The 52,722-nt window shown below is 33.1% G+C and overlaps 4 protein-coding genes across 5 annotated transcripts; all 4 read right to left on the minus strand.

Annotated features, from left to right (window-relative positions):
* Positions 1 to 5,912: 5,912 nt before the first annotated feature.
* On the minus strand, positions 5,913 to 15,530 carry LOC131937725 (uncharacterized). The gene is made up of 13 exons (XM_059295331.1): positions 15,457 to 15,530; positions 12,273 to 13,320; positions 11,988 to 12,057; positions 10,976 to 11,157; positions 9,475 to 9,588; positions 9,010 to 9,139; positions 8,631 to 8,706; positions 8,432 to 8,474; positions 7,891 to 7,947; positions 7,638 to 7,739; positions 7,305 to 7,511; positions 6,993 to 7,090; positions 5,913 to 6,867 (listed from the first exon to the last, which is right to left on the minus strand). The coding sequence occupies exons 2-13, from the start codon at positions 13,309 to 13,311 to the stop codon at positions 6,760 to 6,762; spliced, it is 2,226 nt and encodes a 741-aa protein (XP_059151314.1). The 5' UTR covers positions 13,312 to 13,320; positions 15,457 to 15,530; the 3' UTR covers positions 5,913 to 6,759.
* Positions 15,531 to 18,051: 2,521 nt separating this feature from the next.
* On the minus strand, positions 18,052 to 24,155 carry LOC131937728 (transmembrane 6 superfamily member 1). Its single transcript, XM_059295337.1, has 8 exons — positions 23,790 to 24,155; positions 22,393 to 22,594; positions 22,079 to 22,161; positions 21,605 to 21,720; positions 21,320 to 21,406; positions 21,118 to 21,210; positions 20,739 to 20,858; positions 18,052 to 20,426 (listed from the first exon to the last, which is right to left on the minus strand). Exons 1-8 carry the CDS (start codon positions 23,986 to 23,988, stop codon positions 20,181 to 20,183), a joined length of 1,146 nt encoding a protein of 381 aa, XP_059151320.1. The 5' UTR covers positions 23,989 to 24,155; the 3' UTR covers positions 18,052 to 20,180.
* A 1,325-nt stretch (positions 24,156 to 25,480) lies between these two features.
* On the minus strand, positions 25,481 to 30,652 carry LOC131937723 (transmembrane 6 superfamily member 1). The gene is made up of 8 exons (XM_059295330.1): positions 30,432 to 30,652; positions 29,216 to 29,417; positions 28,649 to 28,731; positions 28,310 to 28,431; positions 27,889 to 27,975; positions 27,539 to 27,631; positions 27,307 to 27,426; positions 25,481 to 26,087 (listed from the first exon to the last, which is right to left on the minus strand). The coding sequence occupies exons 1-8, from the start codon at positions 30,628 to 30,630 to the stop codon at positions 25,857 to 25,859; spliced, it is 1,137 nt and encodes a 378-aa protein (XP_059151313.1). The 5' UTR covers positions 30,631 to 30,652; the 3' UTR covers positions 25,481 to 25,856.
* A 2,328-nt stretch (positions 30,653 to 32,980) lies between these two features.
* On the minus strand, positions 32,981 to 48,075 carry LOC131937745 (uncharacterized). 2 transcript variants are annotated; one of them, XM_059295363.1, is made up of 34 exons: positions 47,616 to 48,075; positions 46,901 to 47,079; positions 46,409 to 46,484; positions 46,156 to 46,225; positions 45,802 to 45,866; positions 45,537 to 45,591; positions 45,340 to 45,383; positions 44,997 to 45,067; positions 44,688 to 44,727; positions 44,517 to 44,576; positions 44,110 to 44,191; positions 43,656 to 43,717; positions 43,396 to 43,519; positions 42,044 to 42,931; positions 41,517 to 41,688; positions 40,875 to 41,154; positions 40,589 to 40,656; positions 40,078 to 40,230; positions 39,732 to 39,897; positions 39,371 to 39,463; positions 38,569 to 39,201; positions 38,373 to 38,403; positions 38,073 to 38,155; positions 37,866 to 37,944; positions 37,372 to 37,578; positions 36,822 to 36,946; positions 36,390 to 36,584; positions 36,116 to 36,196; positions 34,969 to 35,127; positions 34,751 to 34,842; positions 34,483 to 34,602; positions 34,177 to 34,250; positions 33,648 to 33,784; positions 32,981 to 33,460 (listed from the first exon to the last, which is right to left on the minus strand). In XM_059295363.1, exons 2-34 carry the CDS (start codon positions 47,060 to 47,062, stop codon positions 33,285 to 33,287), a joined length of 4,923 nt encoding a protein of 1,640 aa, XP_059151346.1. In that variant the 5' UTR covers positions 47,063 to 47,079; positions 47,616 to 48,075; the 3' UTR covers positions 32,981 to 33,284. The 2 variants fall into 2 exon arrangements, with proteins under 2 accessions (XP_059151346.1, XP_059151345.1); XM_059295362.1 differs by having other exon boundaries at positions 45,796 to 45,866.
* Between the last annotated feature and the right edge of the window lie 4,647 nt (positions 48,076 to 52,722).

Here is a 52,722-nt window from a genome sequence, read left to right on the forward strand (position 1 = left end):
TCCAATGATCATAAATAGATATATCTAATTTTTAATCTAATTAGACATTAGATTTGTCATTAAAATGCAGCCTATTTAAAAATAAATCATTACATTTTTAAAACAAAAAAGGGGTCGTCCATAAATGACGTCACACTCGTAGGGGGGAAGGGGAGTTTCTTCCAGGCCGTGCGGCGTCAAACCGGCCCGTGACAAAACGGCCCCGTCAAAACAACCCCGACAAAACGGCCCCGTCAAAATAGCCCCGTCAAATCGGCCCCGTCAAAAGGTTCATAGACAAATGGATCCCGTCATTTAGGCTCCAGTCAAAAGGGCTACCGTCAATAAGGCTCGCGACAAAAGGGCTCCCGTCAATAAGGATTCTAACAATTAGGCTCCCGTCATTACGACAACCGACAATTTGGCTCATATAATTTAGGCTCCCGTCATTTAGGCTCCAGTCAATTAGGCTCACGACAAAAATGGCTCCAGACAAAAGGGCTCCCAGCAAAAGGGCTCCCGTCAATATAGTTCCTGATAAAAGGGCTTCCGTCATTTAGGCTCGCGTCAAATTGGCTCCCGTTAAATTGGCTCATGACAAAAAGGCTCCGGTCATTAAGACTCTCGATAAATTGACTCCCGTCTATGTGGCTCCCGTCATATAGGCTCCCGTTATTTTGGCTCTCGTCAATACGGCTCCCGACATAATGATAATGGCTCATGTCAACACCCACCATTCCTCAATGGACTAGAGCAGGGGTCTCCAAACTTTTCAGTCCGAGGGCCACATTTACCATTAAATTTCAATTCGGGGGCCAGTTTCTTCTAGGTATGTCTTTGATTTTTCTGGGCAAAGTTCCTCATCCATAACCAACAAACGTTTTTTCCGTGGACAAAAAAGATCTCCGCGGGCCGGATGAGAGGACATCGCGGGCCGCATCCGGCCCGCGGGCCGTAGTTTGGAGACCCCTGGACTAGAGAAATAAGCCTAAGATAATAAAGCGTCCTTAGCTTTAGGTTGCCATGTCTTAATTTTTAAAAAAAAAGTATTTCTTGTACTGTATTAATTTTTAGTTTAGTGGTCATCTGTTACCTTTCTACTTAGGGGTGTAGGATGCTGCAGCCCATTATACACATGCCGGGTTAGGGTCCCTACGATACAATTACAGTCAATATGCTTCCAGGTTATTAAACAAATATGACTTCTTTGACTCGTTGCCCCCTTTTGATAGCCAAATAGAGGACACGTAACTGTTTGACCGATCCTTCAAAGTGTACTGTGGCGGATGGGGCAAGGGATGGGCACCAACAAGGCCGAGTTCTATTTCCCTACAACCAAACACACGCTGTCGCCGGCAAAATTCTTTTTAAAAAAAAAACAAAGTCCATGGCACGAGAAGCCGCTACATATGAAGTGGGCTTTTGTGATGCGCGGTTCTTCTTTGCGACATTGGTAAGGGACCCGTAATCCATTAAATATTTTTCAATGTTAAATAGGTGTTTGTGATAGTGGTTGAATTTGTATCCTGTATTATGTTGTATCCTACAAATAATAAAAAATAATATAATACTAGAAACTTCAGTTTTATATACGTTTACTTTTTTTTTTATTTTACAAGTAATATAATAGTAAACTTTTAGGGCCTATACTTGGAATTATCTCCCCTGAGTAAGTTTTACAAAGGGCGATGCTGACGTACATAAACGCTTTGTTGTCTCTTTCAATTTTTTTCCCGAGCCGACCTCCATCCCACCCCTCTTTTTAGCCTTGCAAGTATCGAGTAGATAAATGTATCGTTTATGAACTACTTCCTGGCAACATTCAACACTTCCGTACAGACCACCCCCTCCCCCCACGCATTGTAATACTAGCTAGTGTGATTGTTAACATCTTCGTGTGTTGTTTTTGTAGTCCAGGGATCAATTTTTCAAAAGCATGTTTGCTAGCCGTCATCCTTTTATGACGTCAACATGGTGGGTGGAGTGTCGATTAACATCGACTGTCGTGGACTGGGAAGGAGGGAGGGGGTCCATGTGGACATCCATACATTGAAATTAACATGTGAAAAACCTAGACAACAAACGCAAAATGTGTAACATGCATGCTAAATTTAAACAGAAATAGCTGAGCTTGGGTCGTGTGGCGTAAACAACAGCTCAGCATGCACTTAAATCAGGTTAATATAAAATTACAATACTCGAAACTTTGTAGAAAGCGAACTGTTTAAAGATAAAAATGTGATAACTCCTCAGAAAACGGTTTCTTTGTCGGGAAGTGTTTTAAGTCGGGAGTTATTTAGCCGGAGCCATTTTATAGTGAGCCAATAAGTCGGGAGTCATTTAGTCGGGAGCCAATATGTCTGGATTTCTTTTGTCTAGAGTCCAATTGTCGGGAGCCATTTTGTCTGGAGCCAATATTGCGGGAGTCCTTTTGTCTGGAGCCCAACTGTCGGGAGCCCATTTGTCGGGAGTCAATATGTCGGGAGCCAATATGTCGGAAGTCTATTTGTCGGGAGCCTAAATGTCGGGAGCCCATTTGTCGGGAGCCTATATGTCGCAAGTCAATATGACGGGAGCCCATTTGACGGGAGCCAATGAGTCGGGGCCCTTTTGACGGGGCTATTTTGACGGGGTCGGTTTGTCGGGAGTCGATTTGACGGGGTCATATTAACGGGGCCGTTTTGACGGGGCCGATTTGTCCCAGGGCGTTTTGACAGGGCACCCTTCCAGGCATCTCTTTGGGGGGGGGGGGGTTAGTCCCCCCCCCCCCCCCAAAGAAAGTCTACCGCCCCCCCCCCCCCCCGAACGAGTTGGATTTTATATAATAAACATTCACTTTTACTAGTGTCCGCCCCCCCCCCCCCCCGAAAAAGGTTGACCGCCCCCCCCCCCCCGGAGAAAAAAGTCTGGAAGAAACACTGTCCGTAATTTTGTGGCGATGTGTGATGAGGGGGTTGGGGGGGGGGTTTCAGATGGTGCGACGTCACACTTTTGCATTATAAAAAAGCAATGTTAGAAAACGAATTTTAGACGTTATTTCGTGTTCTAGAAAACTGTTCTAATAATAAATTGTAATAGGAATTGATTAAAATACTCTACTTTGACAGATTTCAGACAAGATTTTGGAAAAATATCGATGTTTTAAAAAAAAAATTCAACTGCAATTTTCAGGGGGGGGGGGGGGGTTGTAGGCCGAGGTGTGACGTCATTTTAGGGGGTCTGGCTTTTTGTGACGATGTGTGACGGAGGGGAGGGAGGAGGTAAAACTCGTTAAAAAAGCGTGACGTCATTTATGGATGACCCCTATGATGTAAAATAAACTGAAAGTAGTACTCTGAAGAATTAAGAAAAAACACAATGTAGGCCGACAAAGTAAGACAGTTTATCACTCACAAAAACAATATATATATATATATATATATACACAATACATCAAAATCAATGCTACTATCAGAAACATAATGATAATGTATGAGTTAGGGGTCATCCAATTATGAAGTCCACAAAATTTTAGAATGTTAGATGACTGTTCTAAACATACATATACAATTTTACATATATACTGATTCAGAAATATATTTAAATAAGTAACAGTGGTATTATGACAGTAAAAATTTTTTTACAGAGGGGTCCATGGGGGGGGGGGGGTTCTAACTCTCCCCCCTGCCAACGCCACTGGTAATAAGATAAAAAAGAAAGTACCAATGATCACCAAGCTGACGACAGATAGATCTAGATGTTGGCTGGTCCTTGATTGCTTATTCTTAAGTAAAATAGTTTAACTTGGTTGCTCATTAAAGTAAAGGGACTTATAAGGTGACTGGGTTCTAGTTACAAAAAAACCCCAAGGGGTTAATCTAAGATATTGGGGGTGATCAGGCCAGGGAAATCTAAAATTTAATTAAATGTTATCGGCTCAAGCTGGTCGTTAAGGGCTACGAGCTCTATGCAGGCGCATGAGCGACACCTAGTGATGGGAAGACACCCGCTGTGATTTATGTCTAAAGTTGAGTCTGGGATTGCCGTTTGACGTCATGGTGCCTAGTCTAGGGGGAAGGGGTGAATGAAAAACTGCATGACATTTATGGGCGGCCCCTAAAACTAAAGCATAGTTTCACAGAATTTCTCATATTTGATGTTTAGTAACTGGGTCTTATGGTTATGACCAGAGCTATTACTAGAATAAATCTTTTATAACAATTTACCTGCATGGCTTTTTTAAAGGCGGTGTATCCTGCTTATTTTAGAGAACAAGGACTATTTAGGGAAAAAAAATGTTATCATAGTGCTTGTGCCTAAGATAAAAGATGAAGCAAATAGGACAATTGACTTGCCAAAACAATGGTATTAGAGTGTCATAGTTTCAACTTCTAGTCACTCCCTACCTCCTGTATTTACTTTCCCAGTTAAGGGCCCTTTTTTTTTCATTTGTAGTAGCTCCTGAAGATATGTTCAGAGTTACCAGTTCTTCAGAATGGATGTCCTGAGATCATTTTATTTTTGATAGAACATAACAGCCAGCATATCTCATGATGCATATATACACAGCCCACTGAGGCATTTCCATTGGTAAAACTAAAACAAAACATTCTTGTTGTGAAATTGCCCCAAAAACATCTATAAAATGCAGACACTGGACAGTGTTTGGTCCACTAAAGGCTGAATTTAATACATCAGACTCTATGTTGGCAAACTGTTACACATCTAAAATAAAAAAGAGCTTTGTAATTATAGTGAGGCATTTTTAGTAACTTCTTCTTTGTTAATTTTTAGTGTTGGAATGGATCCCCCTCCAACACACGTGTCAACTGGTTATGCGCCATTGACTTTGATTTCACCCTGCTTTTCTTTTTGGATTTGCTTCCATAGCCTTTGTCCAACCAAGAACAAACTACAAGGCAGCAGCTGTTTGATTTTGGAGTTGTCTCTCCTAGAAGAGTGGCTGTCCCCAGCTAATGAGCCTCATCTGCCCAAGGGTTTGAACTCGAGACTTTTTGGTTTAGCAACCATGAGCTTTACCGTCTCAACCACGCCGACCCTTTAGCAACAACTCAATCCAATATTTTGAAAGGGTTTCCTGCAAGTGTAATCTGGCCCCTGAACAAAAATATCTGCAGTGATTAATTAATTTCAAGCTCTGCTCCATGACTGACAGATCTCCCTCAAAAGCAGTGGTGTTTCCTACTCCTTCAGTAATGTAGTTCCTGAGGATCCAACTATATCACATTTGGATATTCAAGCCCATACTGAAATACTTTCAATAGTTAAGTCTTCTGGCAATCCATTATTATTGCTACTTCATCAACAGATTTTTTAAAGCAGCAATGAAAAAAAGTTACCACATTAACTTTGTTAAGTCATGGGCTAAAAAATTGTTGACTAGTGACTTGAGATGGTGTGAAAACATACTGTGTTTGCCAGGATGGAAGTGGATGTTGAGGATGTTTGATTTTTTAAAGAAATAGCAAGAAGAAAGTTGTATACTGTTATTCTAATTTCTATTGTCATCTGCAGTCAAATAATAGAAAACTTTGTAAATATAAATGCAGAAAGGATTAATATACCAGAATATTTTAAATGCACCTGCACAATTGTAACACAGCACATAAACATGAACTTTACTGGTTGATTCATTTGTATTTATAAATTTCAGCTTTGCATCAGTTTTTGCTCTTCACAAAAATGTAGTAGGCATAATTGCCATTAATGACTTAGCACATCAAAATCAATGCTACTATCAGAAAACATTTTTTTTTTTTTAAATTGACAAGAGTACATTTTGAAATGAAAATTGATTTAATGATAAGAAAAAAAATGACAATAACTTGAAGTTGATTAAGCTTACTTCAACATAACATTTTTATTTAGATTTTTTTTTAACATATGATAATGAGACAAATCAGGAAAAACTAATTAAAAATATTTAATGTGGCTACTTAAAAATTTGAAATTAAAAATATGAAATTGAATTGATATTGCATTTCAATTTAGATTTTACATATGGCAATGACTGAAAAATCAGTAAAAAGTTATTTTTAAAAAAATGGTAACAACTTAAAAATTTAAAATATGAAATTGTATTGATATTTGAGAAAACTTGTCCAGAATGACCAGTTTAAGTACAGTGCATAAAACAAAAAACCTTTACAAGAATGACAAACTTTAAAAATTTGTAATTGTTTAAAATTAATAAAGAAGTGGGGAAAAAGTACTTTTACAAAGCAGATGAAAATAATTGTGCATTTTGTACTCCGCAAAGCTTCATTTACTACCCCAACTTGTGCCAGGTACCCACGAGAGCTGGAAGGACTCAAGGACACCATATTGTTCAAATTGTGAACCACACCGGAGACATTCAAATTAATGATTGTGTGTTCTATTCACTGCCCAATAAACAAATCTTATATATTTATATATTTTTGTATCTTCCATTTATTAGTTTTTATAGTTTGATCTAAAATAAGTTTAGACAAATCCTGCAACATGAGCTAAAATAAAGACAAGTGTAAAAATTGAATTTGAAAAATAACTCTAACCAAGATTAACATTAAAAGAAGAGATCAGATCCATATTACTATTACCATTATTTGGTAATAGCTAAATAGTAGAATACAGCTACCTTCTATAGAACTAATACTATGTTTTTCTTATAATTTTTGGTAGTTAACTATGAAATATTACTAAAAAGTAGCATAAACATGGATGTGCTGCAAGAGACTGCAAAATCAAGAACTCAAAAGATGGAGTTAATAAAGCAAACAAGTGGTGGACAATGCTGATCTAAAAGAAGGAATTTCTCTTCTTAAGTTGAGCTAACTCTTTCTTTAATTCTTTGATCTCATCCAAGTGCTTTGATTCTTCCTCAAGAACACATTTCTCTCTGATGTCCTGAAACAATTTTTTTTAAAATGTAGAGTATTAAGAAGAGTAGGTAGAGTAAAATTAAGAATACATGAACACACATAGAAACAATACTACTAGGTACATATTGAAAATTAAAACTTTCTGCTTACATGGTGGGAAAAAACAAGAGTGTTTGCTTCAGATCTGTAATAGCTGTTATCATCAATGATTAAATAAACAGTATTTGGAAATGGTTTGCAGCTCATAACTGAAAAAGTAGGTTCATAATTTCATCAATGAAGAAACAAAATTATAAATTTAAATGGATCTTAATTCCCTGAGTGTGTGTAGAATAAGCAATTTACAAAAAAAAAAAAAAAAACAACATTGTATGTTGAAATCAAAATATTATACAGAAATTAAATTGTATATATTAAAATAAAAAATAGTGTAAATGTATATATTGTATTGTAGTAATTTACCAATGACACAAAGATCAGTATCTTGCCCATCTGATGTGATCACAGGGATGAAATCGATCTCATAGTGTGAATGCATGACAGCTGGACTGATCTGTGTCATGAACTCATCCATACCAAGCCTTAGCTCATCTCTGAGGATGTGGCTAAGTTTTTCACCATTCACAACACCATCTTCACCAATACCAAAATAAATTTTTCCACCTAATCCTGAAGAGTGCATAAAATATCACTTATCATGAGCTTTATTTAAATGGTACTAAATCAAAACTAGCAATTACTTATTATTAGTTGAAGTTGTTTTTCATTTTTTTTTAAATGTAGTGTTTGTCTTACCAGTATTTAACATGCCACAAAATGTCTTCACACAATATTCAGCACTCATATTGCAGGATAAGCCAATATCATTTTCTACAGGATCTAATAATACCTTTTCACCTGACAGTAAAGGAAAGTAACATTTTACTCAAAAGTTTAAACAAATAAAACTTAATTTAATATAAAACAATATCTTTATATTGCTTTTAAAAAACAGCATTAAATATTTTAAATTGTATATAATTTAACAAGAAACAGTTAATTTATATACCTAAAATATAGTGAGTTTTCTCTTCATGTGCAGTAAAATCAGGCCTATTCTTCAAATCTGAAGATTGAGAGAATAAATTGAACTGAATAATCTAGCTCTGCAAATTCAGTTCATTGCAACAAAATCCATTTAAACAAACCAAATCACAGTGGCTTAACAGATTATCAAACTGGACACAGAAGTGCTACAATGGATGAATCAACAGTGTTAAGGACTGTTTAATTTGTTAGTAAAATAAAGTTTTGAGCCAAAGCAAGTAATTCTTGAACCATATTGAATATTACTGTGGCTGGTTCAACTAGCCTACCACATTGATAAGCCTTATCAATACATCCAGTCAACAACCATACATACAAGTAGTCTTTATTTGTAACATCTACAGAATGCCTATAACATCTGGCTTGTAAAATGCTATTTCTCTTTTATAATAAGTAAAGTCAACCAAGATATATGGTTGGCAGGTTAAACCACCAGCAATTCCATATAAACTGTACATCTGTGAGGAATTACTAAGCCAGTAAAAGTGGTTATTCTTAAATACCTTCATTTTCAGACTCGTCAGATGATGATTCATCACTAGAATCCTGTCAGATAGCAGCATAAGTTATAATTAGAACCAGTATTTAAAATGTTATCAAAATATTCAGACCACTCAAGGTTTGTCTTTTAGATCTATAATCTTAAAACTAGTATAAATAAATCAGCAAAAAAAAAATAGTTCCAACATAGTTGAAACATACCTCATAACCAAAGCCCTTAACTGCAGCATTTGGTCTTCTTGTTGTTTGCAACTGCTTAGCTTTGTATTCCTGTAAACTGTTAAAACCTGACATAAACTATTTGTTCTATATTTCATCTATTTTTTTTACTGTTTTTATCTGTGAACTAAAAATATTTCTCTTTTCATTGTGCATTGAAATTTTTATTATCTATTCTTAATTTTCCAAAAAAATATGGTAAAATACAAACACATTAGATTAAATTTCTAGCTTAACTTAGAGACTTAGTTGAATATGATTTTACTTTTGAATAGAGCTTAAATTGTTGAACTGTTACAGGTAAATAAAAAGGTTAATCTAAACTTTAAAATTTCGTTTAATCTGACAAGATTAGGCCTACCTAATAGAATGTGTAATTATAGGATGTTGACGATTGTTATGAACAAAGTTGGCTAAAACTTGGACTACAGTTTCATGAATCAACCTATTTTCTCTGAAAATGATCCCAGTATGCATGACTATATCAAGACCTGAAAATTTAAGTTTAAAAATTATTAAATTAAAAAAAAAAACTTAGTTGAAGAGGATGAAGACTATTTAAATTTTGATTATTGAAGTACAAATAATTGTGCAGCTGCGTTCAGCTATTAACATTAATTTTTTCCGCTGAGGACAGCGTGAAGTGGTGGGGCTGTCTCATTATAAACAAACATTTATTTTTCTACTAATGTAGTAAGGTGGAAAATTTTGATGGATCTGTAACCCATACTAAATTTTTAGCCTAAGCTAAATGAAATCAGAATACAATTGGATGGCACCCATAGTGATTTTAAAATAAAAAAGGTTAGGCCTTGGATAAAATTACCTTTTACATCGTAAAAGTGATTCTTGGCCACTGGACACATAAAGAGCCGGTTTGCAAGAAGCAGTAAGCAGTAATGTGTTAAACTTTCATTGGTCACACATTTCTGAAGGGTATCTTGAGTCAAACACACATAAAAATGATACAGGTTAATCAGTTACATATAATTAACAATTAAGATTTGGTATTTTTAAGTACTCCCTCTTTTAAAACAATGGGCCATAGATGATATATCAATGTTTGTGTAAGGGGGACAGAGGTGGTATTATTTACTCTTATATTCGTGTATCCTTGTTGGGACTAGAAGGTTTGCTAAACCTGAGTCATCCAATTCAAACTAAACCTACAATAATACTAAACAAAAAAAAAGAAATGTGTTGACACACACAGTACCATGACTTTATTTACATCCACTTGAAGTTGCATACAAACACATCACATTAGGCACACTCAAGATACTTTCAGAAAAACTGAATAACATCACACCATACACTAACTAAGTAACTGTTAACAACAATTCTTTAAAAATCCACCCAACTACACATCTATACTTCACTACTAATAGAAATCAATAGATACAGAAAACGGCTACAGGAAGATCTTTCCAATAACATCAGGAGCATAGGCCAACAGTGACAGAAACATCAGGCCAATACAACATAAGGCCAATCAGCAACAGGAACATCGAGCCAACAGCAACAGGAAGATCAGGATAACAGCAACATTAGGCCATCACTGACAGAAACATCAGGCCAACAACAACAGGTACAGCATAAGGCAACCACTGCAATCTTCCCTGACAACAGCTTTTTTTTTACCAAGGGATATATTTTAAAATTCTTAAGCTTAAACTCAATAGCATCCCAGTAAAATGTCAACTTCTTCAAACTTCTCTGACATTTTTTTATAGTTACTAACATTTACAAAGTGGACGGTGTGGCCCAGTGGTAGAGCGCTAGACTGCTAATCCGACAGTCTTGAGTACAAATCTGGGTTTAAATGTGTAAAAACATCCCTGAGTCCGCCCAGCTCTGATGGGCATCTGACTTATGTTAGGAGAACAAAGACAGTTGTGTACAATGCTGTCCACACTTTTCCTTTCTTTGCCAAGGTCATTGAAATAAATGAGCTCTATTTCATCTGCCCAATGCGTCTTGGGCATGAACAGGAAAAGATGATGAATATTTACAAACATAATTTTATTTATTTTGTTGTACTAATTTTCAAAAAGGTATGACTGTCTTAAAGATGGCTGCTTCCCCCACCCCCTTCCGCCACTAAGCCTATGTAACTTGGGTATCTTTTTTAAAAGAATAGGGTTAGGCTTTTCTATCTCAACTTTCAACTGTTTTAAATTCTTTAAGCTTTTTTCATGATAAATTAAAGGCTAAATAAGACATGCTTTGCTTAGTTATTATTATGCTTTTGGCAGAGGGCAAAAAAAGATAATACAACAGTTAAAAAATAAACTACGCCTAAGTGAAAGATTAAATAACACTATTACCTAATGCAATACTGATAATTTGTATCCACTTCTGACAGCACTGACTATCTTCTTTGATTAAAAGATGGGCACCAAGGCAAAATGATTCAGTTACCAGCTCTAAGTCAGAGCAAACCATCAAGTTTGGTAGAAAGTCCAGAATACCAGCCTTCAAAACTTGATCAATAATTGATGAATCATATCTAATACAAATAAAAGCAGAAAGAATCAAACATAATTGATTAATCATTTCTATTAGTGGTCATCCATAAATGACGTCACTCTTTTTTAACTCCCCCCCTCCCCTCCATCACATGTCATCACAAAAAGCCAGACCCCCCCCCCCCCTCTAAAATGACGTCACACCTCAACCTACAACCCCCCTCAAAATTGCAGTTGAATTTTTTTAAAACCGATATTTTTCTAAAATCTTGTCTAAACTATTACAATTTATTAAAACAGTTATCTAAAACGCGGAATAACGTTTAAAATTCGTTTTCTAACATTGCTTTTTTATAATGCAAAAGTGACGTCGCAACATCTGAACCCCCCCCCCCCCTCATCACACATCGTCACAAGATTACGGACCCCCCTCCCCCCTACGAGTGTGACGTCATTTATGGATGACCCCTTACCAACTTTTAAAGTCAGAGAGGATCAAAGTTTTTTTTAAACAACATTTTCTTTAGTTACAGCATACTAAAAAAAAAATCATATATATATATCAATTCAGGCTTACCAATCTATCAAATATAAAAGCTACAATACCCAATCTACTAAGCTACCAAAAAGCAATATGGAATGATTGCATAACAAAATGTTAAAACAGTAGCTTCCCCTTACAACAGCTGTAGTAAAATAAACATTGGGGTTAAGGTCGGTATGTATGTGCCACTTGAATTCAACATTCCATAATGATGTTTTAAGACCCAAAGAGCATTCTACATTAATGGCTTTGCTATAGTAATCAGAAACTGAACATAGGCAACTTATTAGCTCATTAAATTGTATATATTCATAAGTAAGTGTTTACCTTATTATTGAAGAAAGAGTTGCAATTGCAAGTTCCACTGTTGTTGAATCCAGGGGAACGGGCAAGACACCTAATAAAAAGTTTGAAAAATACCATAGCAACATTTGCATCTTTTAACCTGAATTAAGTTACATAATTATAGTAGGTCTAGGTATGCTGTATAGAGGCTTTTGTACGATTAAACGAGGGTTGAATTAAGTAAAAATTTAATTATAGTAGTATTCAAAATCATTATTTGCAATATTATAAGCTGGCACAAAGATAAGAGTGAAATAAAGCTTGTACCTTCTATATAACCCAAAACTGCAAGAGCTGGAATATTGGTATCAGACCATTCAGGTGGAAGAAAATAAACATCAGTTACTTGGTATATGTTTCCAGAGTCAAGAGCAAACACAGTGTAAGACCCACTCTCTTCAGATATAATACATGCTCTAAAAAGTTTGCTCTCTGTGTCTATCTCAATCTTGGCAGCCACTATATCAAAAACTTTGGGTTCCACTTTCATTAATTCATGGCTTTGAGTATTCAGGAAATCTTGAATTTTTTCAGCAGTCTTAATGCTGTCTTCTCCGTACAGCATCCAGAAGAAGTTACCATTTAGTACACGGGTAACAAAAGACTTTTGCCAGATTTCATGGGGCTGTTTTTCTTCTAGCATTAGCAAGCTTTTAAAATTTGGCATTTTCTTCCAAGCAAGAGCCTGATCTAACAGATTATCAGAAACAACTACTCCTGATGGAACTTTCACAGAAGAAAGGTAAATAGCATCTACTAAAGCATTCTTTACCAGATCAGGTTCATATAAAAATAATTCTTTTGTATGAACATCTATTCTGGCATTACAATGCATTATCACCTCCACATTTCCACCACAATTGTTGATGAGCTCTTTAAACCTGGAGTTATATTTAGTACTAAACTGATAAAAATGTTGCCTTGCATATGGTGAGATATAGCTAAACAGAGTTGTCATTAAAGCGGAATCTTGAAATATCATGCTTAAGTTGACTGAATAAATAGACTTCAGACATTTCATTGCTAACCGACATATGAGAGGCTGATTGTTATCCAGGCTGCTGGCATCATCATTATCAGTGTCAGTCTGATTCAGGTCCTGTGCTGATTGACCTTTGAGTTGGTTAGGTTGTTTTAAAAGCATTATTAGACTTGCACAGAGACCAGAACTTATTAAACTTTCTCTAAATTTGACTTCATTATTGGAGTCTAGCAATTCAGACAGAACCGCCAATGCTGCTATTATATCAGAGACATTCTGATTTTCAGAAATTAAACTGTTTATGTATGAAAATGCTTCATCCATTCCAAGACTCTGAAGTAAAAAAAAGTTAATTATAGTTAAGTAGGCTAAAAAATCTTAATTAAAACAAATCCTCTTCAGTATCTTAGTTTTGAGTTCTCATTAATCCTGAAGCTGAAAACACATATTTGTAAACGTATCATAACAACACTTAAGGTCATAGAGATCAATGCCTGTCCAGCATTGGTTTAGGGCATATGCTATCTAATGTCCTCTACAAATGACATACTGTTTTAGCAGATTATGCCCCCCCCCCTTCCATCACCTTATGCACTACCTCCCTCCATGGGATGGCGTGGTTAAACTGGTATAGCATTCGGCTACTAGGAACTAGGTCCGGACTTGGACTCATGGGGAAAGTAAATGCAACTGGGCATAGAGCTAACCACATCATCCATTCATGTCGAGTTCAAGAAACAAACTCTACTTCATCTTCCCTATAGAATTTTAGGTCTGAAAAAGTAATGTCCTCAGCGTTTTAGTGTGGTAGTGAATGCTTGAAAGTAACCCCCGCCCCCAACAGATCACTGGACTCTTTCCAGACTAGGTGCTTACGAAGGATTTAAGTTTTCAAAATAATTGACAGAAGAAAATGGTGATAGGGTATGTCCTAAGAATGAATCCAGAAGACATCGCAGGAATTTCCTCAAGGAAAATAAAAGGAAGGAAGGCCAAGGGATACATGGAGGAGCACAGTGTGGATGCAGAGGCAGGACTATCATATGGGGGACTGCCAGGAAAATTGCTGGTGACCAACAAAACAAAAGTTGAGGGAGCTTTCTCTGGTGGCCCCATCTGTCTTGGGTACAAAAAGGCTTGAAAAAGGGAAAGATGATGATGATGAATGTTAATCATAATCTCACTTAGTTTAGTTATTTTTATATTTATTAGTTTTTATTACTATACTATTAACTTTAAGTATTAGCCATTAGGAATTAGAGTATTAAATCTAACGAGCCGACCCGCTGCATAACATACGCCGCTATTTAGTGTTTTTTTTCTACTTTTCAGTAATTTATAATTTGTGAATTCGACAGTACCAATGCTGCCACTGAAAATATTTGCTTACTTAAAAACACTAACCCCCCTCCCCCCCCACGTGAAAGCAGCCACCTCTTAGTTACCTCCTCTAAGTTTAAAATCATTTCAAACTAAATTATCTGCCCCTAATAGCCGTCACCAAACCGTCTCTATGATTGTAAAATCTAAACAGCGTGAACCACAGCTCAACAGACCATGTGAGGGGGTGGGGGTGGGTGGTGGTAGTGATAGAGAGGAAGAGAGGGGACTGTAAGGCGCGCTTGCAGCTTGTTTTCTAACGGCTCCCAGAAGAGAATTATATAGATCTATATAGATTCTAGATCTAGTATTAGTATTAAAATTTTAAAATATAATATTAGTTGAAAGTTTCGAAAGCTTGATCAACTTGATGTTATTGTTAGCTAAAGTCTCTAAAGTCTACACCTGACTTAGAGTACTTAAATTCGATTTTAGTTAAATTAATCACAGTTGACTTGATTTTGAATTCCTTTTTGAAGTTTTTTAGATTTAATTTAATCAGGCTATGATCTAGATCTAGATTCTACTTCTAGACTCTACTACTTTAGGCCTACTACTAGAATCTACTATCTAGATAGTAGATAGTCTAGATCTAGATCTAAATTCTGGTTCTAGATTATAGATCTACCTTTTTGAAGAAGGCTTAAACACTACTACGCAAAAAAACTTTAAGACTATTTTTTTTTAACTTTAAATTTAAATGAGTCAGTTTGCGAATCATACTACCGCGTTTACACATGCGACATGTATACTATACATGTCTAGAAAAAAAAACTTCGCTATAGGCTATAGGGCCTAAGATAATAGGGGAGCCTACTCACTTATTGCGAAGTTTTTTTTCTAGACATGTATAGTATACATGTCGCAAGTATAATGAATATAGATCTAGATTCGGGGTTCCCGTTTCTTAACTGACGCGTAGTGTAGTAGATCTATATCTAGTAGTAGACAACTAGTAGACCTAATCAACTTGATCGGGTGAAACATTTTAAAATATTAGCAGCAAACCCGTTTTTTATTTGTCATGTAGCCTAGGCATATCCAGATTTCTGATGTAGCATAAAAAAAAAGTAAAGTTCCCTTTCAAACCTTACGGTCTACGGGGCAAGTGAAGTAGAGTTCACTTGTTTCTGTTATCTCGGCACTATGCCCAGCCGCCTTTGAGTTAGGTACCCATCAGAGCTGGGTGGACTCAGGGACGGTCTAAAAAATTGGACACGGATTCGAACTCGAAACAAACGGATTAGCAGTCCAGCTCTCTACCAGAACATGTAAAAAAGTAAATCTCCATTTCAAGCTTAGTTGTAATGTTGGAAGGGATTTCCTCCAACACAATTAGATCTAAGTATTACGTGTAAACTTGTAATAAGCTATTTAGGCCGTTTGATTGCGGTTTTAACCTGCTTTTATTTGATATAGATTTGCTAGCCTAACCTTTGTCCAATCCAGATCAAACTACAAAGGGGTTGTCCATAAATGACGTCACATCCGTAGGGGGTAGGGGGGCATAGTGTGACGTCGAACCATCTGAATCCCCCCCCCCCCACACCGTCACAAAATTACGGCCCCCCTCCCCCTACGAGTGTGACATCATTTATGGACGACCCCGAGGGGGGAGGGAATTCATAATTTTGTGACGGTGTATGATGACGGGGAGAGAGAGGGGGGGGGGAGGGTTCAGATGGTGTGTCGTCACACTGAATTATAAAAAGCAATGTTAGAAAACGAATCTTTATCGTTATTTCGCGTTTTAGAAAACTCTTTTAATAAATTGTAATATATATGATTAAAATACTCTATTTTAACATGGTTCAGACAAGAGTTTGGGAAAATATCGATGTTTTAACAACGGAAATTACTCAAAATTTGATAGAAAGCAGATAATTATATCTTTTACTTATATGTGAAATTTCATTTATCTATCTGAAATAGTACTCAAGTAGAAAAAGTTACACTTCCGGTTATCGGAAATCGCTGAAAAGTTGATATGGATCTACAAATATATATATATATATATATATATATATATATATATATATATATATATATATATATATATATATATAATTCTCTTCTTGGAGACGATAGAAAACACCAAGCTGTAAGCGCGCTCCCTACCACCCCGACCCCTACATGATCTGGTGAGCTGTGGTTCACGCTAAACGTTTACAACCGGGTTTAGTGACGGCTATTAGGGGCAGATAATTTAGTTTGAAACGATTTTAAACTTAGGGGAGGTAACTAAGAGGAGTTTACTTTCACGGGGGGTGGGGGGTGTGGGTTGGGGAAAGGAGGGGGGGGGGTTATCGTCCTTAACGAGCTACTGATAGTGTTTTAAAGCAAATATTTTCAGTGGCAGCGTTGGTACTGTCGAATTCACAAATTATGAATTACTGAAAAGTAGAAAATAAAACAACTAAATAGAGGCGTATGATACGCCGCGGGTCGGCTCGTTTGATATAATACTTATATATGAAATTTCACCAACCTAGCTGTAACGGTACTCACATACATACACACACACACCACATAGACATATAGACAAGATTGCAAAATTATGTTTTTCCGACTCGGTGAGGTTCTTCTTCTTCGTTCTTAATTTTTGCTATCTAGCATGCTCCGGTTAATTTTTTTTACACCATAGACGCATCTTCGGGGTAGTATCTCGAAGATACTAAAATAGGCCTACTACGCCGACTACGGGATATTCAGAGGGTCATTCATTTATGACGTAAATATGGAGAAGGGAGGGTCCGAAAAATCGAATTTTTTATGGATGACTACATTAAGTATTAGGCCTACGTGAAAACTTGTTATGCGCTATTTAGGCCGTTGACTGTGATTTTAACATGCTTTTCTTTATGGATTTGCTGGCCTAACCTTTGTCCAACCCAGATCAAACTACAAGGCAGCGGTTTGATTTTTTGAGTTTTCTCAGCTATAAAGCCTCAACTGCCCGGAGGTTCGAACTCGGGATTTTCGGTTTATAGCAGCTATGAGATTACCAACTCGACCACACTGACTCCCAACCAAAAATGACGTCTCTTTTCATGAAGATTTAAACCTCCCCTACAACCCTTTCACGATTGCAGTTTCTGTTTTTTTCAAAACGTCTAGTTCTTTCTAAAAGTTTTTAATTAGCTCGGTTATCATTGAGTTGGCCTAGTAATCAATTTTTTGAACGATTTACAAAAAAAAATCTATTTTTAAAACAGCTTTAATTCAGTTTTCTAACACTACTATTTAAATTGCAAAGAGTGTCACTAAAATTTCTGACCCCCCCCCCCACCCATCGGAAAATTCTGACTTGCCTCCCACTAAGAGAAGACCCCTTGGCATATGAAGAGATGGTGTGGTACTCACTATGCCCAACCGCCTTTACTTTCCCTAACATGAGTCAAAGCTGGGTGGACTCAGGGATGTCATGCAGATCAAGATCTGAACAAAGTTGGCATACGTGGAGCGCTCTACCACCCAACTATGACTTAATTTTCCAAAACTATTGTTTGCACAAAATATTGACAATCTTCTGGCCATAATAACATCTCAAATGAGGAGTAATAAAGCAGATTTAAAAACTTCATAACAATAAGCACTTAATGCGCTAAAAATTAAAAAAATAAATAAAACAAACTTGTTTTCTTTAATAAAAGCATGCATCTCTAAAATCTGTAAGTGGTTTCATTAGCGATGTTGAAAATTATATCAATAAACAATAATTCACAATGTTCTAATTTTTTAAAATATTTAAGGAGCAACAACAAAATTAAAGATTATACCATTATATGTAATGTTTTCTTGAATAATGATTTATAGTAAATGTCTAGTTCAAAATAAAGCATACAAGTAATAATATAAAACATGTTTATAAAGCTTGGTACATGTGCTTTAAAGATCTACATTCACTACTAGTACTATATAGGTAAATGTTATACATTCAAACTAGTTTTGCTAGGGAGTAAAGGCAGAAATGTTAGTACATTTTGTTTTACAATATAAAGTATAGTAAAAGTTAATAGTAATAGCATTGAAACAACTTATTATGGAATACAAAAACAAAAAAGTCGTTCATCACTGTCCATCCTACATGAAGCTAATCTAGCAAGTTATTATTAAAAGTATAAAATTACAATAACATTACTCTTAATAATTTGGTCAGCTTTAATATTAAATTAAACATTTTTAAAATAAACTACACAATTTTTTTCTAATCTGTACTAAAGAAGGATGGACACAACCTACATTTTTAACAATATCTTTTTTTTATAACTTTGTTCACAAACCAATATAATAAAAACATTTTTGGAAAATATCTTACTGATATTTGATCTATAATTAACTATAAAGCAATAAATACATTTTTATTGAGCATTAGGTATGTCTTTTTGGAAAGAGAATAGTGTTGCTTTTCATTATCACTGTAGGTAACAACTGGGACATGAGCATAGAATTTCAGCTGGTACCTTTCCTCCCTAGAACACCACAGATGATCCCCAAAACAGATAGACCACACCAGTGGCTTAAGCAGGGGAATTTTCTGGGAAGATTGGTTTATAAGCCTCCTTTACTTGCTGTCTAACATTAAGTTACAACTATTTGCAACAGTGAGCGTGTGTCATTTTATGTTTACAATTTCATATAACCTAAATAGTACGTATTTAAAATCATAATTTATATGTATATACTTATAAAATAAAAAGCTGATACCCCCTTCCCCCCACAACCTTGCTTACACAATTAAACCGAATAAGGATGAAGAGAACAAGGCACACAGAAGAGAAGGACGAAAGAAACTGGTTTATGTATAGAATAAAGCAACAGTTGGCTGGGTCTGGATTTACAGCTAACTGAAACCAATGGAGAACTTATGGATTTTTCCAAACTCCACAGGCCACAGAGAAATAGATTAGAGAAATACAAATAAAACTAATGTCCTAAAATGGAGATTTTTTTTTTAAATATAGTTTTAATAACCAAACAAATCTGTGATAATTTAATGAAATTAAATAATTATTTTAAAAAATCTAGTGAAATAATAAAAATTTATGATTGTATTTTTTGGAATGATGTACTTTTGACTTTGCAGTTAATGAATAATGTATATGGATAAGTTTGTGAGATGGAAGTTTTAAAAAATCAGTAGTTATTGAGCATACACTGAAAACAATGTTCCTTACCAAATAACATTTTTTGGTTTATTTAATGATTTAAAATTGAATAGTAAGTATATCAGTACTTTCATTAGTTTGATTAAATTATGATAATACTGCTGAGCATTCCCCAAGAATGTAATAATACACAATTCACAACCTGTTTCTGATACTATATAAATATCACATGGTAAATACTAAAAAAAAACTCAACATTAATGTTCATTTGAATAAGTTGATGGAAAGTTCTTAAAAACTAAGTCTTTCAAATAAATTAGTTATATGTGAGATAATTTCAAACAATATTTCACTACTTCATATGGTTAACTAATAAATAAAGATATATATATTTATATACATATATTGTACATGATATGAGAAAAGTATAAATGATCATGACAAATTGTTAACAGTTTTTAAAAGTTGTACTGAAAATAATATTTTACTATTTGTACTGTAAAAATTGCTTATGTTAAAGAAGTCCTACAATGTCATGATTTTACACCACTGTTTTATTTAAGCTTTGTAGTTAAAAACAACATAGCAGTTTTTTATACCATTACTAATAAATTTATGTAGTTTAAAAATAATTGCTTCAACTTTCAAAAAATTCACATCTGTTACATTACATTGCTGATAATTTAAAACTACCTATGATACATTTTACTTCAACTTTTTACTTTTCTCTGATGCATTTCTTTCCAGTGTTTCATACTTTGAGGGATAAACAGTGAACGTACGACCAAAACTTTCTACATCCTGCAAACATCTCACTGCGAAAAGAAGCGGAATAATAAGTAAGCTGAGGTTTATGCTCCAAAATACAACTGCTGATGTACCTTCTAGAGGTGGGTGTAGAGGCCCTGGAGTTCGGTGATGTAGAGAGCCCCAAATATATGTGACTTGAGCCTGAAATAGTACATAGGTAAAAAGTTAAAAAAGCAGTGGTAGATAAATGGAATAATATTAGAAAATGTATATATCAATAAAATAATAATGGGATTTATATCAGATTTGTACCTAGGATTGTAGGGCAGATAATACAACACTGACTACACCTTTAGATAAACCCTACTTCACCTGTCTTAAAAGCTGTCTATTTTCAACTTAATCTTTCTTGTTGACGTACAAAAAAGTAAACAGTAGGAGGTATTGTGAAACACAAGTTTGACACTGAAATACTGGCATATCTTTCTTTTAGTTGACGCTAACTGAACTCACCTGTGCAGCAGCACCAGCATGAATAAGAGACCAATCTGCCATCCAGTGCTTGCCAGGAAACAACAATCCAAAAGCTGCAGCAAAATAGTAGACCAGATAGAAATATCCATATGCCAGGATCTGAAAAAAAGTTTTGAAAAGACATTAAAAAGATTATTAGTGAAATCAAAACTTAAAAACTCTGCAATGAATCTGATCATTAAGAAATTTAAAAATATTAAAGTAACAAATAGCAAAAAGGAAATGATCTAACATGCAAACAGGCCTGACACATACTAAATATATTTACAATCTTTTTGACTAAAACAAGGAAATCTATAGCAGAGGACTATAATACGCTTAAAAATTGAATTAACTTTGTTAAGTAGAAATAAAATACCTGAAACTTTGGAAAACTGGATAGATCTTTCATGTAAGGTTCAACATGTTTCAAGTAATCAGTCATCAACACTGCATTGCCATTCAGCAAAGTCTGTAAATTTTATATTGTTAATTTAATTAATATATATTAAAATGTATCTAAATAGATTAAATTTAGATTTGTATTTAACCACACAATTTGGAAGGTTAAAAAAATTTACCAGTCCACGGAAGATTGAAATACATATAGCAGCAATAAAAAACAAGAAGAAAAATAAATCTAGGGGACGCTGCCACAAGGGTTTGAACTGTGAACATAACACAAAACATACATTTTTACTTTCAAATATTTATTTTACAAAATCAAAACTTACATTAACAGCTATAAAAAATATCCAACTCTAAGGCAATAGAAAAAAAATGTGCAATATCAATTTTAATGAGAATTCACAACATTATAATGGATGTCAAAAGTACAAATAGCATTCCAAATATATTCTAGATACCTTGATAAATGATCTGGCTTGTACAGGATGCTCATGAATAAGTTTAAATCCAGCAAACAAAGGTACTAGTATGTAAGGTGTATTCAGTAATATAGAAAGTTTGAAAGGATGGTTTCCTGCAAAACAAATAAAAAACATTCTATATACATATATTTAAGTTTTGTTTAATAAATAATAAATTAGGCTAAAACATAATGAAAAAGACATTTTTTTCTACTATATAACAAAAGCAATTAAATTTATTGCATGCACAACATAGTTTACAAACATTGTTTAGGAAATATATAATCTGAATGCTAATTACAAATTTTTTGAAAATATTTATGAATTACTAGCTGAGTTTCTTCCAGGCATCTCTTGGAGGCGCCCCCCCCCCCCCCCACCATTAAAATAGAATTTATGTTGAAAATAAATACTTTTAACACTGCCGGAGGAAAAAGTCTGGAAGAAACATTGATTACAAGAAAAACTTACCAGCAATGCCACCAGGCAATAAAACAACCATGCTGTTCAGTATAGAGCCTACCCAGAATAATGCACATTCTCTGTAACTTTTTCTAAAAAAACAAAGTAATTGAATCTAAATTGAAACAATAAATAAATCCATTTCATTAGGTGGTTTATATTATACTGTGTTTAGTTACTTAGCGTAAATATTGGAGGTCAACTTTAAAATAATACAGATTTATATTTACAGATTTAAATGATTTAAAAAACTTTCGTCAGATTAAGAAAAGTGATAGGTAGAAATGAGCAATGTAATTAAAATAAATCAAATTTTTCTATACCTTTGGGAATAAAGTGTTAAGATAATCAAATAAAGACCAAAGTGTGTTGTCCCATCCCAATAGTTTATCACAGTGCCATGTGCAGTTCGAAGATAAGGCTCTCCTTCAGCTAGATAAAACCCAATGAAATTTGAAATGTAGTGATCCAGTTCTAGCCCTATGCCAAGATCAATCATACATGTCCAACAAAATACACCAAGAACTGTAAAATAAAGAAAATTATATTCAAGTAATTATACAATTGCAAGTTACATTATATACAAATAAATGAATGTATGTGTTTCAATGATTGGTAGGTTCTTGAATACTCTCCAGGGAAGGTTTCTACCAAAAAAAAATTTAAAATATTTGGAGGGACAGTGTTCTGAAAGTAGTATGAGGTTGGCACACTGAGTTCCTCAGCAGCTATCTTAGAAACAAGGGTCATTGAGCATCCTGTACTGGGGTTCAGGGGTTCTACTTGGGGCCTACATTTATTTTAGGTATATGGTGGGCTACTATAATTGATAAATAAATCGTTCTAACCATCATGTGACTTGGAGCACCCTGTTCTCCCCCTGGTGCACAATGATGAACCCTGTGCCCCTTGCAGAAATGTAACCAGAGGCTCTCAACAAGTGTATAGTTTTTAGACAGGGTTTCATTAAGAATCAATGTTTGAGTGTGGAAGGGTGGGGTGGTTATGATGACACTTGAACCTTTAGAGGAGGGGAGGGTTGGTTAAATTGGATATTAATTATAATATTTTACATTTAAAATTTTATGTCCACTTGGGAGAGAGGGGCTCCTCATTTTTCTTTCCCTGCCCTAGTTACTAGGTGATAGATCTAGATCTAGTAGCCTACTACTCTCAAATAAAGTTTAGTAAATCAGGCTGTGTGACTCAAAGTAGTGAACAGAGTTTCTTCCATGCATCTCTTGGGGGGGCAAAGCCCAAACATTTTTTACCGCCCCCCCCCCCGAACGAAATGAAATTTATATAGAAAATATATACTATACTTTTAACAGTGTCCGCCCCCCCCCCCCCCCCCCCCCCGAAGAAAGTTTACAGACCCCCCAATCAAGTGCCCCCCCCCCCCCCCCTGGAGAAAAAAGTCTGGAAGAAACACTGGTAGTGAAGACAGTTGAGGTGTTGTAGTTGTAGCACTGCAGTCCAAGAAAGGGGTATTATATTTTTAATTTTAATAACTAGGCCCAGGCCTAAACTAAGTAATTAATTAGTAATACTAATAGTAATAATAACTAATAACTATTGATTAGTAGGCTAATTAATTACTAATTACTATTAGAGTTAGATCTAGTAAGTTCAAGTAGTGTAGAATATTCTAACATCTTGTTTAGTATTAGGCCTAAGTATTAGAGTTTATTTAAAAGTTTAGAGTCTAGTATGGCCATACCATACATAAGAGGCTCAACATTTTTAATTTGTCGTCGAAGCAGTATTGCGGGTCCTAGCATTGATAACAGCAAACAGATAACCCCAGCAAGAAATACGTAAGCTTGATTTCCCATCAGATTTTGCTTGCTCAGCATGTAGGAAACGGGCCATGATGTTTGTGATAGCAAAAAAACGCCTGCTGGTATGACAAGTGACATTCTGTCTATTTTGTAAAGTATTTCAATGAATAAGTCTAGTCTAGATCTAAGCGTAGAATTATTTTCTAGATTCTAAGATCTTGAATCTAGATCTAATTGCTTGGCGCACTAACTGCAGTGTTACAGTTAGTGAAATCTGTAAACAAAAATTGAGATTTGTAGTTTGTAGCGTCCCTAGTTTGTGATCTAAATACCAAAAAAACCACTAAATGTTAAAAAAAAAACCCGTCTTAAGTGTATTAGAATTTTTTGGGCTTATATCAAAAGTTGAAATTAAATTACCCTTAAAAATAGCATACTCTTCAGATATAAATTTTTGTGTTTGTCAATTTAACATGTAGATATTTAGTCTTTAGCACCTAATTTAATTTCTTTTACTTAAGTCAGATAAACCTACCAGTGGCATAGCTAGGATTTTTGGGCCCCTATGCAAAAAGTGTTAGTGGGCCCCTCAGAGGCGTAGCGACCCTTCCCGGCGACAAACTTTCGATTTGCACCCCCCCCCCTCAGACTTTCGATTTGCAACCCCCCTCCCCTCAAACTTTTGAAAAAGGGCCCCTATTTGCCTTGGGCCCCTATGCCTTGCTTACGCTAGCTTTATGGTAGCTACGCCACTGAAACCTACACACCTGTGCTGTGTAGCAAAATATTGTAATGCCTATAAACCTTAAGATAGATGGCCAAACAAAATGTTCAATGATGACAAGTCACAAAACAACTGCCAACAGACAAGGATATTAAAGCCTGCAAATGGGGATGGATCAGGTACGCCATGAAAAGTGAAGATGTCAACATTGTGAAGCAAGTATTTGACTGCAATCCCCAGAGAAGGGCTGGAAAGAAAAGCGAGGGCTGTGGGGCTTACATGGGGTCAACTGAAGTTAGCTTCCCAAAACAGAATCCAGTGGAGAAAAGTAACTGCCGCCTTTTGCTCCTCAGGATCTCCAAAGGATTAAGCCAAGTCAAGTATAATCCTCTTCTTAATTATAATTATTCTTAAAAAACATGTTATAATTCTAGTGTATAATAGAATTATTATGTCTTCTTTTTTTATGAAATCAATATACATTTATACTTATGACATTACCAATAAACAAAGCTGCCAGACTATACATGTAAAATGTCAAAAAACTAGAATGCAAGTATTTTTGGAACGTTCTAACATAATATTTTGCAATATTTTCATATGGAATCTGATTAAAAAACTAATTTTTCTCAAGATTAGTTTGTTTGAACATACTATAATTTAGTATATATCCTTGTCCACTGAATAGTCAATATATACAGTAAATTTTAATGATTGGTAAAAAAATGCTGTAATACATAATGAGATCTTTTTAAAGTGATGCTCTTCACTAAGCCAGTCTAAATCTCTGTCAACTAGTTTAAGAATTGGATTGCACAAAAAAAAGGTTCAGGCAAACAAAAACAAACAGCTTTTAATTTAATTAATGAGAACATTTATTAATCAAAGTCAATTTAAAAAAAACAACAACTATTTATTGTTATAGGACTAAAACAAAAAATGTCCAGATTCTACAAGGTGGAAGTATTTTTTAAAAACATGATTGCAAAATGCCAGGGAAATTCTGTTAAAAATCCATAGAATAATAAAAATAATTCTCACATTAACACAGTTGCCCAACTTTTATATTATATTGAATGACATTCATAACACTTTTATCCTTAAATAATATAGCCTATGACACTAATATCAGGGATTTTGGATAGAAGAACCAAAAGATGCGAGATGGTCATTTTAAAAATGTAACACATATTTTATCATTATGTTATTACAAACCAAGATTGTAAAATTGATGAGGATTTTATGAACTTATTGAAATAAATTTTAAATTTAAAATGTTGACTTAATTGGCTTTTCTTGATGGTATTTTATGTTTGTGTTTTGATTGCCCTACATTGCTAATTGGACCAAAGCTCTCAGGATTGCAGTAACATCTCCAGGCAAAGAGTTGGGGTATGACCAACAAAATTATGTTGACAAGCCAAAAGATCAGACATGGTATTCCAGTAGTTGGTGGATGCAATGGCATAGGTGTCCTGTGGTGTAATGACCCTGCTATATGAGAAAACTGAGCCTAAAATGAGAATGGAAAAAAAACATTAAATTCTGATGTGATTTTTAGTATAGAAAATGAAGAGTTAACTAATATTTACAATCTGTTTTTACTGTTATGATAGATTATAAATATCTATCATGGTGTCTCCACCTCTCCCCCCTTCTTGCTACCCCACAGGTAACGGTACACACCTGGACCCGAGTCCAGCGGTATTGTAAGGCTGACCGGGCCTCGACCTCAGACTGCGGTCATGAGGGCGGAGCCTGAGTCATGTGACCTGTAGGGTAGGGACGCTACAGTCCGGTCACTCTACCTTCTCCCCTATTCGGAGGTATACGTTTTTTTGGTGCTTAGGCACTAGCCATTATTACATTATAATTATTTTGGTGCTACGGCACTTGTTCTCCTCGGAGAAATTAAACGTACGTTTGGCAACGTGTGTAGAGGACTGTGTGGCTTCTTTGGAAGGTAATTAACTCTTACTTTTATTAGCTGTAATGTTATAATACTAATTAATAAGTATGGAATGAATATAAAACAATGTATGAATGAAAGCATATTTCCTAGTAATGTTTATTGTAGGCCTTATGTAAGGCTAATGTAAATGTATTATCTTGGTAACAATTTTAAACTTGTATGTGTCTGAATGAATGTGTATATCACACATATGTTAGGAAGTTGTCACATGTATTTTACAGCCGGCCAGCTTGGGGCTAAAACTTAGTACAGAGGTCTGTGTGTGAGGAAGTGTGACCACGCCGCCCTGAAGACCAGTCGCCCCTTCCAGGCTACTATAAATTGTATCGTTATTACTATGCCAATAATTAATGTATTAATAAAAGTTAAAGGATTGTGAAACTGAGTTAATTACTCAATCATAATTTTAACCCTTTTCACTGAGCCAAATATCGGCAATCAGTCAATAATAATAACACAACATTAATAAACGCAATATTACTATTAAGGGACCTCTTGTCCAACGAGACAAACCCTAGACTAAACAGGTCATTCTGTAGCTGCGGCTATAACTATTTATGTGCGGTATGACTCGCTAGAGCATATTTGCCACATTTACCACTTAGTATCTTTCACCTTTCATTTTTCTAATATCTAAATGGCTTTTAATGTGTTAATTTAGAAATATATTGCTTTTTAATTTTAAAGAGTATAGATTAATGGTCAACTGAGCTATGGGCAGGATTACAATTTTTGAAATACTTAAAAATAAAGATCATACTTGTGCTGATGCTCCAGCGTGAATAAGAGACCAATCCGCCATCCACTGTTGGCCAGGGAACAGTAATGCGTAAGCTGCAGCCAAGTAGTATACTAAGAAGAAATATCCATAAACAAGCATCTGGGGATACAATTTAAAGAAAATAAATACATAACATAAAACAGAAATGGAATAAAAGGTATGGTTAATCTAAAACAAATATGTACATTACTAATCTATGCCATCAATGTACCTGGAATTTTGGAAAATTTGATAAATCAACCAAGTAAGGCTCATATGACTTTATATATTCTTTCATTGATAATGCATTTCCATTAAGAACAGCCTGAAATACAATAATAACTATGACAGGGTTATTTAAAGTTATTTGGACTGATTGGTAATGCATTAATCATTAATGAACCATGGTAAAAAGTTGTGTCCATTTGAACTATATTGCAACAACATGCGATGAATATGATAAAAGAATATTTTTGTGAAAACAAAATTTCTAACTTTGACATTTGGCTACACACTACAAAGGAATAAAAAACTGCTAGTTAAAATCAATACTGCTTTTTAAACTTTCTTTGCTCAACTTACCAATCCTCTGAATATTGACAGTAAAATTGCACCAATGAAATAAATGAAGAATAAGAAGTCAACAGGACGGTTTAAAATTGTATGGAACTGAAAAAAAAGTCACTTAAAAATAATATTTACAAATGCTTGTTATAAAAAATTGTACAGTTAAAGTAAATCTTTTAAAGCATTGCTTTGGTTAGAATTACTAAAACATTGTTTTTTTTTTTGTATTAAAATAAAAAATTGTCATCTATGATTTTTAAAAGACAAATTTTAAAGATGCTTTTGTATTTAACCAGTTTCAGTTTAACTATTACTTACAATTTTTAGATTATAACCCATAATGAAACCGATAGCAATATATGTGTTTTATAAAAAAATTCTATTCAAAGTTATAGCAGCTTATATTTTAACTAATTCAGTAAAGGACAACTCTTACCTTTTTAACTTTGGTTTCTTGCAGGCCTACAGGTCTTTCACGTAAAAATTTAAAACCCGCTAATAGGGGTAATATTAGGTATGGTATATTTAACAATATGGACAGCTTGAACGGATGATTCCCTGTTTAAAAAAAAAGGCACAATAACCTATATTAAATAAAAAAATATAGTTCATATTGATTACTTTTTCTCATGACCAGGTACACCATGTATATTGTTTTGCAAGTAATAATGGAATCACACAAACAAGAAAAACAAGTTAAAAATAAATTGAAAAACAAAATTTAATTACAATTTTGCAGTGGAAATGCAGTACTTTTTACCTTAACGATAGTTACCTGCAATACCTCCAGGTAAAAGAACAATCATGCTATTTAATATTGACCCAACCCAGTACAACCCTACAGCGCGATAGCTCTGCCTGAAACAGTAAAACCAAAGTTTAATTTTGCTACACTGAAGGCTTAGAGTTTAAACCTTATTTGAAATAATTAATTCTACTCTAGATGGAGTTCCTAATTCCAACAGCTTGGATGAGCTTTTGATACCAATCAAACTAGGCAGTTTTAGTCAGAGAAACAGGTTAACCTTATTTAATTTGTCCCCAAAAAATACATGTTGCAATGGCATGCGGCATAGTTTAATAACATTTATCTATAGCTATAGTTGGTGATTAGCTAGACCTATATATTAAAACAAGTAGACTACGTTAAGTATATAAAAAGTTTAACCACATAATTTAATTCAAATCAAGCTCTATCAAAAGAATACTTATCTAATCTTGAGGTATTGTTATTATGACTTATCCACTAAAAGGAGTGTGTGACAATAAGGGCTAATTTTATTACTCTTTGTTTTCAATGTTAATAAACATTCAAATTTATCAAATGAAAATAAATTACCACCTTTGAGTGTACTGTGTTATGATCACCATTCCAAGAACAAAATGAACTATGCCATCCCAGTAGCAAATCACTGCACCATGTGCTGTTTGGAGATAGGGCTCTCCCTCAGCAAAATAAAAGCCCATAAAATTAGATATAAAGCCATCAATTTCTAATCCTATGCTGAGATCAATCATGCATGACCAACAGAATACCGTGAGTACTGAAATAAATTGAATCAAAACAATTGATCATAAAGTATAAGACAATGAACACTGTCTGAAATTGCCATTGAGCCCCGTGGAGTTATATAAGTTGAGTGTCACCCAAGGTGGTAACTCATGGTGTCACTCCCTCCCTACCACAATGTAATTTATTTTGGCTTTGGTGTCACTCCTCTCTGCTTAGACCTACAATTTTTATTACTTTAACTGGATCAACCATCAGTTTTTCACTTCTTAAATTTAATATATCATTTAAAACAGAATCTGGTCTAGACTAGAGTCTTAGACTATGTACTATACTATATATATAGGCCTACTAGTATACTATATATATATAACTATATGATAATAATGGAATGACTTTTATTTATGCACAGCTTTTTATTTCTATTACTAATGAGTTACTCTATTATTGTTACAAAAGTAATAATTATGTTTACTAATCCTAGAAATGTATTGTTATTTATAATCTAGATCAATAAACTTCAAAGGCACACTTTTTGCACAGGTAATATTTTTTACTATAAGGAGGAGGGGGTGGTCCATAAAGATCAATCAACTCCAAAACGTCAACCCCCCCCCCCCCCCCCCCCCAAGCATCCCATTTTTTCCTTTTTGTAAAACATAGTTTCTACAATATATATATATATATATATATATATATATATATATATATATATATATATATATATATATATATATATATATATATACATATATATATACATATACATATATATATATGTTAGTGAGATAGGCCTATATTAATCAAATTTTATCACGATTTTAGTTACAAATTTCTAAAAATACAAAATAGGCCAAACTGCTAAAATTCAATTTGCAGAAAAAAGAAACAATACAAGGAGCATCGTAATCACCCCCCCCCCCCTTACCCAGAAATTAGTGCTCTTTACGGCCTTTAGCTAGAGTTAAACGACAATAAGTCATTATAGTCTAAAACTCTAAATATACCCTTTTTTTAATTATTAAAAAAAACAACAACAATAACTCACCCAGCACTATCGGATCGACTCTTTTAAAAAGCTTAAGAAATAAGACATAAGGCACTGCAGTAACCAATGCAAGAGTTACAACTCCAGCTATAAAAACTGAAACTTGACTTTGCATAAGATTCCATCTACTTAGTAAGTACGATATAACCCATGATGTTTGAGATAACAGAAATATACACAAAGGAACCTTGTACTTCATTGTAGAATGTCTGCTATTTGTTCACAATGAAGCTTTTTTTTGGATAAGTTTCTAAATTAATATTTAGAATGACTGAAGAGGGAAAAATTTGAAGTGATATAACTTTGATAAACCTTTGATCTTTCACCTATCAGTTAACACCCACATTTCAATCTTTTTGACCTTTGGGAGCATTCATTGTTTTTTTTAATATATAAATGAAATGATAATGATACAGACTAGCTAGAACTACTTATTATATTTAAACTACCCAGGTAGTTTAAGTTATAAGCTTAGGCTAGTTCAAGGTACTGATAGGCCGGGGATTTAGTAATTTAAACTAGCAAGGGCCAAGTTAATGTATTTTTAAAATGAGTTATGTTAAAGAGTAAATTTGCTAACATTTAGTTTTATATTAAAATAGAGATATTTTTAAATATTATAATATAGTATCATACAAAATGGTATTATAAAGTAGTTTTCTGTTAAACTCTAGTAGAGATTTATAGCTTTTATTTCTGATGATTTTTGTTTTTAAAAAAAGAGCATTAAGCTATGTAAATAACTGTGAATCAATGATGCAGAGATTATAGAAATATATATACAGCCCATTCAATTAAACACTTTCTAGGACAGATTTTTGAACTCATAATTTTTTTAATAAAAAGTTTTATTGATTTGAACATTAAAGCAAGGCATTTGCTTCATCACTAACACTTTCAAGTACATGTTTTTAAAGTAATCATTTGAAAAAAAAAGAGGTTTATTGAATGAAAAAAGGCATTTGCTCTATCACAAAAGACAAGGCTTACTTAAATATAATAACAATGTTATTAAAAAAAAAGAGCACAAATAAAATAATAATGTTAAAAAATTAGATATTCATGTAAAACAAATTTTGTGCTGTAAAAATGTGTCTTTTTGTGTATAATTGCAACAAGTTGCTTTGGTTTTCATGACATTTATTGTATTATTTATATATATTACTTCTAGAAAATAACTTTGCAAAGAGGTAGACCTTCATGAACAATATAAGCTTTCAGGACAACTATATTTAAAATGGTAATTGTAAAATCATTTGAAATATTAAATGTTTTAAAAAATTCCTGCTATAAAATATATTGCAATACTAAATACATTCAATCTTTCCTGAAAACTAAAATAAGTATAAAAATTATATGGTTAAAATTATTTTTAGAATGCAAGATAAAAAGATATTAAATATCATCATTTCAACTATAACCCTAGAAATCTGTAAGACAAAACGACAGTTTTAGAGACAGCCTTTGACAAACTAACATATTTCAACATTCCTTTTTCTTAGTGTAAACTTTTGTAGGTGATTAAGTAAATGTGTATCAGCCGGTAAACACAGATTAACAATTCTAAAATAAATTAAAAACAAATTAAAAATGAATTTTTTATAAGTAAAAAATGAAATATGTAATGTGGTACACTGACAAAAGAACTAAACACTATCCCTACTGCCTTGACATATTAAAGACTTATGTGAGAGCAAAGCCTTGATATTCTTCAATGCTTACTGATACTAAGTTATATGTGAGCAAAACTAATGGCCTAGAAGTAAACTTGCTAGCCACTACTGACTCACTTTAAAGAAGCTGCCTTCATGTTAGTAATGATAAAGGAATGTTTTCTAAAATAAATTACTATAAAACATTAAAATAGTGTATCTGATGACGCTGTTAAAATGTTAACTTGTTTTGACCAGGGTGAGAAAATCTTATATAACACTTATCTTAAAACACTCATAATCCATAATCAAGTAACATTAATTTAAGAAAAAATATGCTGTACAACAAAATATCTACAAATTTAATCATTTGAATTATGTATTCTTAACACTCATAAGCTGAAGTGAAATTTTGTTTTGTACAAGGCACAGACAAAACTGTTGTCTTAAAGTACACATGGTAAAAGTGGATTGAACAAAATGAAAAGATATAGTTCTAATATACAAAAACAGTGGAATAAAACAGAATGTTCAGGCTAAAAGTCTGCACCCTTCAAAAAGACCTTTTAGCTTCATCAATACCTTTGTTTATATATATGTAGTTACAACATGTAATACATAATTACAAATAATCTTTGAGATCACAAGTGTTTTTACAAAATTGCTTGAAAGCCCTAGATTAACACAGTTTAATAACTTTTTTTAAAAAACAGAGACACTACACAATTTAATGAAAATTTCATTGAGTGATTAGCCACATCAATTAACATTATTTTGAACAGGACTTGCTTAAAAACAAACAGTGAAGTAAGTAAGATTTACAAAATATCATTAGAATAATTTAAAACAATTTTAAAACAACCTCAGAAATAAAATTTAGAGTAAGATTAACACAGTTTAATAACTTTTTTTAAAAAACAGAGACACTACACAATTTAATGAAAATTTCATTGAGTGATTAGCCACATCAATTAACATTATTTTGAACAGGACTTGCTTAAAAACAAACAGTGAAGTAAGTAAGATTTACAAAATATCATTAGAATAATTTAAAACAATTTTAAAACAACCTCAGAAATAAAATTTAGAGTAAGCTTTAATTATGTAGAAAAAATCCAACATAAACTAAAAACAGGAAATGGAGTTAATCTATCATATAGATAGCATTCAACATGTTTTCAAAATGGTTATTCCAATTGTATTAAATTAAATTATATTTGTATTTTTCATGCCCTAAATAGTCTACAAGATGGCCATTAATAATAGACTGCGCCACCCATTCTGATGAAACTAGAGGCACATTAAGATTCTGACACTTTTTAACCACATTTGTGGGACAAGTTGCATCAGAAACAACTACATCAATGCTTGAGTTATCTGTAACAAAATAATTGTTCTTACTTAAAATTGAACCCTCAATTATAGTGTACACAGTTTTGTGCAAAAACATGCATTGCATCAGGTAAAATTCTAAAATCAAAATTATGAGTTTATTAAAATAAACACAGAAGAGGTAGATGATATTTTTTATAACAATTTTTTGACTATGTGTAGATTTACTTACATTTAACATCAGAGGGAAATTTGGTAACCAATTTGCTCTTTGCCATAGTGAGTATAGAGCTCCAAGCTTCAGTAAAGTCTTGGTTTTCTGACACAACCATTACAGTAAGGTTTTCTAATGGGCAGCAACCTTTGTGTCTGTGTTATTGAAAATAAAAGTTTACAATTGCTGTAAAGTTTTTAACAGGATTTTACCAACATAAAGTTTAAACACAATATTTATTTCCAAAAAAAAAATAATTTTAGGCAAAAATTGCATTATAGATAAAAGAAAGAATATTTTTTCCTAATTAGATAAACACAGTATATTTGACATTTTACATAAAAATACACCATTTGAGAATTAATTTGAATGTTTAATTAAAAAACAGCAGCCATTTCAGGACAGTTAAAAGTTTGCATATTGTCTGCAACCACTGCATTGAGACCTGTTAAATCATACCTGGGACAGACTACAGTGTTAGAGTAGGTTGAAAGGGAAATAATCCTTTATAATGTGTTATTATTGCTGGTGCAAAAACGTCTCTTACCTTTCCATTAACTTTTTCTTTTCAAGACTGATACCAGCTGGGAGAATGTAAGCTTTCAGGGCTTGTAGTCTGCTCTAAATTATAAAAGAAATTCATTTTAATATAGGGTACTAAAGGCGGCTGGGCATAGTGCTGAGCACACTATCTCTTCATATGCAGAGGTCACAGAAACAAGTGAACTCTACTTCACTTGCCCTATAGACCGTCAGGTTTGAAAAGGGAACTTTACTTACTTACTAGGGTACTAACACATTCTTTATTTGTGTTACTTTAATTTAATACAAAGAGTAATTAACTAGAACCAACCTGATCAAAGGAAAACAAGACCCACTGGTGTGAGACTACGGTGATTCCTGCTGCCAAAGCTTTTAAGTATTTTACCGTTCTTTGATGTTCAGCTGCCACTAAATACAAGTTTTCTTTGGGCTAAAACAAAATTGAAAATTTTAAATTCTGATTTTCAGCAAACTTTAGTTCCACACACATTCTTTAACATTCTTATTTTATTTCAACTTATCTGGGAACACATTTTATAGGTTTTAAAATGCAATACATTTAAAAATATGCTACTAACAGTGTTTTCATCAAATGTTTCAAGCACAGTTCCTCCTCCTTTCTCTATAATTGCCTTAATATTTTCTTTTTCAAATTCAGGAATCTGAGTTTCTGAAACAAAAAAAAATTCAAACAAAAAATAAAATAAACCCATTATCTGTAACAAATAATAAGGAATTAAACAGCATGTATTATGGTATATTTCAAAATAAAATGGTCAATTTCAATGTAATTTACCAATGTCAGTACTTTCTTCAGCTGAGATTTCTAAAGATGAGTCATTCAACAACCGCTTTTCTTCTTCCTTATGTTGGGCTGACTTTTCTTTGTGTGTAAGTACAAAACTCATTCCACTGAACAGCTTGCTTTGGGTAGGATTGCTCTTGCCAAAGAGGTCTTGTAAAGAAAAAAAAATATGCATAAGAATATATTATAATATCCCAAGCTTATTTTAAATTCTGTTTGGCATCTCAAGTGTCAGACACCAAAACTAATGTGAAATATCCACTTTGTGTGGATGTTGGGACATTCCACATTCTATGGATATAAGCCAAAACCTTTGATAAATATTCCTCTACAAAGTGAGGGTGTCTCACATAATTTTTTAATTTGATATTGTTTAAAAAGACAAATGATAAAAACTACTTTGTTTACCTAGTATTTAATACCAAGTTCAATTATCATTGTAAATTCATAGCCCAGAAATAAAAAAAATGTCTTTGTTATTATGTCTACAATGTTAAATCTTTATTCTTTTAAAACATTAGGCTTGCTTCTTTTTCATGTTTTTGACACTGATTAGAACCAAAACTCAAAAGTCATGTCACCTGCTATATTTCACCTCATCTAACTACATGTGATTAGTCACTGTGCAATTGATTTAATATAATGATCTTAGTTTAATAAGAAGAAACCATTCAATTTTTGACAAATGTATTAATGATTTGGTGGAAAATTAATATGATTTTACATATTATTTAACATTTCATTGTTACATTATTGCCTGCTCAATATAATCAGCATAAGAACAATTTAATTATCCAAATACACACTATCTTGCAATGGTTAAAACCACATCAGTATCTGTGCAGAGATGGCAGAAATTACTAATCCATAAATATATTGCTAAAATGTCCACGAAATATAGTAAATAAATAAGACAGAATAAGGCCGATTTCTGTTGACATCATTACTACCAAAGCGTCAATCAAAAATGATGTTTAGCAACACACAAACAAATGCACTAACTGAAATCCAAAGTTTCTGTAATACTTTTTAATAATAAGATCTGTTAAAATGATAATACAATGCTCCAGTTTTCAACAAACAACTTTTGGAATTAGAATATATTTGTTATTTAAACTGCCAAATTTTAATTGCTTACCTGTTTGAGTTTTTCGTGGGGTTTTTGGTTTCTCTGGCAGTGATTTATTTAACGACTTGTTTGATTTCTTTACTGTAGTGCCTGTAAAAAAAAAAGATGAAAAGTAGTTTGAAATTGAAGAGTAAATATCCCTTTATAATGTTTATGAAAATATGTCCACACAAACAGAATACTTTATTGTATATATGTTCAAATGTTAAAAACAGAATACACATTTCTTAAAACAAAAACAGACAGGTAATTCCTATGTATTTACTATCTGAGTTCTGCTTACAGTTTTTTTTACATGCAGGTGTGCTTGTTGCTTGAGGGCCCATTTTTCTTTTTCTCCCGCTACGAGTCATTTCAACATTTGGAGTCACGACAGCACTCGGCTTCTCAGCAGACGGCTGTAAACCAGATGTAGAGGCTTCTTTAGCAGGTGTCATCCTGGTAGATCTATGTTGTCTCTTGCCTTCAACTAAATTATCTGGTCATGCAAATAAATACTTTTAAAACTTGCCAGTAGGAAAAAAATTATCCACTTCTTGTAACTTATTATTACTGTTGAAAATTGGTTTGTTATTATAAAGCTACAACTTAATCTGCTATTATGAAATTTTCTTTTAGTAAACATATGCAAGACTAAGTTGCTCTTTAAAAAAAAACAACAACAATTGAATGGCTTTTGTAGTATACATGAAAGTAAAGTTTTGAAGACAAATACCTAAGGAAACTTCTCCTGGTTTGCTGGTAAATGGAATAACAGTATCAAGTGAAACTCTAAGCTCATCATCACTAAGCAAGCAGGCAGCTTGGTCCTCACTTAAAATGAGCTTGGCCCGGCTGCATCTGTAAACAGATAAAACATTTAGAAAGATAAAGGGCAAATTAAAATTGTTTAGGACTTTCAATATTTAGTATTTCAACATTAAAAAAATGCAAAGTAATAATAAGATCAAGCAATAAATGAAAAAGTACAAAAATCATCAATAATATTACTAAACTTTAAAAATCATAGCTAATGAACTGGATAAAATACTAGAATGTAACACCATCTTCAGTATTTTGTGCTTGTTCAATTATTCCTTTTTTAAAGAAACCAATGTTTAAATAAAGACAGTGAAAAAACAAAAAGTAGTATTCCATTTGATTAACAATCAAAAGAAGATTTTGTCTATGAGCTTACAAGTTTTACCAAATAAGAATACAAAGCAAAGGTACCTTAATAAATTACAAGATATCAAACCTATTTTTGAAGAATGAAAAAATCTTACTTTTGTGTGACACCATCGTCTCTTGCTACATGATAGAATAAAGTTTGTGGAGCCTCCGCCTCACTGTGTCCCATTACCATACCAGGTTCATAGAAGCCTTCATCTGTCATAACCATTACACTCTGCCCAACTGGAAGATCACTGGCCAAAATTATGTCCTGTGGCTTGGCAACACTCTGTGAGCCATCATCAAACTTTACCACAAACCTTAAGTAAGAATTTAAAGAAAGAACACAAATATTCAACTATTTTCATTGAAAGAGTTTGATTAAAATATTACAGAACCAATGAATATTCTTTGTACACTGACATGTAAAAACTGAATGATACGGATTTGTTCTGTCAAACCATGTTCTATAAGACAGGCATTTTTGGGAATCTAATATATCACTTATTTAAATAAATTTAGTATTCATGGGAGAATTAGGTTGAAGTAATATATAAATCATTGAATATATTAATGATTGATCCAGTGCAGTTAGTTTTTTTCTTACTTTTGTTTGCATCTGTCAACTTTATGTAAAATTCCTGGATAATAAAATCCATCTTTCCACTTTCCCATAACCTTGGCACCTACAGTCATTGAATATAGCATATAATGATTAGAAACACATCTGTAAAGTAGTGCCAACATATCTGAATAACAAAATACATTGCATAAAAATCATCACAGCCCTACAACAGTTATTAGAAACTCTCACCTATTTCCACTTTACTTTTATATTCTGTTAAATCTAATCTCTGTGACTCTACTATTTTTGCACCTTGCAGCGATATTTCAGGACTAAAACATAAAAAAAAAATCTATATTGTGATGAGAGTATTAATGCATCAAATATGATGATATTTTTGTGGTTGGGGATTAAAACAGGAATTATTGGCTGTACGGTACTACCCTTATTCAATAACTTTAATGACTGTTTTTTTTTTCAAATCTGTATTAAGTATGTTAAGTAGTTGTTTTTTTACATCCCAACACAACTCACAGTGTTTGAACTTACCTGACACCATTGCTTGACTTCAGTGATGTATCTAATAATTAAGAAAAATAAAATCAGCACAAAGCATATTAATTGAAATACAAAAACTACAGTGTTGAAAATGAGAGAACTTTTCTGTTATTAGTTATTTGAAAACCTCTGTCCTTTAAACTTACATAAATTTTGTAATTATAATTTGAACAGTTTTTGTACTCACCAACTGCTGTAGCACCCTTGTTGGAATCACCACTAGCTGCAGATGCTGGCATACAGTGAACACTGAACCCAGTGCTCTGAGTATCTGCTGATTCTAATCTTTCTTCCAGAGTCTTAGCAGAGTTCTCTGCTCCTTGTGGCTTGTCAATTACTGCACTATTCTTTTCTGGAATCTTTTTTGAGGAATCTTTTTTCCTAGCTAAAAAATGCCTGCTGCTCTGAATTGGAGGGGTGGTACAGAGAGGATTTTCATTATTTGTCTGCTTAACGGACTCCACTGGTTTACTTATTCCAGAAGAAGATTGTGGCGGTGGGGTCTTGTGAAAATCATTTAGGCTTTTATCTTTTTGTAACTGAGAAGTGGTGGTTACAGGTGGTTTAATAATATCCTTGCTAACACAGTGTCCTTCAATATTAGGACTTTCTAGCAGGTGACTGCAAGGAGTACTGTGTGAACTGGAGACAATCTTGCCAAGTTGGCTATCGGCACGGTCAATTATTGACTGGTTGGGTGTGCTGAACAGGTCCTGGCCAGAACTTGAACCAGCACTGTGTCGCTTTTGTTGATCCTTGGATGCATTCTGGATCAGTGGTAGTTCCCTCATGGCTTGGTCGACAACCATTTTATTGTGATCTGTTTTGTACCAGTAAATTAACTTTTAATATTAAAACTCCAATAAATTTTTAAAATATGCATACAAAATTTTGAATCACAAGTTTGAATTATTACAAAACGTATAAAAATGTATTTACAAATAAAATAACTTCAAATGAGTGGATAGAAAAAAAATGTAAGGTCTCACCTGGGACTTCTAAAGAGTTTTGTAAGTGGGATACTGACAGCAGGCTCTGACCACAAGGGATAATGTCCAAACTAGGATTGCTTATTTTTGACCCTGCACAAAATGTTTTTAAAAATGAAACTTTATAACCAATACATTAATGTTTAGGATGTTCTAAAAGTTGTATATAATTTCATCTCCTATTTCTTTGTGAGCAACGCTATGCCCAGTCACCTTTAACTTTCCATGACTGAAAGCTGGGTGGATTTAGGAACCTTTGACAGACCCAAAACTTGTGGTGTTAGTTGTTGCAAGTGCAATCACTTAACCATGCTGGCTAATAAACTAGCATAGATTTGTTGTTTCTTTTAACTTCACAAACCTGTGCTACTGGTCCGACCTAATGAGGATGAGCTGACATCAGCAAGGTCACCTGTGGTCACAGTGCTAGTAGATCTTGATGGTGACATTGGGCATGGAATTATGTGCTTTGAACTTATTTCTTCTTGGTCTAGTGGCTCAAGGTCTTTTTCTCTTGTGATGATTTCCTACAAAAATGCCAACAACAACAATTAACACAGTGATTATGACACTGTGTATTGAAAAAGTTAAGATGCATTTGTTTCATATTAACTAAAAAAAAAACCCAAGTATTTAAATACTACTTAAATGGTCAGTGAACACATTTTTCTACAAAAAGAAAATAAATAAATTTAAAATGTTCCTACTGGTTTTTCTAACCGACTATGAAGTTTTCCATCTGGAGTAAAAACTTCTACAATAGTTTTTTCCTTGTAAATGGCTTTCAGGCAGACAGTTTTCTTGACTGTTACTATTTCATAAAAATTACTCTCAGAGGTCTCTTTATTAAGTACAGCTTGCTGTAAAAAAAACCTCAATAACTTTAATGAGCTCTCACATTATTTAACTAGTTACTTTTGGAAAAATGTAATACAACTTAATTTAGTCTAATTATGTTAAACAATATTGTTTTATTGTAGATTTAATAATAATTCTAAATAATTATTCTTCAGCGGAAAATCAGTTTACAAAAATTAATTTAACATCAAAGGATATAAAATCTAAAATAAAATAAACATCCAGATTATGAGCTTTCAATTGTGATAATAATATTTAGAATTATTTTTAAAGTTTGTTGGTTAAACTTTGTTTGGACTTGTAATAAGTTTATGCAGAGAACTTAGTTTTAAGAGACAGAATTACCCATGGATTGCATACTTTGTTTACCAAGTCTTCAGTAGCAGCTTGTCTAAGGTGTTGAGTTTCAGTTTGTTGATCATTCAAATCTAAATTAAAAATCAAAAGACAGCATTCAACAACATTTTTTAATCTTTTTTCTTGAAAAGTCTTATCGATTTATAATGAGTTTCAATGAATTTAACTGTCTTGTACAAATAAACAAAACAATCTTATTATTTGTAATGCACACAAATAAAATGAAAACAAGTAATAAAGTTTTAATATATTTCCAAAATTAGAGCAAAGTTAAAACTAGATAAGTTACCTTTACTTGAGCTTGCACCTGTTTTGAGCTGAGGTGGATTTGATGGAATGTTAAATTCAGACTTATTATGAAGAAGTGTGTAGCCTGAAGGTCCAGCTTCACTGCTGGCCACCAACAAAGGCTCAGCTATTTCTGTTGATTGTTTCTTTTCTTTTGTGCACTGAGAAGTTTGTTTTTTAACTCTTTTGTTAGATTTCTCAGGTGCTTGATGATGAAGCTTTTGACGAGTTTTTCTTCCTATCACAGCACTATCATCTGTTGATGAAGACTTGCTCTCTTGCTGAAATATTTTAAAACCATGTTTACTTAATTCATTTTTAAATCATTCTTTTTATCTTTGTACAATTTAAAAGAAACTGAAAAATATTTTTTGCATTACATTTAATTTTATTTCCATCTTGACTTTTTAGTTTAATTAAACTACATTCATGTTAGTTTATAGCAAGAATTTTATTACTGTAAACAAGTGAACACAATAAAACTGAAAAAGAACCTAGTTTGTCAGGGTACCTGATGTTAAGTCAGGGTAAGTGAAGCTGTTTGGGTACAGAAATGACTATATACACTATCCCTACATAAACCATGGCGACAGAAATATGTAAACTTATGTTCTTATGTTCAGAAAAAAATTCTTGTTATTACCTTTTTTAAAGGAATCCTTTTCTTGAACACTCTTCTCACAAGTTTTATTGAGCGTCTTTTGGGAGATTTGGAACTGATAGATTTACCAACACTAGATCTCAAAACAGCTCCTTCATTGTTTAAAGAAGGTGTGTTTTCAAAAGCATAAGGGTCAGCGACACTCTTCTTTGTACTGTAGAATAAAGAACTTAGGTATAATTGCTGTATACAGATCGACTTTATTGCACCTGTACTATTTAAACAGAGGTGCTGAAATTTTAAAATAGTCAGTACTGAACAGAAATTGTTATACAAAGCGTGTAAAGGTGAATTTAATTTTGAAATTAATTTGTTGTAGCCGTTACTCTAATTTTGTGAAAAATATTGCATAACGGATTTTAGAAAAAAAATGACTATTTTTAAATTACATAAGTTTTGCTTTGGAAGTTAAACCTAGTCCTAACAAAACCATTTAATGTAAAATATATCAATTTAATTTTATGAAAATATTTAACAAAGCAATCTTTGATTGACAAAACAATGCTCACCTTGAAGTTACATTGCTGTTTTGGTTAGGCTGAGGTAGTAATTCTTTTGTGATTAGACTCTCATTATTATGTACTGGACTAATTGATTTATCATGTGCATCATTTCCTTCTTCACAATCTGGTAAACACTTTTTAGATGTATTTGCTTGTTCACTAAATGCAGTATTAGTTATTGCTAATGATTCATGCTGAGAATCACTTTTTTCTTTATTTGTCTGATAATTTCTTAACCGTTTTGCAAAAAAAGACTTCTCTGTAGATTGAGGCTTCTTTTGATTTTTTTCCCCTTCCAAAGAGCTGGACAGCTCAATAGGAAAAAAGTCTTCCTCTAAGTTTGACATCACATGAGTTGTCATCCGTTTTTGAGATGGATTAATAAAGTCATCAGAACTGCTTACTCCCTGTTTCTCTACATTTATTTCTGTACTAGAAACATCATCTGCAACTTTACAAAGGAGATCACTCTTTGTAGTTTGACCTAAAAAGTCATAGGACTGAGTTGACTCAACAGATGATAAACTGGATTCCAAATCTTCTACAACAATGACATCAGTGGTTGAGTCCAATAAAGCTGGATTAGCTTTTTTAGATATCCCAGTTTTGGAGTGGTGGTGCTTCACTCTAGAATCTACAAATGTTACATTTTTGCTAGGTAGCTGTAGCTTTGCTTCAGTTCTTTCTATACGACATTCTTTAGATTTGGCTGGGGTAGAAACCTTTTCAAATAAAAGGCATGCTTTCCTCCCAGGTGACTTTTTTGAAGTAGTGGGGTTATTGAAATCAAAATCATCACTAAATGGTGATTGTTTCACCTCTTTGGTTGATTTTTTTGATGATCCTCCAGAAGCAATCTTTCTTTTTACTGAAGTTAAAGGCATAAATTCATCACTGAAATGAAAATAATTACAAACAGCTATTATTATCATGGAAATATTTTTTTTATTGACATTATTGACAAATGATGTATATTTATTAAAGAATACATATCATAAATTATATTTTTCTAAATACTTTATTTTTGTTAACTTTTGCTTATCAAGCTTATATAACAAGTTAAATTTTAAGATTTAAAATAAATTCTCAATTCAAATAAAAATAGAAAAATCCATGAAAGGATTTTTAAAAGCAAATGCAAACTCATTATTTTCTAATTTAAATTTTTTTTATATATATTTCAAAATATTTGCAAGCCTTCCAATGTTATCATTTTAAGTAATCTGGTATAAACAAGAAAAGTGATAGTAGCTAACTAAATTGGCTCAGTCAAAAAGGCTAGTTAGTATCAAACTATTTAATTTCTTTAAATTAATAGGTTTCCTTATTAAGAAAAAGTAGATATATACTTAAGATACCTATCATCTCTAATTTTCCAAGATTTTTGAGGTGTGGTGTGTCCAGATTGCACTCTTTTAAAGACACTAGGACTTCCTTCACTTTCCTCGATCATCTCAAAATCATCAAGAGGAAACTGAGGCTCTATAAGAAAATGATTATCAATTGACATTGTTAAATAAATTGGACATTATTATTCAACTAAATTTAATACACATTTTTGTTATACTAAGAATGTTATAAATGTTAATAACAGATTTGTTTTAAAATAATAGCATACTTTGTAATTGAAAAGATGGCTTCTGACTAGATGTAACTGTTGCTGGAAGCACACTGTAAGCACTGTACAAAAAACAGCAAATACAAATGAAGGTTTAACTCATTTAAATAAATAATTACTACATTAATTTCTAAATAAGTTATTATAATTTGTAAGTCTCAAATAATTTTTATTTAATTTAAACTGTTGCATATTTTGTGCTGGAACTTATCAAAAAGGATTGTTATGGTTAAATTAAGAAATAAGTCATAAAGTTGTGAGTGATGTACTACACATATCTTTCCTAAAATTTGACTCATAATATAGATTAAATTAACAAAATTACACTATAAACAGTTAGCATTTAATATGCATTCATTCAAGTACACTTAATATGAGAGGGTTTTAAAGTAGGGCATACAGAAATAGAAGGTGTGCAGAAAGAGTGTGGTTGATTTTAATTTTTTAAAAATACCCAAGTTTCAGTGGTGAAGTCACAGTTTTAACTAATGTTGTGTTCGACTTGGTTACCACTTCATCATAATTTGTATCAGGATCTGGAGAAATAAGAATTGTTGATAACTTAAAATAATTGACATACACTTTTAAAATATTTCTGGTAATGAGTAGCATATAAAGAAAAAAACTGAAACCTAAGCTTTGAAAACCGCTTTTAAGAAATTCTGTTTTTAAAATATGCTAATTAAATGTTTGGATTTTAAATTACTGTAAACTTAGCTTCAAAATGCCACTATAGTGTTAAAAACAGCACAAACAAAAAACACAATATTTTGAGTTTAGTTTCCTGTCTCTGAAGCAATAGTTTACACTGTAACTGTATTTTTATAGGGTTTTCAACAGACGTAAAAATGTTTTATTAACCTGGATGTTCTGTTTCATCGGCTTCAGATTGGGTAAACTTTAAATGAAGATTCTGAGACTCTGTTTGGGAAAAAGAAAATTCATTTACTATAATTTTACCAACAGTAAGATATTTTGACAAAAATATTTAAAAATTTAACTTATGACTAGGTAGTGTAGCAAAAAACCTGCCTCTTAAACTTGAGTTAGTATAAGATGAAGTATACATTTCCTGGGGAAAAATATTTTGCCAAATCTTATGAAAAAAAGACATTCATATACATTTTAAAATTTACATTGCATACATTATTGTGAGAATGAACAAAGTTAAGGAACATAACATTTAATATAGAGCTGTTACTAACAATTGTTCAATTTGATATTTTAGTTGATTATCTTAAAAAGTATTCATTTCATTCTTTTTTTGTGTGGTTTTTGTTATATATATTATTTTTAAAAACAAATAGAAAATTTGAGGTGTAAAATTAAACATGTACTCACAGACTGCAGAATGGGATTTTCAGCTGTCTCTTTGAGATTGTAAGACCCTACAATACATTCTTGACTTTTTTCTTTAAAAATATTTTAAACCAAATACATTATGGAAACCATAACAACAAGTATTCATAAAAATTATTTAAATAAGTAAATATTTAGTTATTAAATATAGCTCAAATAAAGACCACTGCACACAAATTATTTGCTGTAAGAAATATTGCTTAAAAAAATATTTTTGACAAATATGTTTTTAATAATCTTATAAGTTATCTAGTTAGTCTATGAATATAAAAATGGATAACAACATGATTAACACTATTAACATAAAATAATGGTAGTCATTTACCTGTCTCTTCAAAAGTTGGGGAGTCAGGTATAACCATAGGAGAGCTTGTGAATCATGATATAAAAAGTCAGTGAATTACAAATATTTCAAATATAATTTTACATACACTTTGAACAATTAGTTATCTTATTAAAGCAATAAAGTTATTAAGTCTTTCCATTACATTAAAGAGTTGATTAAGCTTAAATTAAACTTACAAACTTTTAACATTTTCTGGGTCATTCTTAGGTGTGTCTTCAGCTTTAGATTTTGCTGTTGAATAGACCAAAATATGAAAAAATGAAAGCTAACTTTTATGCTTTAAAAAAAAAATGGAGATACTTTCATAATTGAAAATAATGAGTAAATGGACTTGTTTGTTAAGTTGGAAAATTTACATTAATAAATTTGAAAAACACATTCATTTTTTTGTTAATCTGAGAATATTTAAATATGAAACAGAAGAAAGTGGATTACTCATACGTTTTCGCTCAACAACGGTTACATTTTTCTCGCTCTCAGTACTTGATGTTACAGGGCTGGCATCACTGAAGGTAAAATTATAGAAAATAGTAAAATGACGAAGATAACAATTCTTTGTTTCAATAGTGCTGTTAATAGCTATTTCTAAGATTGTTGCTTTTTCCTGAAAACTAGCTTTTTTTTCTTTTCCCTGAAATGCTATTATATAAGATATAAAAAAAATAAGTTAAAGATGCACATTTTATTACTATACTATCTGTTCAATAAGGAGATGGTAACAAACTTCTTGCTCAGATTGACATTAATTTAATTAAATTTTTTTTTGTAAACAATATATGGTAGTTATGCTATTACCTGACAGTATCAAAAACTAACGGTGCTTTATGCTCATCACTGTCACTTGTGGATGCAAGCAGATGAAGCCCTGCAACATATGCAATATATCTGTGTCATCAATAGTAAATAAAATTGTTTTTTCAAATTAATTTTAATTTTTTTTTAACCAGGTTGCCATTAATTTATATTACAACCATACTAGTTGCTGTTTTCATTTTATAAAATAAAATTTATGTGCTTTGATAAAACCAACACATTTATTTAGACTTACGTTGCTTTCCAGGACAATCAGCCATATTTGATTTTGCTTCAGAACCTATTACAAATCGGGATGCCTCAACATCATCCTTTAAAAATGTTATAATAAATAAAATTGCTGTAAAAAAGTACTGACTTAATTGTACTTGTCAGTTTATCCTTACAAGTTTGTATCTGACAATTGGTACTAAAAAGAAAATCCACAAATTGAAACCCTTCAGAAAACCCTTCAGAAAGCAAAAACCCACAAATTTATATTATTCAGCAAGACCTTAGACCACCTCAAATGGATCAGCTGAAAAGTTTGATGTTTTTATCTCTTAAAACAGGAGAAAGCTAGAGATACAAAGAAACTAGGTGCTTAATTAAACTGTTTACAACTTCAGATATTGACTTTGAATTGGTGATGGTGTAGGTTTAGTACACCAGACTTAACAAGCCAAACATTTTAACACAGGTCTCAAGCCATATATTAATTTTTAAAAAAATGTAAAACATTTCTTACAAGCTGAAGCTCATTCAGAGCAGGAAGTCCTGATTTTAAATCCCAGCAAGGTATAGAATCTAAGTTGTCCTGCAGTGAATCTTTGATAAAGAATGAAACACTTGACTCGGTTTCGTTATCCAAGCTTGATTCAGCTAGGGTGTCAAAATGGTTACTGTCCATTGGATCTCATTTTTATGCTACAAAGTAGTAATAGAATACTATATATGAATATACATATGGCCGATTCTAGTCGGAATAAGATACGCATGCGATACGCATGCGCAATGGAGAGAAACTACGACTTAGCGGCGATGTTTTCGATGGTACTGCGCATGCGTGTGTTTACAACCGCAGAACCCTAATACCAACCCTAATCCTATCCTTAACCCTATCCCTAATCCTATCCCTAACCCTAACCCTAGCCCTAATCCTATCCCTAACCCTAATCCTATCCCTATCCCTAATCCTACCCCTAACCCTCATTCTAGCCCTAACCCTAGCCATAGGTCACTGCGCATGCGCAGAACTATCTTTTGCCGAAAAATCTTATTCCGAGTAGACACTTCGTATACATATATATATATATATATACATATATATATATAATATATATATATGTATATATATATATATATATAGGCCTATATATATATATATGCGTTTTCTGTAGTATTTGTATGGATATAGCTATTCACGAAAATTGAGCTCGGGTAAAAAAACAAAACCCTCTCACAGGCGTCTGCCCAGATTTAGCTTCTCCCCATGTTGTTAGCGGGCTTCCCATGCATGATGACCAACATGTCTTCCTGACCATCCGTGCCCAAAGGTAGAGCCCTCCCAATGCAAGAAATACCACCCTGATGACGATGACAAAGTGGGTATACTGATGCTGGAATGACTGACACACTACCTGATGGCTTTTATATTATTAGGCCAGAAATTAACTTAAAACTGCAGTGCTTGAGAGCAAGATTTGCTATATAAACAGCGGCTATCTGTAAATTAGAGTTGTTTCCCCTGAATCTCTATAATTTTACCAAAAAACTTAAACAAGACGCTTCTAAATTCTCAAGCTAAAGTAAACAAGCTTGGTGACATCTGATGAAAACATTGCTCATCTTTATTTCACATACCTAAAATAATAGATTACCTACTATTACTACTACTAAATAACTAACTAATGTAATAATATTATTATATTAGACTAAGTCACTAAGACTATAGATCTAGAATCAGACTATTCAACGTTTCGTGAAACATTGTTTTTCTGAAAATTTAACTTGTTAGAGTGGTGTCCCTTGAAATGAACTATTATACCGCGTTTACACTTACCACATGTATACTATACATTTCTAGAACACAAAGCCCGCCAAAAGTTATTTTTATCTGGAACAATTTTTCTCCACAGAACATGTATACTTTAGCGTTCACACTTACAGAACATGTTATAGAACATTTTATAAAACAAGCATGACCTTTGACCCGAAGCGTCTGCTATATAGACCCAGACAATTAAAATAAAGAGTAATCAAAGTAAAAACAAGTTAATAAAAAGTCTAGTGACAATTTAAGCGCAATTTCCTTATGTTATCCATAACAATTTTTGATTTTTTGTGACCGAACGAAAGGATATTTTTTTGCGCTAAAAAAAGACAACTATATTAACCTATATCAACGGAAATAGTTTTATTTTAACGAGTAGGCCTACACGATGCTCAGTTTAAACAAGTTAATAAAAAGTCTAGTGACAATTTAAGCGCAATTTCCTTAATTAATTTTTAAAAAAAATGTGAAAAAAATGATTAGGCCTCGCGAAACAAAACCTTGTAATTGTAACTCCCTATCACTCTCATATAAATTATAAATAAATTAATAAGGTACAAAAATAACGTTTGAATTAATAAGTAAAAAAAAGACAACTATATTAACCTATATCAACGGAAATAGTTTTATTTTAACGAGTAGGCCTACAAGATGCTCAGTTTAAAAAAGTAGTAAATATCATCCTAGGCCTACACGATGCTCAGTTTAAATGTTCTTAATTAATTTTTTGTGACCGAACGAAAGGATATTTTTGAAAAGTTTCTGGTCTAAATTATGGCAGGAATGTTTCAAGTCGCTAATGTGGTCTGGTTGCCGAGATATGGAGCAAAAACTGCATTTGTTCGAGGTTTTTTGGCTTTTCCGGGAAATCCAGGAAGGAATTCCGGGAATTTTTTGGGCCCACAATCTTCCTTGGAACTTGCTTAACATATTTGCTTTTGGAACTAGTCCTCGATATTGCTTCGTTGAGGAGGAGATACGACTTAAAGCTGCGGACACACATCCATCCATCCATCCATCCAGCAATGACGCATTATTAAACGCAATTGCCAGTATGGAAATTGCGCTAAAAAGTAGTAAATATCATGCTAGGCCTACACGTTGCTCAGTTTAAATGTTCTTCCTAGGCCTACAAGATGCTCAGTTTAAAAAAGTAGTAAATATGTTTTTGTGACCGAACGAAAGGATATTTTTGAAAACTTTCTTCGGCAATATTGTTCTAAATTATGGCAGGAATCGATTGGTAAATGTTTCAAGTCGCTAAGTGGTCTGGTTGCCGAGATATGGACAAAAAACTGCATTTGTTCGAGGTTTGTTTTTTGGCTTTTCCGGGAAATCCAGGAAGGAATTCCGGGAATTATTTTGGCCCACAATCATCATTGGAACTTGCTTAACATATTTGCTTTTGGAACTAGTCCTCGATATTGCTTCGTTGAGGAGGAGATACCACTTAAAGCTGCGGACACACATCCATCCATTCATACATCCAGAAATGACGAGTTAATAATCGCAATTGTCCGTATGGAAATTGCGCTAAAAAACAAGTAGATAGTGGGCACACAGCTTTATTTTTTAAAAAGGAAAATAGTGTAGCCACGGCGCTTGCAATTCAACAATGAATTATCTAAAAATTAGAGAACATGCAAGATTTTATAAATTTTATTGGAGTGCCAGCAAATGGAGTTAGACAGTTTTTTTAAAAAATAAATATAATGCTGTGTATAATAGCACGGGTAGTAGACATTGCCCACATGTTATTACCCCTCCCTCCCATCCCGAATGTCCCATTCTAAACCTAAATAATTAGACTATGAATTTTTTATCTGCCTGTTTTTTTAGTCAGTTGATTATGTGTGATCTCACGAGCACATTATGTGGGCCTAAAGATTTATTCATGTCAGACGGAAACTGAAAATAAATTGATACACTTAAAACAAAATACTGGTAAAGTAAAAATTTGAGATACATTTGGTCAAATTATATTTTTAAAATAATTATTATTTTCGTAATTAATACCTAAACTGGTTTTAAGGCAAAATTGTAATGCCTTGGACATTACACTTTAAAAAAAATTAAAACGTGTTTGGGATTTAATTAAGTAATAATAAGTAATTATAAAAATATAATTATGAAATTGTGGGCTCAAAAACTAAAGATCAGTAGGTCTATAGTTTATTTAATTTTGCAATCAGCTGAGACCTAGGGCCTAGGATGCGCTTACTACTTTTCGACGCATGCGCCCTCATCTGAAAATTCAGAACATGTACTATGTTTTCGCTCAGCGAGCGAAGACAAAACTTGACCCAGATCATAAAAAGGGGCGTGGTTTTGTGCCCTGCGACTCAGAAGATGTTCCATATGCTCGTAACATGTTTAGTATACACTTTAGTAGGTCAAGTCTAGTATACATGTCGTAAGTGTAAACGCGGTGTTACAGTTCAAGGTAGGCCAATTTATTATTGTACAAGTAAACGAGTATGCTGGTATATTTTATATTATGATATTCAAGTAATAATTTGACATTGAATATATTTTAAACTTATTTGGTACTATATTTATCTTTTCTTGCATTTGCATCAAGTTTTTTTCCAAGAAATCCGTTCATATTGCTTATGTTTGCACCAGAGCCGGCGTTAGGAATACGCGGGGCCTAGGGCCAACCATCCGCGCGGGGCCTGCTTTTTTCCATTATATATATATATATATATATATATATATATATATATATATATATATATATATATATATATATATATATATATATATATATATATATATATATATATATATATATATATATATATATATATATATATATATATGTGTGTGTGTGTTTGTGTGTGTGTAGTCCTATATAATATGCATACACACATAATAACACTTAAATGTTTTGGAGTCTATAAGACTTAAATAACAGATGTTTACCTCTCCCACGTTTTAACCCAATGTTCTTAGTGGTTTTTTTTTTCTTGCTAAGATATTTAATAACTTTTGACAGATATGTAATTCATACCAAATCACTTAAGAAAATTCAATCACGTGCCAAATAATTAGTTGCTTAAATTGTTTGTTGATGACTAATTGTTAATATAAAAGCATGGGCGTAGCGAGGGATGTGGTGCGGACCGCACCGGGTGACACCATTTAGGGGGGGGGACGGGACATCAAGGCAAAAAAAATAGTAAAACATATACAAAAAATGATAGTTCCACTTTAAAAAGTGGTTAATTAGAGTGTTAAATAGTCTTTAAAGAGCAAATTTGATAAATTCCGACAAGGGGGGGGGGGGTGGTGACACCATGACGTAAACCTGCTAATGATAGAAAAAAACATGCTTCATCAACACTTTTAACTTTCTTCAAAAAAAAAATAATAATAAATCACTCTGTCTAATGCCCATTGATATAGATCCTAAGGGGCTCCCCCCCCCTCATCGCCCTCTTCCCACCCCTCTGAATGCAATTGAATGTTAATTTTGTTATACCAAGACAAGTAGGGCTACATATACGACATCTACAACAAGAAAGTCGGGACTAGCGTTCATCAGGTCACTAACTGTCTACTACAGGCATCCCTCTGCTCACTAAGAGAACGTCTTCATCGGTCCGCATACAATAGAGTATCTTTTTACCTGTTTCCCAAATTTACATCCCATGTCAGGTCGTGGGCTAATTCTCGACTGCCATCTCCAGTCAGCTCAGGTCAAATGCCAGGCGACCGTACCCTACACAAAGGGGAGGTCTAACACTGTTTTGGTATCGAATTACGGCCTTTCCCAGTTCATGTGGGTGATAACTCACCAACATCAACCGTGGCCTCGGTTATAACAATCAACAACTTTGGCATTCGACCATTTAGTTTTTCCCCATTGAATTTAGCAACAATTTATTTAAGTTTACAAACTAATTCAGATAACAATGACAGTGCTGAAGCGCGGGGCCCCTTCAGGCGCGGGGCCTAGGGCGGCCGCCCCGTTTGCCACCCCCTAACGCCGGCTCTGGTTTGCACTTTTAAAAAGTTAGTAAACAACTCAGACGATGGTCCCATTTGTCGTCATTTGTGTGTTCTTAATGAGGTTTACTACCTCCTTTTGAATGTCGCTGTGTTGTAGGAGCTTTCCGAGCGGCACTCATATCTACACTTTCTACAGTTTTTTTTTATGATCAAAGAAATTAATGTACAGTGGTGGCGAATACCACTCAACTGGTACTCAACTATGACGATGAGTGTTGCGATCTGGTCAGCGCAGTCTGCTCTGTCGGAATACTGTGTTTGCTTTATATCAAAGATTATCGGATAACCAAGCTTTAGGCCCCCTGCTCAAGCTTTATCCGCCCCTGGTACTAGTAATGCCTAAGGGACAAACACACATACTTATGTATGAAGATACTTATGTATATAGAAAGATAGTAATGTTATCTGGAAATAGGTTAGAAAACTCTGGTCATACTACTCCTGACCTGTCTACATACAACAGTTATCTCCTCTTCCTAGAACTTGTTATGAATAAGGCAACT

The sequence above is a fragment of the Physella acuta genome, unplaced genomic scaffold (genome assembly GCF_028476545.2).
Source record: "Physella acuta isolate Inbredline_101_S28 unplaced genomic scaffold, ASM2847654v3 ptg000220l, whole genome shotgun sequence".
Lineage (NCBI taxonomy): Eukaryota > Metazoa > Mollusca > Gastropoda > Physidae > Physella > Physella acuta.

What these genes read in the sequence shown, in the direction of transcription:
- LOC131937728 (XM_059295337.1), bottom strand. Translation starts at nt 23,988, where the DNA reads ATGTCACTTGTCATACCAGCAGGCGTTTTTTTGCTATCACAAACATCA. An exon ending in AAGCCAGATCATTTATCAAG is followed by an intron (nt 21,407 to 21,604) that starts GTATCTAGAATA and finishes TTATGTTCACAG; the next exon opens with TTCAAACCCTTGTGGCAGCG. An exon ending in CCAGTTTTCCAAAGTTTCAG is followed by an intron (nt 20,859 to 21,117) that starts GTATTTTATTTC and finishes ACTTTTTTTCAG; the next exon opens with ATCCTGGCATATGGATATTT.
- LOC131937725 (XM_059295331.1), bottom strand. Translation starts at nt 13,311, where the DNA reads ATGGATGAAGCATTTTCATACATAAACAGTTTAATTTCTGAAAATCAG. An exon ending in TGACGAGTCTGAAAATGAAG is followed by an intron (nt 7,948 to 8,431) that starts GTATTTAAGAAT and finishes CTCAATCTTCAG; the next exon opens with ATTTGAAGAATAGGCCTGAT. An exon ending in GAAAACTCACTATATTTTAG is followed by an intron (nt 7,740 to 7,890) that starts GTATATAAATTA and finishes CTTTACTGTCAG; the next exon opens with GTGAAAAGGTATTATTAGAT.
- LOC131937723 (XM_059295330.1), bottom strand. Translation starts at nt 30,630, where the DNA reads ATGAAGTACAAGGTTCCTTTGTGTATATTTCTGTTATCTCAAACATCA. An exon ending in AGTCGATCCGATAGTGCTGG is followed by an intron (nt 29,418 to 30,431) that starts GTGAGTTATTGT and finishes AATTTATTTCAG; the next exon opens with TACTCACGGTATTCTGTTGG. An exon ending in TTTACCTGGAGGTATTGCAG is followed by an intron (nt 28,432 to 28,648) that starts GTAACTATCGTT and finishes TTTTTTAAACAG; the next exon opens with GGAATCATCCGTTCAAGCTG.
- LOC131937745 (XM_059295362.1), bottom strand. Translation starts at nt 47,062, where the DNA reads ATGGACAGTAACCATTTTGACACCCTAGCTGAATCAAGCTTGGATAAC. An exon ending in TGAAGAAAGTACTGACATTG is followed by an intron (nt 34,843 to 34,968) that starts GTAAATTACATT and finishes TTTTTGTTTCAG; the next exon opens with AAACTCAGATTCCTGAATTT. An exon ending in ATTTCCCTCTGATGTTAAAT is followed by an intron (nt 33,461 to 33,647) that starts GTAAGTAAATCT and finishes ATTTTGTTACAG; the next exon opens with ATAACTCAAGCATTGATGTA.